The 66,517-nt window shown below is 58.0% G+C and overlaps 7 protein-coding genes across 9 annotated transcripts in view; 2 read left to right on the top strand and 5 right to left on the bottom strand.

The window, feature by feature from the left end:
• Positions 1-3,221, top strand: part of RAD21L1 (RAD21 cohesin complex component like 1) — a gene marked incomplete at both ends in the record, with an annotated part of 11,248 nt that extends 8,027 nt beyond the window's left edge. Inside the window, 5 exons of the mRNA XM_080628248.1 lie at positions 161-263; positions 1,007-1,146; positions 1,839-1,925; positions 2,411-2,488; positions 3,033-3,221. Coding sequence (XP_080484374.1) covers positions 161-263; positions 1,007-1,146; positions 1,839-1,925; positions 2,411-2,488; positions 3,033-3,221 — 597 coding nt within the window. The remainder of the gene's footprint in view (positions 1-160; positions 264-1,006; positions 1,147-1,838; positions 1,926-2,410; positions 2,489-3,032) is intronic.
• A 9,324-nt stretch (positions 3,222-12,545) lies between these two features.
• Positions 12,546-16,631, top strand: SNPH (syntaphilin; the record flags this gene model as incomplete). The annotated part of the gene is made up of 4 exons (XM_080628046.1): positions 12,546-12,589; positions 13,235-13,435; positions 14,782-14,931; positions 15,506-16,631. 4 exons carry the CDS (start codon positions 12,546-12,548, stop codon positions 16,629-16,631), a joined length of 1,521 nt encoding a protein of 506 aa, XP_080484172.1.
• A 1,371-nt stretch (positions 16,632-18,002) lies between these two features.
• Positions 18,003-20,209, bottom strand: SDCBP2 (syndecan binding protein 2). Its single transcript, XM_080627571.1, has 8 exons — positions 20,094-20,209; positions 19,901-19,976; positions 19,592-19,698; positions 19,308-19,469; positions 18,773-18,948; positions 18,533-18,704; positions 18,359-18,450; positions 18,003-18,267 (listed from the first exon to the last, which is right to left on the bottom strand). Exons 1-8 carry the CDS (start codon positions 20,145-20,147, stop codon positions 18,213-18,215), a joined length of 894 nt encoding a protein of 297 aa, XP_080483697.1. The 5' UTR covers positions 20,148-20,209; the 3' UTR covers positions 18,003-18,212.
• A 2,740-nt stretch (positions 20,210-22,949) lies between these two features.
• On the bottom strand, positions 22,950-32,163 carry FKBP1A (FKBP prolyl isomerase 1A). 2 transcript variants are annotated; one of them, XM_080628159.1, is made up of 5 exons: positions 32,090-32,163; positions 31,892-31,939; positions 25,216-25,328; positions 24,487-24,635; positions 22,950-23,882 (listed from the first exon to the last, which is right to left on the bottom strand). In XM_080628159.1, exons 1-4 carry the CDS (start codon positions 32,124-32,126, stop codon positions 24,507-24,509), a joined length of 327 nt encoding a protein of 108 aa, XP_080484285.1. In that variant the 5' UTR covers positions 32,127-32,163; the 3' UTR covers positions 22,950-23,882; positions 24,487-24,506. The 2 variants fall into 2 exon arrangements, with proteins under 2 accessions (XP_080484285.1, XP_080484286.1); XM_080628160.1 differs by having other exon boundaries at positions 22,950-23,879.
• A 369-nt stretch (positions 32,164-32,532) lies between these two features.
• On the bottom strand, positions 32,533-44,958 carry LOC308226272 (sodium-dependent lysophosphatidylcholine symporter 1-like). The gene is made up of 15 exons (XM_080627843.1): positions 44,837-44,958; positions 42,615-42,872; positions 40,260-40,379; positions 39,814-39,938; positions 39,087-39,219; positions 38,629-38,707; positions 38,050-38,204; positions 37,737-37,827; positions 37,357-37,478; positions 37,161-37,244; positions 36,936-37,019; positions 36,626-36,738; positions 36,138-36,281; positions 35,687-35,863; positions 32,533-35,505 (listed from the first exon to the last, which is right to left on the bottom strand). Exons 2-15 carry the CDS (start codon positions 42,699-42,701, stop codon positions 35,484-35,486), a joined length of 1,536 nt encoding a protein of 511 aa, XP_080483969.1. The 5' UTR covers positions 42,702-42,872; positions 44,837-44,958; the 3' UTR covers positions 32,533-35,483.
• Positions 44,959-47,107: 2,149 nt separating this feature from the next.
• On the bottom strand, positions 47,108-55,282 carry NSFL1C (NSFL1 cofactor). 2 transcript variants are annotated; one of them, XM_080627787.1, is made up of 9 exons: positions 55,134-55,282; positions 54,281-54,378; positions 53,150-53,224; positions 51,517-51,682; positions 51,109-51,201; positions 50,459-50,568; positions 49,876-50,013; positions 49,260-49,421; positions 47,108-48,752 (listed from the first exon to the last, which is right to left on the bottom strand). In XM_080627787.1, exons 1-9 carry the CDS (start codon positions 55,233-55,235, stop codon positions 48,590-48,592), a joined length of 1,107 nt encoding a protein of 368 aa, XP_080483913.1. In that variant the 5' UTR covers positions 55,236-55,282; the 3' UTR covers positions 47,108-48,589. The 2 variants fall into 2 exon arrangements, with proteins under 2 accessions (XP_080483913.1, XP_080483912.1); XM_080627786.1 differs by having other exon boundaries at positions 47,114-48,752; positions 49,260-49,424.
• Positions 55,283-55,578: 296 nt separating this feature from the next.
• On the bottom strand, positions 55,579-57,659 carry LOC308226446 (signal-regulatory protein beta-1-like; the record flags this gene model as incomplete). The annotated part of the gene is made up of 5 exons (XM_080628146.1): positions 55,579-55,682; positions 55,769-56,119; positions 56,247-56,561; positions 56,706-57,056; positions 57,347-57,659. 5 exons carry the CDS (start codon positions 57,657-57,659, stop codon positions 55,579-55,581), a joined length of 1,434 nt encoding a protein of 477 aa, XP_080484272.1.
• Positions 57,660-66,517: the final 8,858 nt, after the last annotated feature.

Genomic DNA, 66,517 nt, shown 5'->3' with positions numbered 1-66,517 from the left:
TAAATAAAAAATCCAGGTTTTCAGAATGACCTAATTCAAATACCTAAATTCTGGGTTGCAGTAACTGATCCACAGCTCAGATTGATACCTTTGTGCTGGTGCTTGCAAATAATGTGATGTGGTGCTCTGAAAGCAAACCAGCGCAAATGATTGTTTGCAGTTCCTTGCAACATGCTTCAAGAGCCACGGATTTAAGATGAGAAGGAAGGAAATACAGAGGGAGTCTGAAATGGAGGAAACAAGAAAAGAGCAAGAGACCACAGGTAATGTTTTAACCCTGTTGTTGCAGAATTAGCTGCTGGAAAATACCTTCTGTTTTACCTAATGTTTAAGAGAATGGGCAGTAGTGTACAAAGCAAAGGCCAAAAAAAGGTAAATATTGAGGAAATTGGCTATTAATTATTTATTTTTAAAGGGCTTTTTGTTTTCATAAGTACTTTGTGGTTCTTTTGTTCCTTAGTTCAGAAATTAAATTCAAGTCTTTTTCTTCCTTGTGGCATAAGGAGGTATTTTTGGGTTCACTTTTGCTTCTGTAATTGTCTACCACACAGCAGATTTGTTTTAAAACAGAACAAAAGCTTCTCACTTTTTCTGAGTTTAACAAAACCACTCTCCAGATTTACAAATTCATGTCAATAACATGTATTTGCATCTTGAAGACAGCGTTTGGGTTAATACCAAGCGAGAGGAAATGTCCTATGTCCTGATGTATCTGCTTTCAACCCTTTGCTCTGCTAGAAATACAATCTGGGTGTCTGCCTCGGTTCATCAGCAGAACTACCTCCTGCAGTGCCTAAAGATCAACTTCTAAGAAAGGGAAAACTCTCTTGGCAGGTTCTTCTTCTTCCATGGTCTGATTGGGAATGATATTTATTCTGTATTTAGTCCTTCTGGCTCTTGCTCTCAAATATTGCTAATGAAGGTGTGACTGTTGGGTTTCAATGTATTTTTAAGGACAGAGATTGCCAGGAATTGCCTCTTAAACCTTGTTTTTTCATTAATACAGAGCTGCTGATAGTAGAAGAGCCAAGTTTCCTGCAGGAGTCAGCTCATTCAGACACTGAGAGAAAAGTTAGACATGATTCTCTTATGTTGCCGTCAGAGAATAACAGAAATGAAACTGATGATCACTGTGGTGAAACTATAGTGAGCAGTTTCCCTAAGTTTTGGACACCTAAATGTATTTCTTGGTGTTGTTTTATGCCAGGGTTCCATTTAAAGCACATTAAGAAGTTTCTAATACCTGTTGGAAGACATGCTAGAGGAAGCTGATAGTTTATTTAGAGGCATAAAAGTTTATTTATGAGCACTTTGGTAGATACAATGAATTAATGATTAATTAAAATGTCTAATTAGTATAGATTGCAGTCAGATCACTAATTATACATGAAAGCTAAATGTGAAATACAGCCTCTATACTGCAGAGATCAATCTAATAATCTTTATAAAGGATAAAACTTACCTCTTGTGTCTCATATTGAGGAAATAAGCAATAACAGATCATCTATTTCTGCTGTCTTTACTCAAGCTGAGGTACAAGGGCATTCCTTAGGGAATATGAGGCTTGTTAAAGTTGGAAAAGCATGACAAAATTGGATCTAACAGTAGCGGAACATATAGGGTCTGTGCCTGAAGCAAGCCTGTAGATGCAGACCAGCTGTAGGATAAATACTAAAGCAAAGTCCTTTCCTAGGTGGGACATAGTAAAAATAGGGACTATTCCATCATTCTGGAAAACATTTCTTGTAATACATTCTTGGAGCAGAATTGAGTAATTGGGATTTGCACTGTACCCATGAACTGTAACTCCTGTTGATCACTTTCTCTTCTGACAGCAGGGTGCAATGGTTTTGTCTGACAGCTCCTCACTGGTGACCAGTATCCTGGGCCAAGAAGCTGAAACGCAACAAGCTGAGCTAACAAACGTATGTGTGCTTCAGGCTGACTGCTCTGGCCTGTGTCACGCTCTGTTCTTTCTCAGACAGATTAAAACAGCAGTGATGGCATCATGGCCCTCTTTGGCTGCACTAACATCACCTTTAGCCTTCAGAGGTTAAGCCCAAAGCCTAAACCCAGATTTCTGAACAGCCTTTTTTGACCCTGACCAGCACAAATGCTGTCACAACCCAGGCATGTGGACTGGTGTATTCTTGTGGAGCTGCCTCTCCAGGCCTCAATGGGACCATCTCCACAGTGCTACCACGCACCTGAGCTGCTCCTTGGTAGCAGAAAGAACATAGCATTCCTTTCTGTTCCACAAAGCCTTGTGTGACCACGGAGGTGTCAGAGGTCCCAGATATCCTGAGTATGGCCACCAAAATGCCCAGTTCCAGCTAGGATTTTCAGTTAGAACTCTTGTCCTGGTTATCATACACTTGCCACCTAACCTTCTGTTCTATTTCCTCTCAAGGAGCTCATGAGGAACAGGAAAGACAGTGAAGAAATCAGGTGGAACAAAAGAACTCTCCAGTTCTTAAAAACCTTACAGGTACCAGTGCTGGATTTTACAATCAGATGCCAAACTCAGGTGTTGATTTCAGTTGGACCCTGTCATAAATCTCTTCCTTATGGAATCCCAGACTGGGTTGGAAGGGACCTTACAGCTCATCCAGTCCCAACCCCCTGCAACAGGCAGAGACACCTTCCACTACAGCAGGCTGCTCTAAGCCCTGTCCAACCTGGCCTTGAGCACTTGACCCCGTCACTGCTGCCATGTTTCCTTGGGTATTTACTTGGGAAACCAGGATTCTGAGTGCCTGACCTGGTCCAACAGAAGTGTCAGACTATCCTCTCCTCATAGAATCGAGGAATCACGGAACGGTTTGGGTTTGAAGGGACCTTTCATATAAGTGTAGCCATTAAACCCCAAGAAATAATAACGATTAGCTGTGGCAGTAATTGCCTGTGACAGAGGTGGTACCCAGCAAGCAGAGAGCAGGCAGTGATGAGTTCTATTGGTTTGGATGCTGAAAACCATTTCAGATGTGCTTCACCTGAAAAGCCAGCCTGACTGTCCTGCTTCCCTCCCGCAGCACCTGAAGAGATCGGGGGTGAGCTCCTTCAGTTTCTGGGATCTCAGTCGGAAAAACAACCGGAAAGAGGCCGCAGCCAAGTTTTACATCCTGCTGGTGCTGAAGAAGCAGTCTGTTGTGGAGCTCAGGCAGAGCATGCCCTTCACTGACATCACAGCCACTGCTGGCCCTATGTTTGACGCTCACTAACCTTTGGTCAGAGCCAGATGAGCCACCAAAAATCAACCTGATTGATTGATTGGTGATTTTCCAGCAAATGGATTTTTGGGGAAAAATGATTGAATGTCTTGTTAAACCATGGAGCCACGTCTGAGCTACCGTGTAACAGGCTTGTGCCCTGTGCCACCATGGTTACCAACATGTTCCCTAGCTTGTTTATTTTTAATATAGCTGGTTTGATGATAAGCAGTTACTTAATTCTGTTAATAAAATATCACTAAAATACGTTAGGAAGGGATTTATGTTGTGAGGGATTTTAGGAAAAGTCCTTAAAAACCTTTTGGGGAGACAGGTTTTGAACTAACACACGTGTTAATTCTCATGCCATTGGTAAGAGAAATCTGCTGAGTTTGCTCTGTCCAAAATTCATGTATTTGAAATGATTCCTTCCAGAGAAGGGCCAGTGTTTGGTATTTCAAGGCCCAGTGAGGTAATGCCTCCAGCACTGTTTCCCTGTGTTCAGGCAGGGAGAGGTTACACAGCCCCTGGAAGAGCCACATAAGCATCAGGACAAAACCCTCTCTTCTGCAAATCCCCCAACTTCACATTCTATGGAGCACGTTCACTTAAGGATGAGCCCTTTTATTTATGGGTAGCCCTATTTTAAAATGGCTGTTAGAGGAAAGCTTGTAGTTCTTTGCATTTTCATCTAATTTAGGATGAGTTTTAACACTTGTACTGTTGTGTGGTGGTGTTTTTCAGGCACAATGAACCCACCTCAGGTGGCTGTGGGAACATTTCCCCTCTTACCATGAAATCAATAAAACTCAGAACACGACGTCTCCTGTGCTCCTCGGTGTTTGTGCTCAAAGTTCAAACTCTGGGATCTCCTTCTCAGACTCAGTGTTTTGGGGGATTTTCTTACAATTTGGAAGGATGGAGGATGTTGGTGTCCGGGTGGTCTCAGTGTGTTTGTGAAGAGCCTGTGCTGGGCCTGGGTGTGGGGCTGTTCCACATGGATTCTTACTTCTATTTGATAAAATAAGTAATAAGAAGCCTTTGCTTGCTACAGGGTTACTTCTCTGGTTTTAATGACGGAAAAATACCCAAAACCCTGTTTGGTAAATATCTTCCCATTTGGTGCAAGAGAAATGGCATTTTCCTTTTCTGATGGGAATGGGAGCGCTGCTCTCCAAAAGTGCCAGGCCAAGACTGCACTGGAGGGTGACGTGTTCCCCTCTCCTCTTTTGGGACTAGTTTTACTTGGGAATCAGGTATCAACCTGGGCTCAGGAAAGGGTTTGGTTCCCTAAATCTGACTCTCAGTGAGTGCATGGCCAAAGGAGGAGCAAACCCCTCACCCCCATTCCCCTGCAGCAGCCTCGATCGCCACCAGCACAGTGTCCATTGAGCCCCTGTGACACAGAGCACAGCAGCCTGGGGAGGGAAGGAGAAATCGTGTTATTCTCCCCCCAAAAACCATCTGAAATGACTCCGCATCTCCCACCGGCACTGCTGCCACGTGGTAAGAGCAGCTCCAGTGGCAGCAGAGGCGATAACACATTCATTTTCCGTTCAGAGAGAGCAGCTCTGTGCTGGATTCACCAGGAAAGAGGGAAACAAAAGGAGGCTGGAGGCGGGCAGGAATAGATGAGAGGCAGGAGAAGTGTACATCGAAATGAGTCGGTGTGTCAGAATAAATGAGGCACAGACCTTGCAGGAAATAGGTCGGGAACAGAGCACAGGTGTTCCCAGAACAGGTTTGTCAGAACTTGGGAATAACGGCGGGGAAGTGAGGGAGCCTGCGAGGGCAGGGGGAGCTCAGGGCCCTGAGCGTGGATTTAGCTCAGAGCCGTGGCCTTGGCTCCAGCCCCAGACATGGAGCAGGTTCTGCTCCAACACCACCAGGGTGTGAACTGCTTCCACCCTGCAAGCATGGACATCGGGTGTTAGGGACACGTGTGTAACATGGGCACACATATATGGGCACATCACTGCTCTCCCAGGCTGCAGCCACCCTTGGGTCCTTTCAGCTGCGATAACTGGGGCAGAGATGGAGCCAAAGCCAGTCTGGACCAGAGCAGTGATTGTCCCCCTGCACTGGGCACTGGTGAGGCCACACCTGGTATCCTGGGTTCAGCTCTGGGCCCCTCACTACAAGAGAGACATTGAGGTGCTGGAGCAGGGCCAGAGGAGGGCAACGGAGCTGGAGCAGGGCCTGGAGCACAGTGTGATGGGGAAGGGCTGAGGGACTTGGGAGGTTCAGTCTGGAGAAGGGAAGGCTCGGGGGGCACCTGATCGCTCCCTGCAACTGCCTGACAGGAGGATGGAGCCAGGAGGGGCTGGGCTCTGCTCCCAGGGAACAAGGGATGGGACAAGAGGAACCTGCCTCAAGCTGCACCAGGGCAGGTTTAGATGGAGCTGAGGAACAATTCCTTCCCCAAAGGGTGCTCAGGCATTGGAACAGGCTGCCCAGGGCAGGGCTGCAGTCACCGTCCCTGGTGGCATTAAAAAGACGTAGATGTGGCATCTGGGGACACGGTTTAGTGGTGGCCTCGGCAGTGCTGGGTTAACAGATGGACTCCATGATCTTAAAGGTCTTTCCCAACCTGGCTGATTCTGTGCTGCCCGGTGGCTCTCAGCAAGCACGAAGCAGCCTCACCCTATGCCTGCTCCTTAGTTTGAAAGGTTGAACCTTGACAGCTCCAGGAGGAAACACGAGGTAACCACACCGTGCTCGGGACATCGGACGTGCCGTGGCAGCCGCTGCCAGCCGGGGGAGGCTCCGACTTGTGCTGGGTCCCGCTGGTTATCGGTGGCACCCGGAGCGGGGCCCCGGCGGCCGATAGGGAGCGGGGAGCAGGGATCATCGCTCCGGGATTTACGTGGCTGCACGCAGTGCGTCACTGCGAGCACACGGATGTCCTGCCCTCCCAGTTGGGCTGGTTAGATGAAAACTGCGGCGCTGGGGGCACTCCAAAGGCCCTGGGGGCCGCAGCGTGGGGCTCCCCCTTCCTCCTCCTCCTCCTCCCTTTCCTCCTCCTCCTCCTCCTCCGGGGTTACGCGGGGAGAGGAGCGGAGCGCCAGGACCCGAGGGGCTCCGCCGTGGGGAAAGGACCCCCAAAACCGGCTTTTCCTTAAAATTCAGGGTTGTGCATCCCGGCAAAGGGGCGTTGCCATAGAAACGGGGGGGAAACCCGGCGGGGGGGGCGGCGCCGGCGTCGCCGTCACTTTAAGAGCGCAGAGGAGGGAGGCAAATTACGCAGCTGCAAGGCTCATCCCTCCCTCCATCCCTCCCTCCCTGCTTCCATCCCTTCCCTCCATCCCTCCCTCCATCTATCCCGCCGCACCCATGGAGGCCGGCACAGGTGATGGAGGCGGGGGGGGTACCGGGATGGCGGGGGGGGGGGGTCACCGGTCCGTGCCCCGCTCCGCCGCTCACCGCCCGCTCTTGTCTCCCTTCCCAGCAGGTCGCTGACCCCCCCGGCCGGCGCTGCCGCCCCGGACATCGGCAGCGGGGCCCGCACAGGTGAGCGGGGACCAGGGCGGGGGGGGTCCCGCGGCCGCCGGGACTCGGCCCCTGCTGGCTGCGGAGCGCGGAGGGGGACCCGGAGCCCAGGTGCAGGAGGGGGGGCACGGGCTGGGGGTGCTCGGGGTGGGTCGCGCATCGGGCCCGCAGCACACCCGCATTGCATGCACCGGGCACGGGGCACGCCCACCGGACCCGCAGTGCATGCACTGGCCCCCATGGCAGGCACAGGCCCCCATGGCATGCATTGGGCCAGTATCACACTCGCCAGACCCACATCTCATGTACCTGCACCTGCACCATGCACACCGGTCCTGCATCACAAGCACTGGACCCATATTGCAGGCATTAGACCCTCACAGCAGGCACTGGACATACAGGATGCTCACCAGACCTGCAGAGCACTCACCGGACCCTCCCTGCATGCTCCAGACCCCCATCACATGCGCCAGACCCTCCCTACATGTGCCAGACTCACATCACATGCCCCAGTCTATCTATCCCTGTAGGACCAGACCCTCCCTGCATGCACCAGACTTTCCCTGCATGCGCCAGACCTCCATCACATCCATCAGACTCTTCCTGCTTGCACCACATCCCCATCACATGCACCAGAGCCTCCCTGCATGTGCCAGACTCTCCCTGCATGCACCAGACCCACATCTGCTCATGCAGCATCCAGGCATCCCTCCCGGCACCGTGGGGCATTGCAGGAGCTGGAGCTGCTATGCTATTGAGGTTTCATGATTTAATGGCTTAATGCTCCATCTCAGAAGGCACTCGGGGAACGCATGAGCTGCCTGATGCGCCGGGAGCTCCTTTCTCTCCTCCCCGCAAGGTCAGTGCTGCTGCTCCCGGTTGTCGCACCCAAACCCGCCACTGCGCTCTCATGGTGCTTAGCACACACCGGGGTCCCCCATTGTGTGACCCCATGTGTGCAATGGAGATCTGGGGCTGCAGAGGTACCTGTAGGGGGTTCAGGAAGGGCAATGCCTGTGCCTGAGGTGGGAGGTTTGGTGGGGTGACAAAGTAGGCCCAGTGGTGCAGGGAGCCAGGGCTGAGCCACCGTCACCATTGTCATTCCCAGCCCAAGGTGGGTGCTGAGGAGGGAGGCTGCTTCTGCTGCACTGAGACCATGCAAGGGTGCGGAGGGGAGGAGTAACTGCTGTGCTGGAAGCTGGGTTTGTCTCCCAGGGTTTTGCCGTCATATCCTGAAGGAGTGGGCTCTTCCTTCTCCTTTACCAGCCTTCAGCTGAGCTCTGCAGCAGAGCACCGGCACACACTGTGTGGTGTGATCTCATGGGTACCCCAACCTGCTGAGCCTGGGGTGGGACCGCAGCATCCGCATCCTGGCCATCCTGCTCCTGCTCTCCTGGCAACTCTGCTGCAGTGCTTGCCATGGAGCTCTGTTCCCTTTGCCTGCAGAGGCCTCTCCACAAGGACCAACGTGTTCCCTCTGCTCCAGGTCCTTATTTTTAGCTACTGAGGGCCAGGAATCGCCACCTCCCGCCCTGCGCCATGGCCAGGTCAGCTGGAAAAGCGATGAGCTGTAGAACCCGATCTGTTGGAATGGGCTCTGCTTTCCTGCAAGCTCTGGGTGTCCACTCAGCACTCTGTAACAAACGAGGGGATAAAGGAGAGGCTCCTGCAGTCTGTTACGCGTTGCAACAACTCTGAGCAGCATTGATCTTTCTGGGGCTGTTGCATAAACGTCCTGTGTGGTTTGTCCCTGCCCTGAGCCCTCTGCCCTGGTGTGAACTGGAGCATTTCCCTCTGTCCAGGATGCAGGTGAAGCTCTGCTTTGGGATGAGCCCATCCCTGCTGGAGCAGGGAGCAGAGCAGCTCCTGGGGATTTCGCTGCTCCATTGGAAACTCCCGAGCAGGAGCACAGCGGCTCCTGTCTCCCAAAATACCCCCTGTGGCAGGAGGAGGAGCACAGACATCATCACTGTGCACCCGGCAGCCTTCGCCTCCTGCCTTGGATGGTGCCTGTGGTGCTGACCCCCTCCTTCACTGCACCCTGGCTGCTGGATCCTGCTCCTTCCCACCCCCCAGCTGCATCCCAGCCCCGTTCCAAACACACACTGACCCCGGCCCTGCTGTTCGGTCTGTCCCAAATCAGGTTGCTGCTGCTTGGCTGCCGTGTCGGGCGCTTTGCTTATTTTTAGTGTGGAGGAAAAGCAATCGGAAAGGCAGGAAGGGCTTTTTGTTCCCTGGGAAAGCGAAGCTGTGATTTCCCTCTCCCTGTTGCTCTCTGCTTTTAACCTTGTTCATGCCAGAAGGCTGGATATCTCCTGCCCAGTGGGGGGGGGATCTACAGGGAATGCACCCTTCTTCTCCTGAGGTTTCTCCACCATCGGTGAAGCTGCTTTCAGACGCTTGGGCTCGGTGCCACTGCTGCAAAGCGTTCCTAGCACAGGACGTGTCCGGGAATCTGCAGGGGAGGGAACCCCGCTAAAGGAGAGCAAGAAATCCAGGGAAGTGCGGTGGCTGCTGCTCTGGGCCAGGGCTGACGGAGGGTTCCACGTGCTCCTCTCTGTCCTGTGTGCTCCCCGCGGGCATGGGATGAGCGCTGAACCCTGCAGAGATTGAGCAAAACAAGATGCTTTGGAAGCTGCAGAGCCTGGAGTCGTGAAAGCCCCAGAGGAGCAAGCTGAGGACCCATCAGAGGCGATGGCGAGGGTCTCTCCAGGGGCCCCATGGCCCTGTGTCCCATGCAGGAAGCTTCTAGGAGGGGCAATGCCTGCTTATCCCTGTCTGACCACAGCAGGCACAGAGTGCTCGGAGTGGTTACAACCGATGCCCCAGCGCAGGATGCGGGGACCTCCTCTCCTTGGGGCAAGAGGCTCTGGTGCTCTGTTGTGCTCCGCTGTGCTCTGTCCCACCCCATTGTGGGTATCAGCTCTTCATGCTGTAGCTCCATCTGTTTCCTTATCAAGGTCCATTGCTTTTATTTAGCGTGAATCCCCCCAGCTCATCCTGCACAGAATGAGCCCCATTTTGTGCTGCTGTTTTCAAAGGGGCCTCTCTGTGAGCCGGGAGTTTCACTGCTCTTCCCCGTGAGGGTGCTGAGGCGCTGGCACAGGGTGCCCAGAGAAGCTGTGGCTGCCCCATCGCTGGCAGTGTTCAAGGCCAGGCTGGACACAGGGGCTTGGAGCAAGCTGCTCCAGTGGAAGGGGTCCCTGCCCATGGCAGGGGTTGGAGCTGGAGGAGCTTTAAGGTCCCTTTAACCCAAACCAGGCTGGGATTCTATTGGATGGATTTCAGATGTTAGTGACCTGCTCTTGGTTACTTCCCTGATTCCTGGCCCTCATGGCTGCTGTTGTCTTCCTTGCTGGAGAGCAGGCAGCGTGCTCAGGGATGCAGTTATTCCTCTTGGAATGCTTTTCATTTCCTTTCCATTTGTTTTTCCTGATCAATGAACAGCCACAGGAACAGACCCCCCTGCTCATCACCAGAGCTCTTCCTCCCTTGATAAGATAACCTTGGGTTTCCTCTTGCCCCCTTCGCTCTGCAGCTGCTTGTCCTGGTAGTTGCTGTAGTGGTCATTCTAAGGGCAGAGAAGTGATTTCCTCTGTTGTTAGGCGCAAGTTAACCATGTCCCATGTGGAAGGTGTGTTTTCAGTCTGCCCAACCTGCCTGTCCTCAGCAGCCCCAGGCTTTTGGGGAGGCCGAAACGGCCCTTTCATTCTCTAGGAATAAGGACGGTGATGATTTATTTATTACCAGTGGTTAAATTCAAGCTGCCCTGGGGCAGCCTGGGCAGAGCCGGTACGCGGGGAAGGGATGCACAGCTCAGCATCGTTGTGAGAGGGGGACCTGGGTAGGGTGCAGGATGGTGCTCACCCCTCCATGGGATCTTGGTGCCTGCTGGCAGCAGCACGGAGCTGCTCCGAGCTTCTCACCCTAAATCTGGTGCCATGCGAGGCACCGAGCGTGGGCTCGGGCGCGTTTGCAGCAGTGGGAGGAGGAGGAACTGAGCTCAGCAGGCGCGAGGCTGAATCCCGCTTCCCCACAGAGCCCTTCCCGGCTGCGGATGCTGCTGCAGGCGTCTGGGGTGCAGTGTGGGAGCCCCCGGCGTGGTACCAGCCCCTGTGCTGGATGCACGTGTGCTCTTTTGGTGCTGGTGTTGACCTGGTGTTAATGGAGCAGAGGAGGGATGAACCCCTTGGCATGGGGGTAACTGCTGTGACCAGGGAAGAGCAGGAGGCAGCGGCGATGATGGGTACCACGGGGCTTGCGGCTGCGAGAGGAGTTAACCTCCATGGCCATGAATGTCCTTAAAGCCCTCCTGGGAGCTGCTTGGGGCGCTCCCTGCAGCAGGAAAAGCAAGGCACAGGCTGGCCCCGCTGCGCTGCGCTGCAGCCCCGCATGGAGCTGCTGGAGGATGCTCCGGGGCCAGCTCAGCTCTGGATGCTGATTCACGCTGCTGTATTAGCAGAGCCTGCAGCCACCCAGCCGTGCACGCCACGGACCTGGCAGCAGTTCCTGACAGGGCAAAGCTGTCACCCCTGGGTCATCCCCCGGCAAATCCATCCCAGAGGGGAGCAACAGGACCCCCATATTCTTGTGCTGGCACCCCCCAGTGTGGGGCACTGGGTATGCCAGGTCTGGGCTCTCTGCTCTGCATCGCTGGGCTCTTCATGGTTTTGGGGTCAGGGAGTAGTGAATCCTGGGCAGAGGAGAGGCCTGGGCTGGCTGCTCTGGGCTTTGGGCATTAGGCAGGAGGTAGCTGGAGAAAACAGCCCTGGGGTGACAAATGCAAAAGGCTGCATTGGGGACAACTCTCTGTGCTCCTCTGCTCCTGTCCCTCTTCTTGTCCTCCTCCCTGTGCTCCCCTGGAGCAGGGCCCAGCAGCACTTGGTGTTTCCAGTTGTCCATCAGTTATGAGCTGGCTGGTCCCATTGCCCGCATTGCTCTGGGCTGGAGCTGCCAGAATGTGGGCTAAATACCAGCACTGTGAATGGGATGGGGATGGGAAGGGCTCAGTGGCATCCTGGCCATCATCCCTGACAGCCTGTGAGCACAGCAGTGCCATGGGATGCTCAGCAGGATGGATGTGCTGAGCAGATGCTTTCTGTAGCTCCCTTCTGCTGCAGCATTCACATCCCATCACATCCCAAGGTGCTGCCTCTTCAAGCAGCTCCAGCAGGTCGCGAGCCTCTGGATGTGGCCTATTTATTTACAGCAAACGGGCTCTGTGTTTCCCAAGGGATTATCTGCTGCTGCTGCCGCATCGCACCGGATCTGGGCTTCCTCACCCACTTTCACTGGAGCACGCCTGGTTCTGACTCACTTAAGAACAAGCAGGTCCCAGGCTGCTGCGGGGACCCTGCCTGGGCCAGGGCTGGGGGTCACAGCCCTTGTCCCATCTCTGCTCTGAGAGGTGTCAGCCCTGAGGCACCCTGCATTCCAGATCTCCCTTTGCCTGCAGGGAAGGGGACCTGGGCCAGGGGAAAGCTTATCCCGTGCCTGGACACTGGTGGGAAAGGGGCTCAGACCATGGGCAGGGACCTGTTACACTTCTGTTTTGCCTTACAAATTAAGAAAGTGCTCAGCCTGTGCCCACAGCATCCCCTGCAGGATAGGACCTCGGGCCTGCACCATCCCGGCATTACTGGACCACGGAAGTCAGGCACAGCCCCGATGTGCAGGGGATGCCTTCACATCTGTACAGGAGGCTTTGGGGACTAAGCTGGTGCCGTGGTGCAGGGGCTCACCTTTGCTTGGTCCCCGTCTCCCCAAGGCCATTCTTTGCCTTCACCTCCTCTCTCTGTTGCCTTTACCCCACAGCTCCTCGTGCCCAGGACCCGCGGTGCTGTGGCCATGTCCCTGCCGGGGAGCCGACGCTCGTCCACCGGATCCCGAAGGTGAATATGGCTCAGGCTCCAGGCGCAGGGAGGGGACGAGCCGATCCCCACCTCACCACCAGCAGCCACGCTGCAGCATGAGCCCAGCCTGGCTTTGGCACTTCCCTGCCCGTGCACGCAGCCCCCTGAGTGCTGCATCCCTCCCTGTGCATCCCTGCCACAGCCGGGCAATGGCAGGCGGTGGCCGAGGGCCCCGGCAGTGGTGCAGGCACTGGGTGAGGCTGGGTCAGCCCTTGGGCAGCCGCTCCTTGAGCTGCACTGAGCAAGAACAAGAGGGGTGAAAAAGCTTTTATTCCTCTCCAAGTGTCTCCATGACCTGGGCTGCTGCTGCTCGGGCACTGGGTGCCACCATCAGCGCTGGCAGGGAGCAAAGGCAGCTCTGCCCATGTGTGAGTGCTGCCCTGCAGCAGCAGTGGGGTGCCTCCAGCTCTGCCAGGCTCCCAGGGCACTCCTGAGGGGCTCCTGCTGTGCTAGGGATGCTGTGCAGCATCCAGGGGATCCCACATTGGGAGCAGGGAAGCGGGTGGGCATCCCCCCCCCTCCCCTCAGCCCTGCCTCGTGCCCGTCACCATGTCCGTGCCATTTTGATCCCTGCTGTTTGTTTTGTCCTCTTGTCTTGTGTGTTCTCGGTGTGGTGGTTGGCAGTCGCGGGGTTTATGGACGGAGTGGCTTTGCCTCCTTCTTTAAGTCTTCAGCGCCCTCAGCCACTCGGCCTGAGACACAGCCTCTTCTCCCTGCCTCCAGGCGCCCCTCGCCCCCCGGGAGGGACACCTACGGCACCTCCTCGCTGAGCAGCAGCAGCAATTCTGGCTCCTGCAAGGGCAGCGACAGCAGCCCCACCCCAAGGTAACCCCATCACCCGCGGCCCCCCGGCCGGGGCAGCAGCGCCCGTGGTACCGGGGCCGCTGGGACAGGAGCGCAGGGGCCGGTGGAGCGAGGCTGTGCCACGGCGGCTGTGGGAGCCGGAGCCGCTGCTGTGTCCCAATGACCCCTTCATCCCTCTCCAAACCCCTCTGCTGTCGTTGTGGTGTCTGCTCCCTCCCTGTCCCCCTGCCTGGCAGCTCAGCACCCGTCCCTTGCTCCTGCCGTGGCTGTGGCTTGCGCGCTGCACGCGTCCCTCCTGTGCTCTGAGGGCACCCTGGGTCCTTCAGGACCGAAGCCGTGGTGGGCAAGAGCTTCTTTTCCATCCCATTGCGCTGCCTGATCTGGTCAGAGCTCTCGGTGTGCTCCAGGCATGAACAGCCTGGCTCTGAGCTGTGGGATGGGGCCTGGCTTGTCCTTGGGCTCTGCTGCTCCTGCCTGTCCCCAAAAACCTCCCAGCTCTGAGATGGCATCAAATGTGGGAGGACATGAGGGGCCTGAGGGTGACCTGGTGATCAGAGCCCACGTGCGCTGCATCAGGGAGCAGTGGTCATCCTGCTGCCATGGGGTGCTGCAAGGCATGCACCTGCCTGGCTGCTCCTAACATGAGGCTTATGTCTGTGGACGAAGGCTGCCACCATGCATAGGGCTTGGGCTGTCCTGCTCTGTGCACAGTGTCCCCACCACCCCGCTGCCATGCACAGAGCATCCCCACCACACCACTGCCATGCACAGGGGCTTTGGGCCACTCTGCAGCAGTGCAGGAGCATCCTGTGCTCAGCTCTCTGCATCCCCCCAGCCCAGACATGCAGCCCTGTCCTGGGCCAGCCCCTGCTCCCAGTGCTCCCCTGGGCTTCAGGCCGCAGTCATCACCTCATCCACCCCGGCAGTGGCAAGAGGGGGGGTCCAGATGTGCCGCTGGCCCAGCCCGGGGCGGATGCTGGATGCTCTGACTTGCTGTCCGTGGGCAGGACAGCTGCCAGCTCCAGACCTGCTCCATCCCAGACCCATGACCCACTTTCCACCTCCATCCCTGACAAGGCAGATCCCATCCTGGGGTCTCCATCAGCATCTGCCATTACTGGAAAGCTCATTTTGGGCACAGAGACCTCGGTGCCCGCCTGCTCCTGGCTCTCCTCATACACTCACATGAATCCTGCAGTTCTGCAGCCATGGGCAGCACCAGTGTGGTAGGAGACACCCACCCTGCCCCTCCTGCCCGCAGGGCTCCTTTGGGATGCTCCCAGCAACCCAAGAGCAGGCATCTCCCTTGGGACCCCTGCGTGAGCCCATGCTGGCACCAGCAATGAGTGACCCATGTGTCCCCACAGGCGCTCGGCCAAGTACAACCTCTGCAGTGACAACCATGGGATAAAGCCGCCGACGCCGGAGCAGTACCTGACCCCGCTGCAGCAGAAGGAGGTGTGCATCCGGCACCTGAAAGCACGTCTGAAGGACACGCAGGAGCGGCTGCAGGACAGGTGAGGATGGGGGCAGCGGGCACTGATCCCCTGGCACAGGTCCTGGCATTGCCACCTCCACCAGCAGCTCCTGTATGGGACCGGGATGTTGATGCTTCTGGGAATTCCTGGTTCCCACCACTGCAGCTTGGCCTTGGGCTTGTGCCCAGGCACCGTGTTCACAGCCTCACCATGGCATTGCAGGCACGTGGGCATCCCCATCCAACTGGGACCTGGGGGCTGCAGAGCACTTAGGTTCCACCTGCAGTGGTTGCTCTGCCCCATGCCCCTGGTTAAGTCTCTGCTGTATCTGAATTTCATCATCAGAGGGTGGTTAATCCCCATCTGCTCCTCTCGGGCTTAGGCACGTCCTCACTGCTGTGCCAGCTGCCACGCACCCACCCGGGGCACCTACCAGAGCCCTGGGCTCTGCAGCATCGCTCCCAAGGGTCCCCGAGCCACTGGATCCATCCCTGGGTCCCAGTGATGAGTGCTACTGGGTTGATGGGTTCCAACTCGGTGCTGGCCTTGTGAGGCCAGGGCTGGCCCCGCAGCCCGCTCAGCACCATGGCCGTGCCCTCCCCATCTCCCACAGGGATGCTGAGATCGAGGACCTGAAGACGCAGCTCTCACGTATGCAGGAGGACTGGATCGAGGAGGAATGCCACCGCGTGGAGGCCCAGCTGGCGCTGAAGGAGGCCCGCAAGGAGATCAAGCAGCTGAAGCAGGTCATCGACACGGTGAAGAACAACCTGCTGGAGAAGGACAAAGGGCTCCAGAAGTATTTTGTGGACATCAACATCCAGAACAAGAAGCTGGAGACGCTGCTGCACAGCATGGAGGTGGCGCAGAACGGGGCGCTGAAGGAGGAGGGGGCTGGCGAGTCAGCCGGGGGGTCCCCAGCGCGGTCCCTCACCCGCAGCTCCACGTACACCAAGCTGAGCGACCAGGGGGCCGGGGACCGCAACGTGGGGGGCTCACAAACCATCTCGGTGGACGAGGGGGCCGACAGCGGCTTCATGGGCATGGAGGATGCCCCCGGACACACGGACTCGCTGGAGATGGGGGCTGAGCCCGGCCCACGCCTGCCCCCCAGCTCCACCTACGAGAAGCTGCTGCGGGGCAGCGCGGAGGCCGGGGTGCAGGCGAGCTGCATGCAGGAACGGGCCATCCAGACGGACTTCGTGCCCTGCCAGCCCGACCTGGACACCATCCTGGAGAAGGTGATGAAGTCCCAAGCCTGCAGCTTGGGCAGCCCCACCTCGGCCTGGGTGTCCGAGATGGAAGACACGATGCCCGTCCCCGAGCTCTCCAACCCCACCACGGACCTGCTGGTGGCCGAGCCCGACGCCGCGGTGATGGGTGCCGGCGGCGAGGGGGGGACCGTCCCCTGCACCAACCCGGCCGTGCGGCAGCCCCCCAGCGCCAGCGCCTCGGTGGCCATCGCCTGCGCGGCGGAGGAGGAGCCGCCGGAGGTGCCCGGCTGCGAGGGGCCCCCGTCCAAGAGCTACTGGAGCCGCCACTTCATCGTGGATCTGCTGGCGGTGGTGGTGCCGGCCGTGCCCACGGTGGCCTGGCTGTGCCGCTCGCAGCGCCGGCAGGGCCAGCCCATCTACAACATCAGCTCCCTGCTGCGCGGCTGCTGCACTGTCGCCCTCCACTCCATCCGCAGGATGGGCTGTCGCCCCGTCGCCAGCCCCGGCGGCAGCGCCCAGCCCTGATCCCCCCCCAACCAAGAGCCCCCCGACCGCCCCCAGGGACCCGACTGCTGATTGTAAAGCCCCAGCGTGTCCCTGCTCAGTGCAGGGATGCGGCCCTGCGGGTGGGAAGGGGATGGGGGGGGTCTGTGGGTGCATTGGGGTGCGCTGTTCCCCCCCCCCCGCATCCTTTGTCCTGGGTGAGGGAAAGATGGGGCTGGGAGAGAGGTGCCAAGAGGCGCTGCAGGATGTGAGCGCCAGCATCACCCTGCCCTATGGACCCTCTGCTGCTGGCTGGGGGAGGCTGCACCCACGGGTGGGCTCTCCCATCACTGCACTTGCTTTTCGGTTGTCCTTGCCCGGCCCCAGGGTGGGCGATGGCAGCAGGAGGGGTCTGGGGGGTGCGGTGGGACCCTCCGGGTGCATTTCCTGCTCCAGAGGCAGGTTGCACCATGACAGCAAAGTCTGGCTGTGGGCAGGAGGGTGGGGGGGACCTGCCCGGACACAGGGACCAGCGCTGGAGGTGGTGGAGCCCATGGGGCACCTTCACCAGGGCCTGCTGCCCTGCTCTGGTGTCCATCCTCCTCCCCTGGCCGGGATGGGGGCCCCCATTGCATCCCTGAACCAGGGGGAGCCCGGCTCCCTCCCTCCCCCTGCTTTGCACTAGATTCACTTTGGTTTGGGTACGAACTGAAGCCCAGGGATTGGGCTCTGGCCTCGATGGAGCTGGACCAGAGGCTCCAGTGGTTTTGGCACTGGCGATCCCTGTGCTGGAGCTGGGGCTGCAGGGAGGGATGCGGGTAGGGGCTGAGAGCCTTCTCCTGCTCCAGCCCCATCCCCACTTTGCTGATGTCCTCTGGACCAACAAAATGCCTTGTCTTTCCCTTTGGAGCAGCAGCGACAGCGACGATTGCTCAGCGGGGTCCGGCGGGAGTAAGACTTGGGCTCCCCCCATGAATGTCAGTGGGTTCTTCGTGACTTGAACTAACGGTGTTCCCCCCCCCCCCAACCCCCACTCCACTGCCCATGGAGCGGCGATGCCCCAACAGTGGCATTCCCATGGGACACGCGCCATGTCCTGTGTTCCCTGCGCTCCCCATGTCCCTATTGTGGCTCTGCCGCGGTGGGGATGCAGCTCCCAGTGCTGGGTGATGGATGTGGGAGCCAGGGCGGGCGCTGGGGCATCCGCCTCTTGTGCAATGTGTTTGTGGCTGTGTGTTCGCGTCTGTCCGACTGCCCAAAGCTTTGCCAAGAAATAAATGTACTGATTATATTTGAAAGACAAATCTATATTATATATTTTTTAAATACAGAACTGACAAAGCTGTACCCCCCCCCCCCTTCTTGTTGCTCACCCCCCGCCTCGTCCTGTACTCGCTCTCTGTTGGTGGATGTAATAAACGTCGCTGGGTCTGTGTCTGCTTTGGCTGGAGCCAGCCTTTGGCGTCTGCCCCAGAACATGGGGATGGCAGGATCCCTGCCGATGCGAGACAGGAGAGGGCAGCACCGGCTGGAGGTGCCACTGGCGGCTGTAGGGATGAGGGACTCCTTTGAGGATCTGTGGGGTACCTTCAGCAGCCCACGAAGCTTCCAGCAGCGATGTCCTCACAGGTCAGGGATGGAGTGGTCCATGCTCGACTTCACCACCCCTGGTGAGAGCCTGGGCGCAGGGAATGGGGACTTAGTAGGGAGAGGCACCCTTGGGGCACCCCAGTGGGGTTGGGGTGGGCACCATGGCCCCATGGCCTCACCGTTTCACCATGTGCTCGTAGATCACAGTGGGGATGATGGTCAGGGTGACCACGTTCCCGGCCCCTGCCAGCACCTCCATGAGCTGCTTGTCCTGTGGGAGAGATCGGTGGCTCCATGGGGTGCCCCCATCCCATGGGATGCTCCTCACGGCACCGTGGCTGTGCAGCCCCTACCTTCATGCCGATGACGTTCTGGCCATTCACCTCACAGATGTAGTGATGGGTCAGGAGCCCGTTGCGGGCAGCGGAGCTGTCCTTGGCCAGGGACACGATTTTCCCCTTCTTCACCACAACACCAACGTGGCCGGTGCTGTCCTTGTGCACGGTGACAGTGCGCTGGAATGGCCTGCGGGGAGAACCGGGATCAGCGCCGGGATCAGCATCGGGATCAGTGCTGCCGGCACCAGCACTCACCGGTCCCGCACCACCATCACGATCTTCTCGGGGTTCGCCTTCTTCAGCGCCCGCTGCGCCTTGTCACTGCTCCAGCCCGTGCAGCTCCTGCCATCGATCTGCAGGATCTGGTCCCCGAAGCGCAGCCCCACCAGCGCCGCCGGCGAGTTGGCCTTCACCAGCTGCACGAAGATGCCCTGGGGACAGGGGGGAGCGATGGCACCGCGCTGGTGGGTACTGTGCCATGGCCCACGCCGGGGTGGGCTGCACCATGCTGGCACAGGGTGCCCAGAGAAGCTGTGGCTGCCCCATCCCTGGCAGTGCTCAAGGCCAGGTTGGACACAGGGGCTTGGAGCAAGCTGCTCCAGTGGAAGGTGTCCCTGCCCGTGGCTGGGGTTGGGGCTGGATGAGCTTTAAGGTCCCTTCAACCCAAACCCCTCTGGGATGCTGTGATTCTACGCTGTGCCATTTACCACCACACATTGCCATGCCTTGGTGCACCGGGTCATGTCCCATACATCATGCCAGGGTGCCCCATCCCATGCATAGCCCTCACCTGGTCGACGTTCTTGAGCTGCAGCCCCGTCTTGCCCCGCTCGTCCTTGCAGAGGTGAATCTCCCGCACGCCCGGTTTGATCTCCGCGCGCCGCAGCCCTGCGCTGCTCCCGCTCAGGGGGGCCACCACCTGCCCCGGGGGGGGGCCGGGGGGGGTCACGGCCTGCGATGGAGCCGGGGGTCAGGGTGGGAGCGGCCCTCGGGGGATGCCGCATCCCAGCCCGGGCAGGATGAGCTGCAGGGGGACCGCGCTCGGCAGCGATGCTGCGGCACGGGGACACCTACGGAGCTGCTGCCTTCCGGGAGCAGGTTCTTCTGGATCTCCTCGCTGCAGAGGGCGAGCCCCATGTAGCTCTCCAGCTCGTCCAGGTTCGGGTACAGCACGGGCGGTGCTGCGGGGACACGGGGTGGCCTCAGGGAGGGGGGTTCCCAACCCATGGCCATTGCCTCCCTGCCTGGGAGCCCCCCAGACTCCATCCTCTGCCCATGCAGTGAGATGTGAGGGGTCTCAGCTGAGCCCTCCATAGTAAGCACTGATCCCCCCTCCCCTCAAACAGCCCCCGGGCAGGGAGAGCCGGTCCCAACCCGCGTTACCGGTGTCTGAACTGAGCTTTGGCTTCTCCGGCACCACGGTCGTGGGGGGGGTCCTCACCCCGGCTGCTGCCTGCGCCTGCAGGGAGATGGGGCTTGCTTGAGGCGCTGCCCACCCACCCTGGGGACCCTCCGAGAGGGGTGGCACCCATTGCATCCAGCTCACCCCCCCTAACGCTGCTGCGCCAGCACTGACCTGCAGGAGCTGGTGGCCCTTCATGTCCTCGAGGGAGGGGTAAAGCGTCGCCATCGCTGCTTTGGCCGTGCCTGGGAATGGGGATGCAGGGATCAGGGATGGGTGCCTCTGTCCCGCCCGGCTCAGTGTGCCTGGTCCCGTGCGCCGGACACGGGCTGTCACCCCCAGCCTCTGCAGTGACTCAGAGCCGGGTCACCGGGGCCACGGGCTCCACCACTTCCTGGTGGCTGGGACACGGGCACTGGCACCATGGGCTCTGCTTGGCTGCCAGCGGGTCCTGCTCCCCACATCCCCCTGTCCAATGAGGCCATTCCAGCATCACCAAACACAGGAGTGGGATATCCCATGGAAACAGCCTCCTGAACCCCCCACCAGTCCCCTCTGCCCCTCACACCGTGCCCCTCACACCGTGCCCATGGCAAGGCTGTGCCACGGCATCGTGTGCCCCAGAACACATCACCGGAACTCAGGGTGTGGGGGCTAAATCCAGACCCAGCTCTGAGCCCCACAGGAACCGAGCTGGTTCTGGGGCACACCCAGCACAGGCCCCACAGCAGTGTCCCCCAAAACCAAGCCTGGCAGCCCCGGACTCACCTGCAGCAGCTCCCGGCTCCCTCTGCCACCCTTTGCCCGGCCCCGGGCACTTATAGCTGTGCCCAGCCCAGGGAGGGGCCTGGCCGCTCAGCTGACTGTCACCCCAGCTAGGGCACAGGTGAGGAAGAGGAAGGTGAAGGCAAAGCTGCACAGGGATGGGGATGGGAACAGAGATGTGGACAAGGATGGGGACAGGGATGGGGATGGTTTTCAGTGAGTTTGGGCATCCTGCGGGGGCAGGGATGGGGCTGTGGAACCCCATTCACACTGCATCACCCATCCTGCCCATGCCAACACACTGCCCCATCAGAGCTTGGTGCCTCAGACCAGGGAACAAGGGTGCTGCTGGGGGGGGGTGAAGTGGGGTCCCAAGGGTGATACCAGGGGTTGAAAGTGGGGTCCCCACCATGAGCATCCCCGAGCAGGGGCTGGCTCCTCACTGCTGGGCACATGGTGCTGATGCAGTGACGTGACACCGTGTCCCGCACCCTTCCATCCGTCACATGCTGGGTGTGATGGCCCTGTGGGAGTCCTGATGGAGCAACCGAGCGAGTGTGGAGTTCACGGGATGCACACGGGCATCCCGCTGCCATGGGGCATCACTGTGTCACCCTGGGGTCCAGCCCTCCACATCTCACTGCCATGGGACATCACCCATGGTATCCAGCCCTCGGCATCCCTCTGCCAGCACCACGGATGCCACCGAGCACCCTGTCCTCAGGAGCTGGGTCCCACGGGCACCCAGCCGGGCCCGGCGCCAATGGCACCAGCCCAGGACGTGCCAGCAAGGGGCCAGTCCCACCACGGAGCAGCAGCCGGGCACATCCCGGCTCCTCCGCTGCTGTGTGCCAGCCCTGGAGGAAGTGCTCCATTTACTGCTGTTATATTTAGCCCAGGACAGGAGCAGCCCCAGCGCCAGGACCAGCCCAGAGCAGGGAGAGGTCCTGCAGCAGCCGGAGCAGGGGGGTTCCTGTCCCAAACCCCTCATCCCCATTGAAACGGAGCTGGAAGGACCCCAAGGGCACTGGGCTCACCCCCAGCCCTGGCTGATTCCCAGCCGGAGCCATGGCACTGCCTGGCACCAGTTCATAGTCACAGGAAACGCTTTGCCAGAAGAGAAACCCAACCTGGCTGCGAGCTTCCACCCAGAAATGGCTGCAGTGAAGGGCAGGGCATGGGGCTGGTGCCCCCCCAGCTCCCTGTGCTGCTTAATTGAGCATCAACGAAGGGCAGTGCCCACGGCTGCATGGCCGCTATCCCTTGTGATGCCGTTTGAGCACTGCTGTTCCCAAGTCCCATCCAGGTTTTCCACCATTAAACACAAACTTTGCTCCCAACAAACCCGCTCGGGAGTCGCCATTATTGATCGTGGCCAACGGAGCAAAGGCCGTTTTGGGAGGGGTTGGGAGCTGGCACCCAGCAGCACCCCCATTGTGAGACACAGAACCACCACCAGCAGACGTGGAGCAGCAAACACCAGACACGGGGCACAGGAGCCCCACCAAGGGGGAGACCATGGAGAAAGGCACCAAAATAACCCCTGAAAGGCTTCTCTGGCCTGCAGATCCCAGCTGCCGGGGGTTCCGTGTCACCCACTGCCATGTCCAGCCTCCAGAAAGCACCAAAGCAAATGCACAGGGATGGATCCATGTGCTGCTGCGGAGCTGGAGGGACCCTGGAGAATCATCATCCACACTCCATGCTCTGGCACAGGCTGAGTCACAGCTGCGAGGGCAAGAGGCTGCGTGGATAGGTTATGGCGAGGCAATTGATGATTCAGATTCCAAGAGGCCACCATCACCTCCCCACTGAGCCCAGTGAGCCCTGGGCACCACTTGGTGCTCCCAGGGCCAAGCACCAGAGCCTCACGCCGAAGCAAACCAGCACAGCCAGAAGCAGAGCCCTTCCTGCTGCCATGGCACTGGGTGAGCCCAGCACGGCACCACACGAGCCCACCATGGAGCCCTGGTACATGTACTGCACCCCATAAACCTGGCATGGAACCCTGGTATGGCACCCACAGCACCCCAAGAGCCCAGCACAGCACCCACAGCATCCTGTGATGCCAGCATGGCAACCACAGCACCCCACGAACATGGCATGAACCCTAGTGCAGCATTCACAGCACCCATGAGCCCAGCACAGCACCCACAGCATCTCATCAGCCTGGCACAGAACGACACCCACAGCACCCCCTGATCCCAGCTCCCACTGTGCTGAGCGACAGACAAAGGCGAGGGAAGAACCTCCAGGACACGGTGCTGAGAAAAGCCAGCATAAAGCGTTTTTATTGCAAGAATAAAAGTGGGTACCTTTATGCGGTGGAGGAGGGAGCGGGAACGTCTCTGAGCACATCACTAGGCAGGGGCAGGCAGGGAGCAGCGGGAAGCTTTGCATCGGATGGGAGCAGGCAAGCAGCGATGACCAGCATCAGGTGGAGAACGGTCCCAGTGTGCTCAGAGCGGGCACGACCGGGGCTGGTGCTTCCTCCCCAGGGGGGACAGAAGGTTCTGACTCCCCACCACCTCCCCTGCAGGCAGCACCTTCCCTTTGCTGTTCTCCTTTAAGCTCAATGTAAGCTCTGAACATTCAGGGTGTGGAGGAGCAAGGATGGAAACCCGATCTGAAAGCGGGCTGAGGGGCAGGAGGAAGGTTCACCGTGGGATGGCCGAGTGAGCAGAGCAACCCCACGGTGTCCCCTCCTGTCCCTCGCTGCCCTGGTTCCAGGCAGGGACCTAACACACAATCCCAGCACTACTTTGCTCTCCGCATCCATTCAGCCTCGACAGCCTCCCTCTGCTATGGCTTTTGCAGCAGCAGCAGCAATTTCTGGTTTGAAACCACCATGAGATCTGCACCAAAATGAGTTATCTACCAGGTTTCTGGTTGTTCAAATGACTCCTAGCTAAGGGCAGCCCATCTGCGTGCTACTGGTAAAACGTAGGCTATACCTGGAACAAAAAGATGAAGAATTTGACCCAAAAAAGAGTTGAGGTTTACGGCGTATAGTTTAAAAAGACATAAAAACACGATACAAGGAGGAAGAGTCAGACGCAAAGCTTAGTGACCAAAGGCATTCAATCAAGGTGGAAGGTTATACAACGAGTGTAGTGGGCTATCAGGAAAAGCTCCGTACAAAGTCATGTGCACTTGTCTTGAAGCTGAGATTCTGGATTCCTCCATGTGCCAAACCTGCTGCGAGAGAGGAGGGCAGCTCAGGAGCAGGCTCCGGGGATGGAGCTGCCATCCCAAACTGCACCGAGAGATCGGAGGAGAAGGCAAGGAAACAGGGCCCCATCCTGCCCACACCAGACCACAGACCCCATCCTGCCCACACCACCGGACCACAGACCCCACAGCACAGCCCCATCCTGCCCACACTGCAGGACCCACAGACCCCACAGCACAGCCCCATCCTGCCCACACTGCAGGACCCACAGACCCCATCCTGCCTGCACCACAGGACCCACACAGCAGCAGCAAGAGAAGCACAAGGGAGTGGAGCCCAGAAGTGCAGCAACACAACCCAAGGAACCAAGGCCTGGTCAACCAGCACTGCAACACCTCCATGCCATTAACCTGCTCTGCCAGGCTGGAACTGCTCGTGCCACCATAGTGACCCTCAGCTCAGGAACCTCCTGAGTGCAACTTGTACCCACAGCCAGAAACCTGCCCCTCTGCTTCTCATCCCCCCACTGCCCCCAGCTCCATCCCACCTCCCCACACTAGTGCAAGACAGAAGATGGGGGTCCTGAGTGACCCCCAGGCCACACCACCCCTGCAGAGCACCCCTCCTTACCCGAGGACAGGGTGCTGGGGTCATTCCAATTTCATGAGCTCCACGTCAAAAATTAGAGTGGCGTTGGGTGGGATGATCCCTGGGTGCCCGGTCGAGCCGTATGCGTAATCTGGGGAGATGGTCATCTTTGCCCGCTGGCCAACGCTCATCTGGGGCAGGGGAAGAAACAGGGATGTCAGTGATGGGTTGGATGGGGCTTGGAGCAAGCTGCTCCAGTGGAAGGTGTCCCTGCCCGTGGCAGGGGTTGGAGCTGGAGGAGCTTTAAGGTCCCTTCCAGCCCAACCTATCCATGACTTTATGTCTTTCACACAGCGACGGCACAGCCGGGATATCCCCTACAGCCCCCAGCCCCCCGTGCATGTCCCCAGCAGCACGGAGCTGGCTGCAGCCACGCGGGAGCTGAATCCATGCCCAGAACCCTCCCTCCGTGTGGGCTCCGCATGCCAGGCTCCATCTCCCGCCGCGCCACTCGCAATTGCCTCAGTGGGGAAATGTCAGCGCTGAGTCACCGCCGCGCCGTAGGTGTTGCCGGGCCCGGCCCGGCTCGGCTCCTGCCACGTGCCAGGTGGCAACGCAGAAGGGGACATTCACAGCCCTGGCACCGAGGGGGCGGCGGGCGGCAGGCGCAGGGGGATAAAGGGAGGAATGAATGGGAGAAGAGAGGAGCCGCACGCAGCGGTCCCTGCCCACGCCGCGGGCACAGCTCACACACAGGGATGCAGGGGGCACCTGAGCGACGCCTTCCTCCCAGCCGCGGATCACCTCCTGCTTGCCCATCACGAACTTGAACGGCTTGTTCCTGTCGCGGGAGGAATCGAACTTCTTCCCATCCTCCAGCATACCTGGGAGCGAGAAGGAGGGAGATGATGGTGACACAGGGACACAGACACAGGCTGTGACCTGGCAGCTTCAGCAGGCGACAGTCACCAAGAGAGCTCACATGGGCCTGAGTCAAAGACCTTCCGTAGCTCAGACTCCTTTTCCTTTGGGAAACACCTCCATGGGACAGCCTGGAGGGGAAACCCCACCAGCACCCATAGGGCATCATGTGGGGCAGGGCAGGATTGCTCCCGGCTGCTCCTCTGGGCTGGGATCAAGCACAGATCACAGTATCACAGTATGTTAGAGATTGGAAGGGACCTCAAGAGATCATCTAGTCCAATCCCCCTGCCAGAGCAGGAACACCTAGATAAGGTCACACAGGAATGTGTCCAGGCGGGTTTTGAATGTCTCCAGAGAAGGAGACTCCACAACCTCCCTGGGCAGCCTGTTCCAGTGTTCTGTCACCCTCACTGAGAAGAAGTTTCTTCTCAAGTTTAAGTGGAACCTCTTGTGTTCCAGTTTATACCCATTACCCCTTGTCTTATCATAGTTTGCCATTGAGAAGAGCCTGGCTCCATCCTCATGACACTCCCCCTTTATATATTTATATACACTAATAAGGTCCCCCCGCAGTCTCCTCTTCTCCAAACTATAGAGACCCAGCTCCCTCAGCCTTTCCTCATAAGGGAGATGCTCCACTCCCTTAATCATCTTTGTCGCCCTGCGCTGGACGTTCTCCAGCAGGTCCCTGTCCTTCTTGAACTGAGGGGCCCAGAACTGGACACAATATTCCAGATGCGGTCTCACCAGGGCCGAGTAGAGGGGAAGGAGGACCTCTCTCGACCTACTGACCACCCCCCTTCTAATACACCCTAGGATGCCATTGGCCTTCCTGGCCACAAGGGCACAGTGTTGGTTCATGGTCATCCTGCTGTCCACTAGGACCCCCAGGTCCCTCTCCCCTACACTACTCTCTAACAGGTCGTTCCCCAACCTATACTGGAACCTGGGGTTGTTCCTGCCCAGATGCAGGACTCTACACTTTCCCTTGTTATATTTCATCAAGTTTCTCCCTGCTCAACTCTCCAGCCTGTCCAGGTCCCGCTGGATGGCAGCACAGCCTTCTGGCGTGTCAGCCACTCCTCCCAGCTTAGTGTCATCAGCAAACTTGCTGACAGTACACTCAATTCCCTCATCTAAATCATTGATGAATATATTAAATAATACTGGTCCCAATACTGACCCTTGAGGCACTCCACTAGATACAGGCCTCCAACTGGACTCCGCCCCATAGACTACAACTCTCTGGCTTCTGTCCTTCAGCCAGTTTGCAGTCCATCTCACTACCTGATCATCCAGGCCACACTTCCTCAATTTAGCTATGAGGATGCTGTGGGAGACTGTGTCAAATGCTTTGCTGAAGTCAAGGTAGACCACATCCACCGCTCTGCCATCATCCATCCACAATGTTATTTCCTCTTAAAAGGCTAGGAGGTTGGTCAAGCATGACTTCCCCTTGGTAAAGCCATGTTGACTGCCCCTCATAACCCTCTTATCCTTGACATGCCTTAAGATGGCATCAAGGATAAGGTGTTCCATCACTTTCCCAGGGATGGAGGTGAGGCTGACCGGTCTATAGTTACCCTGGTCCTCCTTCTTGCCCTTTTTGAAGACTGGAGTGACATTTGCTTTCCTCCAGTCCTCAGGCACCTCTCCCGTTTCCCAAGACTTGGTAAAGATGATGGAGAGTGGTCTAGCAATGACTTCCGCCAGTTCCCTCAGCACCCGCGGGTGCATCCCATCTGGACCCATGGATTTATGGATGTCCAGATTGCTCAACTGGTCCCTAACCCATTCCTCATGGACTAAGGCAAACCGCTCCAGTGACCTGACTTCATCTGAGGTCTCAGGAGTACAGGGTTCTTCAGGACTGCCTCCGGCAGAGTAGACTGACACAAAGAAGGCATTCAATAACTCTGCCATCTCTGTATCTTCTGTCACCAGGGCACCCATCCCATTCACCAGTGGGCCAACCTTGCCTCTGGTATTAGTTTTATCAGCTATGTATTTGAAAAAGCTCTTTCTGTTGTCCTTGACCCCTCTGGCCAGATTTAATTCTAAGGAGGCCTTAGCCATCCTAGCTGCCTTCCTACATCCTCTAGCAGCAGCCTTATATTCCTCCCGAGTGGCCAGCCCCTCCTTCCATGACCTATAAACTCTGCTCTTCCATGAGAGGAGAAGATGGAAGTAGGGTGAAAATACCTTCCTCCCCTTGCAGCACCACTGTGAGCCATTTAGCAGGCAGCAGGATCAGGCCCGGCACTTCCAATCCCTCCAGCAAACACAGCCCCCGCTCCTCAGCCAGGCTTCCGTCTTCAGGCACCCAAAACACGAGCCAGGGCTCTGGTGCTCCATCCCAGCTGGCACCAGCCTCCAGCCCTTCCCGTGCCCAGCTGTGTCCTGCTGATCCTCAGCCAAACCATTCCCAAACCCAGGAATGACAACAGGGAGAGGCAGCAGCAAGCACTGCCTGGGACATCCCCCAGCACACGCTGCGTGGTGAGGGCTGAGCAGGGCTGATATCCCCAGGGCTAAATATAACTCCCCAGCACGAGCAAAGGAGGAATTTCCTCCCCTCCCTTGCTCCCTGCCTGACCTTCTTGGGGAATCTTGGAGCCGGAGCTGCCTTATAGGAGCAGAAACTCCACTGGCCAGCGGAACTGCTGCTCCTGTAAGGCAGCTACAGCTCCGCACTAATGCAGGCAGTGCCCTGTGCAGCAAGGGCAATATTAAGCTCTCCTCCAAATGCTTCTCACTTCTTCACTTCCCAAAACAGCCCTCAAACCTGTTTTCCCAGCTGGAAACCGTTCTATAGTCTTGAACAACCAACCTCACCCAGCAGCACGTGGGGCACAGCGATTTCCCTTCATCATGGACAAGAGAAAATGCATCTGTGCAGAAGATGGGACGGGGCATCTCAGCCCCTGCTCGCACCACGATGGCACAAAACCACGGGGATGGGAGACACTGATGGGAAGAAGGGAATGGGACAAACACATCACCTTTGCAAGGGTAACAAGCACCAAAGCTGGGCTGCAGGAAGATGCAGCTCTCCTTTCTCCCAGAATTAAGCTTTTCGTGTCACAGAAAGCAAAACCTCCCCCATCCGGGGCTTCGAGCTGGACTTGGGAAAGTGGATGCGGAGTTTCCTCATTTCCTCCTGCCAGGATAAACCTCTTGTGGCTGAACCTGCCCCCAGCTCCGCCTGGCACCGCTCCCCACTGCCGTCCCCTGGCTCTGCTCCCGCCCGGCGGGGCCGCTGGCAGCGGGACACGGGACAGGCCCCGCTGCTGGCACCGGCAGCGCCGCTCGGCCGCAGCCCCGGCTGACCCCAAGCTCAGCTCCGAGCCCTGGGGCACTGCAATGAGCCAGGGACAGCTCCTGCGGGCACCCTTCCCCTGAGCACCCACAGAGCTAAACCCCAGTGCATGCAGCACAGCCCCACTGCTTGTCTCAGCAAACAGGGGTGCTTGTGGGGCAAATCCACCCTTGGGGAGCATTCTGGAGCCGGCAGCTCCCTGGCTGCAGAAAAGGGGGATTAATGGGCTGAGCTGGCTGCAGCACAGGGATATTGATCACTCACTGTTCCCAGCCCAGGATGGCAAAGGTCACACAGAGGAGCTTGTCCCTGCTGCCCAGCACGGGGCTGCTATACGCCCCCATCGCACCAGTGAGGAAAACAAAGAGGCTGTGATGAGACAGCATCCTCAGCTCAGGTGCCTCCTCTGCCCGTGAGCCTCCTGGGAGATTTCTCCAGCCCTGGACAAGTATGAGCAACCATTTCCTCATCCCTGCCATCCCCGAGCAAGGAGATAACAAGATCTTAACACTATTACAAAGCAAAGCATCCTCTGGCAAAGCAGCAGGAGCAGCAGAAAGCCCCTGGCACATCGCAGATCCCGGCAGGGCCCTTTGCTTGGCACCACCAGCCCCAGGAGAAGGGCAAAGCCCATGGCAATGGCTTACAGGGACCCACAAGCCCCAGCTCCCACCACTGGACCCCCTTGGAGACCTCAGCTGGACTGTACCCCCCCGAGGAGGAGCACAGAGCCCTGCAGATGGGGGCTCTGCAGAGCAGCCCCAGCTCAGACGTGCCGGCAGCGGGGCCCTGCCAGGTCTCTGCCACACTTGGCAGGCAGCAGCCGGGAGATGCTGGCTGCAACGCCCCAGCCTCCCCCAGCAGCGCTGTGGGGCACCGCAGGAGCCCAGCATCCACTGCCCCGGCAGCCAGACCCACAGCAGGGGTCAGGGCTGCTGCTCCCCAGCCTGCATCCCACTGCCCATCAATCTGCTCCCAACACAGCCCCAAACTCATCGGGGAACTTTATCCTGATTTAGCTTCTTTAACAGCCCTCTGTAGCTGATTTCACATCAAAAGCCATTGCAGCAACCTCGAGAGGGGACTTGGGACCGAAGGAATGGATTTGATCCCACTTCCACAATCCCAGCGCGAGCAACCCGCTCAGAGGATGCTCTGCTCCCAGGCGCTGCCTTCCTGCATCAGGACTATCTGTGTGTCCAGCCCTCACCTCTGGGATGAAATGGCTGCTCCCGGCGGGGCCGGATGGCTGATCAAACCAACTCCCTACGCTCTTCATCCCTGGTCACCATTTTTTAACCCCAAACCCTCGTTTTTAAGGGCATCACTGCACATCCATAACCCATCACAGGGGGAGCTGACTGGCTGTGCACCCATCTCAGCACACCATGGGCTGGATCTCCCCAGAGCCTGCAGATTTCTACATGGGAGTAAAGGGCAGCCGGGGATGGAGCTGACATCAGGCCCTGGAAGGAGCCTCGGTGAACAGCACCTGATGCTGCTCTGGGATCAATGAGCACCGCAATGGGGCTGGAGAACCAGAGGCAGTTCTGACATTCCCTGAGATCCAAGCCCCGCTCTGGCCTCTCACAGGGCTGCAGGAGCCGCAGCGTTCAGCAACACAAACGGCATCAGGGCCTGAAGGGGTTTGATTTCTGCTGCTTGCCGAGCTTGGGGGGGGCCCAAGCTGCCTGCAGAGGGAACTGGGAGGGGGTGAAAGGACAAAAGGAGACAATAACAGCAAACAACCGGAGGAAAGGAAACCAGGAGCTGTTCCCACGCACGGGAGCTCAGTGCTGCTGCTGGGGGGGGGGGCCCGTGCGGAACGAGCCACGGCGCTGGGCTCTGCCTGAAGCACCGGGACGTGGGCACCCACCGTGAGCAGCTCTGCTGGGGCCGAGCACGACGGGAGGGGAGCGATGGCGCTGGGAGCAGCAGGGCTGGCAGGCGGCAGCGCTGGCCCACCGGGAGCCACTTGACTGCCTGCCAGGCTCTCTTTGTTCTTGCACCGGCGGAGGAAACGGGGCGGCCGGGGCAGACCCAGCTGCTTCCTCTGCTTCCTGACAGCGGGACGGGAAGGCCAGGGCAGGCAGGGGAGCGGGCGATGGGCTGGGTGCCCACCGAGCACCCCCGGGGGCCTGGGTCCTGCTCTGCAGAGATGGGTGCCCTCAGACCCCGCTGGGGGTGAGCGGAGGGTGGGAAGGGGAATGGGTTATTGCCAGAAACAGCCACAAATGCATCAATTCGTTCCTACCCAGAGCACAGCAGCCACCCCCATCCACCAGAGCTGTTCAAAGGGTGGCCGAGGAGGAGAGAAGACCCCTGGGGTGACCCCCAAAGCGCTTTTGGGGGTCCCAAGGTTGGTTTCTTTCCCCTCAAGCTCGCTGAAGGCTGATGGAGGACACTGTGTGAAGCATGCCCCTCCCTGGCTCACAGGGCTATACCCAGACACCAAACACTGCCCCATGCTACCCACACCACGGCTCCCCATGGGATGGGAATCCCACACACCCCAAACTCAGCCCGGGGTGCGCTGTGGGTCTGCACCTGCCCCACGGGCACCTGGCTGTCACCCCACAAGGGAGAAGGGGCATCGAGGATGGCACTGGGGAGGGGGCTGCACCCCTATAGGGGCCTCTGGAAACGGGGACCCCATTCCAGACCCCGAGGCTCCCGGGGGTTCCACAGCGTGGGGGCCCTTGGCTCCACCGCCCCATGGCCCGTAGTGCCCTGGGACCCGCTGGGCACCGGCCCTGCCCGCCCGGGGGTCCCCATTTCCACCCCCCCCCATCCCGCTTCCCGGTGCACCCCCAAAACCAGGGCTGGACACGGGTGGGAAGCGGCGGCGCCCACGGGGACCTCCGGAGCCTCCGCACGGCCACAGGGCACAGCCAGGCCCCCCCCTTCCCGCCCGGGCACACCCAGATCCCCGATCCCCCTCCTGCTCCCCCGGTAAAGCCCCGCGGAGCGGGCCGGGACCCTCCCGGTTCCCCTGGGGAGCGCCGCGGTCCAACCGCGCCTCCCGCATGGGCCGGGCCCGGGGTCCCCGCAGCTGCCGGGGCTGAGGAGCGGGGCGCAGACCGCGCACCCCCACCGCGTCCCACGGGCACCGGATAGGGCCGAGGCAACCGGACCCTCCCCGCCCGTTCGCCGGTGCGGTCGGGGCCGCCCCGCCCTGCGGGCCCCTTGGCGGGCGGCACTCACCCGTGTAGTGCACCACGCAGGTCTGGCCGCGCTTGGGGAACGTCCGCCCTGCGGGGAGACACGCACCGTCAGCGCACCGGGACCGGGACCCGCACCGGGACCGGGACCCGCACCGGGACCGGACCGGCGGGGAAGGGGGAAAGGAGAGGGGGAAACGGGGTGGATGAGGAGGGAGGATGGGCGCGGGTCGCGGCTCACCGTCGCCGGGGGCGATGGTCTCCACATGCACGCCCATGCCGGTGCCGGTGCCGCTCCCGCACCCGCAGCGCCCGCAGCCCGAGGGAGGAGGGGCCACGTGTGCGCAGCCTCGGCCGCGCGCCGCCATAGAGCCCGCCCCCGCCCGCCGCCATCTTCCCGCTCCCCCCCCTCCCCATCCCTCAGCCTCCTTCCTGCCCGGCCCCGGCCGCCATCTTGGCACCGCGCGGTTGCCGGGGCAACGCGGCCCTGCCGTGAGGGAGCCCTGGGCCCGGGGACCACCGGCGTTACCGGTTAAACCGCCTGTTCCCCCTTTTGAGGGTGCTGAGGCGCTGGCCCAGGGTGCCCAGAGAAGCTGTGGCTGCCCCATCCCTGGCAGTGTTCAAGGCCAGGTTGGACACAGGGGCTTGGAGCAAGCTGCTCCAGTGGAAGGTGTCCCTGCCCGTGGCTGGAGGAGCTTTAAGGTCCCTTCCAATCCAAACCATTCCATGATTCTGTGTCCTTCCAAAGCTGTATTGAACCGCTGAAATCATCATCTCTTGACATGCTGCTATATTCAGTGTGTGACATTTACACCCATGAATCTCGTGCATTGAGTTAGTTTAGGTGCCAGCCTCAGGTTGCACCAGGGAACATTTAGACTGGATATGAGGAACATTTCTGCACCAAACTGGTGCACAGGCGTTGGAACAAGCACTGGAACGGGCACTGGAACAGGCTGCCAAGGCAGTGCTGCGGTCACCATCTGTGGAGGGATACGAAGGACGTGCAGATGTGCTCAGCGCCATGGGTTAGTGGTGGCCTTGACAGTGCTGGGTTAACAATTGCACTCCATGAGCCTCAAGGTCTTTCCCAACCTAAACGATTCCATGTTCTACATTGATGCTGCTCCTCAGCACGCAGGCAAAGGTCAGCACCGGCCCCATGTTACCAGGCGGGCTCAGCAGGGCTGACCAACCCCTCCAAAGGGACTCTGCTGGTGATAGCAGCAGCTCTTTTCTTTCCTGCTCTAATAAAGACCTGCTCCAGGCACAAGGAGCTCAAAGTGTCCCATTTCCTCACTTCAAGAGCTGAACTCCAGCATCCGCAAGGGAACCGGGACCTTCCAAGGACAGCCAAGAGGCTCATGAAAAGCTGCTCTTCCCAGCAAGTGCGGTAAAGTGGGGCATGAGGGGGGGGAGACCTAAAATAGCACCTGATGGGATGGAGTGGGTTTTAATGGCTTCTGTTCCTTGCTCGCATCTCTTAAACGCTGAAATACCAAGGGTGCCTTCCATTGCTTGATGCTGTAGCATGACGCAGATGGGGCCTGTGGTCCCTGACTGCACGGAGCAGAGAAAGGCAATGGAGCTGGTGCAGAGCACAAGTGTGATGGGGAATGGCTGAGGGACCTGAGGGCTTCAGTCTGGAGAAGGGAAGGCTTGGGGGGGACCTGATTGCTCCCTACAACTGCCTGACAGGAGGATGGAGCCAGGAGGGGCTGGGCTCTGCTCCTAAGGAACAAGGGATGGGACAAGAGGAAACGGCCTCAAGCTGCGCCAGGGCAGGTGTAGATGGAGCTGAGGAACAATTCCTGCCCCAAAGGGTGCTCAGGCATTGGAACAGGCTGCCCAGGGCAGTGGTGGGATCACCATCTCTAGTGGTATTAAAAAGACGTAGATGTGGCACTTGGGGACATGGGTTAGTGGTGGCCTTGGCAGTGCTGGGTTAACAGTTGGACTCGATGAGCATAAAGGTCTTTTCCACCCCAGACAATCCCATGGTTCTGTAATCCATGCTTTCTGCAGGATTTTATACTCTCCACAATCAGAACATTTCCTCAATGCTCAAAGGCATTTGCTTGCTCATAAATCCAGCAGCACCAAGGCTGAAAGCACTGCGGTGGCAGCGGGCAGAGCCTCCCAATGCCTCAGCACGGGCTTATTCAGGCGATCCCACAGAGCACCCTTCACCCAACAGAAACCAAGACAACAGGAGGAGGAAAACTAGAGGGGAGAAATGAGGAGGAGGCTCTTTGTGTGCCTGAGAAATGGCTCTGAGCCGGAGCTGCTGCGGCGCGGCTGCGGGTGCCCTGACGCAGCTCTAAAGCATCTCTCCCACTGATCCAAAGTTGTGCTGCAGGACACGAGGCTTCCCGTTAGCTCCGTGCACAAGTGGGGCTGTTTTGCTGGGCTGGTGGCAGTGGGCACCAGGCTGGGAGCTGCAGGGGCAGCCCACGGGCACACGCAGCCCCTGCCCTAAAAATAACCACGCTCCCGCTCTGCCTCGGCACGGGGCGGACTCGGCTCCCCGCTGACAGCTACGGGGTGGCTGATTCGCCTCTTCCCCCTGCTACCTCCTCACTGTTGCCAGGAGAGATGTGGGGGTGCTGAGCAGCGCTTGTGAGAGGCTGCTGTGGGAGATAGCTCTGGGCTGCGATATGAAACCAGCTTGAATCGCAGCCTGGTTTGGGTTGGAAGGGACCTTAAAGCTTCTCCAGCCCCAACCCCTGCCACGGGCAGGGACACCTTCCACTAGAGCAGCTTGCTCCAAGCCCCTGTGTCCAACCTGGCCTTGAACACTGCCAGGGATGGGGCAGCCACAGCTTCACTGGGCACCCTGTGCCAGCTCCTCAGCACCCTCACAGGGAAGAGCTTCTGCCTAAGAGCTCATCTCAGTCTCCCCTCTGGCAGGTTAAAGCCATTCCCTTTGTCTCTGTCCCAGATGAGTGATGTTCATTTGACACTTGTGCCATAACCTCCCAAGCTGCAGAAAGCAGGAGAAGCTGCCACAATCCTGCCCAGCTGCATGACCAGGGCAGTGCAGCTCATTCCTGCTGGGAAGCTCCCAATTTCCCAGAGGTGATTCGGGTAACACAGCACAGGCAGATGGACAGAGCTGGTTTCCAACAGCCTCCTGCCAGGCACCAGTGCTTCACCACATGCTTTAAACCACCGCTGGCTTGAGCTTCACCCTTGGTCAAAGAAATCCTCACCCTTTCCCTGTGAAACGGCAGCCTAAGCACAAGGATTGTGCTGTATTTTCCCTAAAATCTGGTCCAAAAGAGCTTCCTTTTGAAAACAACCCCAGTGTTCTCTGTGTGTGCTTTCCCACAGCTGAAGTGACACCTCTGCACCCCAGTGCCCTTCCTCGCTGGCACTGCAGCCTGTCCCAGGAAGAGAGCATGGATCTGCTGAAAGACCAGCAAGGCCAAGCCCTGGAGAAAGCAGCTCTGGTGAGGTGTCAGAGCTCCCTGTATCTGTCCAGCGGGACAGGAAGGGGGCAGGATGCAAAGCAGGCCTTCGGGACAGGGAACAGGAAACAACAGGAAGTGATGGCTTTCCCTGAGAGCAGCACATCCTGAGAGCGCAGCAGCTCCGCGTCCATCCCGGTGAGCTCACCCACTGCCAGCCAGGGCTTATTCTGGTTGTACCTGGTGTCTGTGAACAGCAACACACGTGAAAGCTGGTCTGAACCTCCAAAGTACCCCAAAACCCATTGGGAAGTGCACCCGTTGAGGGGATCGTAGCCCAGGCATGGGGAGCTGCACTGAAGACACAGTCTCCCTGTAAAACATTTCATGTTGGGCTAGGACCAAGGCTTCCAGGAGCTCAAATTTACCCCATTGCCTCCATCTCCATTCTTATCTCTTTCCTCCTCTCCTCATCAATGGGATGGAGGCAGAAGATGAATATGGCAATGAGCAGCAGGCTTATTGGGACCGGGGCCATGAGAAGCTGCAGGGTGAGGACCACAGAGGGGTTGGATGTGCAGTCTCCAGCGTGGTAACCTGCAAAACTAAAGAGGAGAATGGTTTTCCTTCCCCCAGCCCCATCAGACCATCACAGAGAGCAAGCAGGCACTTCTGCTGCTCTCCTCTAGAGCCTGGTCTTGGGGGCTCAGGTTTTGGGGGATTTCTGCTTTTCTTGCTCCCAACAGATGTTGGAAAAACAAATTTGGATTCCCCTGTGCCTGATTCCAGCACCTCCTCTCAACACTCTAGAGAACAGCAGTGGAAGCTGCCTGTGCTGGGCTGACACAAGGGGGGAGGTGGTGCTCATGTGGGGCTTACTGTAAGCTTAGTGTGGATATCCCCACGGCAAGACCCCCGGCAAACTTGTTGAAGAAGACATAAAAGGAGTAGAAAAGAGCTTCCAGGTTGAGGCAGCCGGGGTTCCTCAGCATGAAGTCATCTACTGCATCCGGCAGCATGGACCTGGGGGGACACAGCCGCAGGGACATGTCAGTGGCACCCGGCAGCTGAACACAGACATAGCTGCTCCCAGGCTGCTCCCAGCAGCAGAGAGATACAGAATGCTTCAGAAAGAGAATGAAAACAGTGCCCTGCGCATGCTGCTGCCAAACCTGAGCACAGATGGAAGGATGCTGCTGGAGGACCATGAATCCCATCCATGTCCCTTCCCAGTCCCATCTCCACACGTCCCTCAAAAGCTGCTGCACTGAGCAAACAGGCAGCCTTGGCACATCAAGGATGGTGATTTCCCTAAATCCTTCCCCTCCTCTCTGCCTGACAGGAGGCTCGGAGATGCCTGCACTCACCATGGCAAAAGGTAGAGCACAGCCATGCTGCAGCCTGCCACCATCACCGGAAAGGTGAAGGCCAGGAAGTTGTGCATCACTTGGGTGACAGCTACCAGGGCTGGGATGATGAGCTGTGCAGAGGGGGAAAGGAAAACCAAAGCACATGGGCCCTTCCTGCTGCTCACAGGAGCCTGCACCCATCTGCCCAGCCAGAGCCATGGCCAGACACCATAGCCAGCTGTGGCTCTGCTCCCAGACACCACAGTTAGCTGGGGACAAGGCTGTCCCCTCACAGGGCTTCTCAGTCCACAGCCATGGGCAAACTCACTGCCAGGCCCAGGGACGCTGCTGTTTTCTTTCCAAATCTCCCCAAAAACCACTGCCAGAAGGGGATGGAGAGGGAAGCTGTGACCTGAGGAGAGAATCAGAGAGGAGTCTCAGCAATGGGTCATGTCCTTGCTGGTGGGCAGAAACAGCAACACATCGCTCCAGGAGGCTGAGGTGCCTCAAGGATCAGCCTCTCCATCAGGAAGGTCTGCCTGGGCTCACTTACCAGCATGATAAGCACTAAATGTTGGAATTTCCCAGCCAGCCCCGCAGCATGGGTACAGAAGAAGGCAAAGATCCCCTGTGTAATCTGGGAAAGCAACATGGGGATGTTCATGGCTGGGATCCTGGGTTCACTGTCTATAAACTTGCCTGGACACCTCATTCCCTGCATTCTCTTCCTGCCATGGCAGGTCTCTCACCTGGAAAGCCAAGGATGCAAAGAGGAAGGCACAGAGCAGGTGGGTGTAGGGCTTGTGTCCCACCATCATCCTCAGGCAGCTGGCAAAGGGCAGCTCAACCTTCCCCAGGGGCCTGAGAGGTCCTGAGAGGAGACAGCACTAGAGCTGCCAGAAGAAGCACGGCACAGGGAGGCACAGGGGGGCTGCACTGCTGTGTCTGGGGTGCAGCTCCCCTGCCTCGGTACAGAGAAAACAGCATGCAAGTATCTGTTGTGTTTCTGAGCCCTGCATCCAAACAGGTGCCCACCTCCCTCTGCCTCACACCTTCCTCTGCAGCCCCATCCTCACCATCATCCAGCTGCCACTGGGCACCCTCCAGACTGCATCTAAATGGACCTTACCTGGCTGCTCCTTGACACCGAAGATGAGAACCAGACAGGACAGGCAATAGACTGAGCCCAGGACCAGGGATGCAAATAAATAGGCTCTACGCTGGGAAATGAGAGACAGTGCACAGTGACAGTCATAGAGTCACAGAATGGTTTGGGCTGGAAGGAACCTTAAAGCTCATCCAGTTCCAACCCCTGCCATGGGCAGGGACACCTTCCACTAGAGCAGCTTGCTCCAAGCCCCTGTGTCCAACCTGGCCTTGAACACTGCCAGGGATGGGTACAATGTGAAGCAGAAGGGTGGTTGTGCCAGGCCAGCCTGTACCGTGTTGTCCAGAGAGCCGGTGAGGCCGGAGGTGCTGGTGTTGAACAGGGTCTCATTTGACACTGAACAGCCGTTCATACGGGCATGGTAACTGCCCACCATCTGCCCCTGGATTCCTGACCCGAGCAGTGTGCTGAACACCTCCATCCCCATTCCTGCCAGGACAACCAGAGAGAAACCTCAGTCCACTCCCTGGCTGCTGGGACACATCCCTAAGGGTAAAGGACTGGCTTTGGGAACAGAATCGGAGGCACCACCATCCAGAGCTTCCCCAGAAGCAGAGACCTGCTGTTTCTACCTGCTCTGGGTTTTTTTCCCCTCTGCTCCAGCAGTCAATGCTCTAATGTTTGGAACCAATAAATCTGGCTCCCGAGTCCCTCAGGGATGATACAGAGCTAAGAAATGCTTCTGCAGGTAAATTCTTTGCAGAAGATGACTGGTTTCATCCCTGGTTTCACCTCCTGGTTTACCCCATCCACTCTGCAGCCTGTTGCAAGCCAAAGGACCTTATTCCTCCCTCCTCCGGGGAGGCTCTCCCAGGAATGCAGGCAGACAGGGGCTCAGGGCACAGACACTTACTGTAGGCAGTGGCTGAGTCACGGTCTCCCTGGGTTCCTCCCAGGAACATTGTGAGGGAAGAGTACGGCACGTGGTGGCACTGGGGAAAGCAGAGTTCAAACACAGCCCCGGCTGCTGCTTTCCTGGTTTGCTGTTCATCACCCCCCTCATCCCTACACGCAGCAGATGATGCTGCCTTCAGTGGCACCCTCTTCTCCTGTGATTTGCTCTGTTTGCACAAAGCAGTGATGGAGAAGATCACATCACCATGCACAGGCAGCCCAGCCGCATCCCCAGCAGTCAAATGCACCCACTGCTCCATCTCCCTATCCCTGCCGGCATGGTCTGCACCATCCTGCTTCCCCCATCTACTGCTCTCCTCCAGGTCCCTTCTGGGACTCCCCATCTGAGCATGGCCCCATCCCCTGCAGTACAGGCTGCTGTGTGAGACAGCCAGCCCCAGGCACCACGTTCCTTACAGTCATGCAGGTCTGGAAGAAGCTGTACATGAACAGGTACCACAGGAATTTCAGGGCGGCGGGGGTGGCATCTGGGAGGCTGGACCACATCATGCAGTAGCAGAGCACCCCGAAGGGCATGGAGCACGCGATCCTGCGGAGGAAAGGAGCTGCTCAGATGGGACCCTCAGATACAGTGGTCACACTTCTCCTTGCACAAGCTGAGCTATGTAGCACACCCTCTTCCCCAGCTTCCGAACCAGAGCCTGTGAGATCAGGATATGTGAGAGGAGGCAGCTTTGCTCAGGTGAGTGTCCATCACAGTGAAAAAGTAGTGGCCAATTGTCCAACATTTCTTCTTCTCTTGCTTAACCACTTCAAGCCCTTGCCCTGCAGCAGAACTGGGGGGGCAGCAGGAACCCTCTGTGCAGAAGATCTGCCTGTGGTTGTAGCGGCTGGCACAGCAGACTGCCAGCCTCTATGTGCCACCACACAGGGCTCTCAGAGCACCAAAGCCTTGAGAACATGAGGTCCCTGAGAGACAGCAAGCATACAGGTTTGCAGTACATCCCTCCTGTTTCATTGCAGTGACATATGGACCCCACTGCAAATTGTGTCATCTTTTGTGTCCTTGCAACGTTAAGGTTTGGAATTCTCCAGAAGCCACAATCACGTTGAGCTCCCAGTGAAGCATCCCAGTGCCTCCTGGTGCTAGTACTCAATAAGCCCATCCAGCCCCGACACCCACCATGGGACCAGCTTGCCGTATTTTGTCCTCGGGCTCTTGCTGACCAGGAAGCCAATAGCTGGGTCAGTAACTGCATCCCAGGCTCTTCCAAGGAAAATGATCAAAGAGGCCTGGAACGGCTCCAGCTGAAGGGGAAACAGAAACCATAGCTTGAAAGGGAAGGAAGTCCTGGTGAAAAGCTGCAAGCAGTGAGCACGAGGCAGCTCCTTCGAGCCAAGGTTTCATCTGCATCCCCTGGAGACCACTCCAGGCATTGAAGTGGCCCAGAAACATCTCCTGCACCCCCACCAGTATTTGCATGATGTGATTTTGATGCAGTTTGAACATCTAATTCTAATGAGCATTTCCAAGGGTTTTAGCCACCCACCAGACTCTGCCCTTGCCCCATTGTGCTGAGCTTATGCTAAGCCCCTTTGCAGATAACCCCATCTCAAGTGGCCACTCACCTGCACGACATCCAGCAGGAAGATCTGGAGGAAAAACCCCAGGGCATTGCCCGTCATCTGGTAGGGAATGCCCCCAACAGCGTAGCAAACCTTCCTGTGGAGCGGCAGCCCCGGCTCCTCCTGCAACCAGAAGGAACAAGCCCATCTAAAAAGCAATGCACACCTCGGGCTGACAGCAAACACCCAGCTTATCCCACCCACAGGGTTCTCCAAGGCCCGTTTAACCCCGATTGACACCCACAAGCAGGGTGCTGATGGCAGTTGGGGTGCTGTGGAGTACTTCCCTGTCTGCTGGTGATCTTAGTGCATCAGGCCCTGGTGTTTCCTCCCCGTGACCTGCCCTCGGGCAGCAGCCTGGCTCCTAAGGTCCTGCTCAATGCATCTGCTATTCTTCATGAGCCTTCAGGGTATGAACTCGAGGGGCTATAAGCATGCTGCCCGCCTCTGTGGAGCAAGCTGATCTAGGGGAAGGTGTCCCTGCTTCAGCAGAAGCTGAGTCCGGCTGGATCAGCTGCTCTCTCTGTGGTCTCACCCTGCATTCTGCAGTAGCCTCCTGTTCCTGTGCGACACAGAGGTGCATCATTGCTGCCAGCAAGATTGCTTTGGGCTGGGAGGCAGGCAGGGCTGCAGGTTGCCTCTGGGAACTTGCCAGGTACTTGAGGCTTGGTTGGGTATTTACTGAAGGTAACTACATCCAAATTAAACAGAGGCTTTGCCATCAGCCCTCTTCCTGCGTGCTGAAACGTTCCTTGTGCTTTCCCTGTTATCTATAGAATTCCCTGGGCTCTGGCCTTTGCAGCCTCTCCTCTGACTGCCCCCGTTACAGTCGCTTGAAGTCTGATGCAGTTTGGACTTTTTAATGTGACAGAAATAGAAGCACTGGATGGAGGCTCAATAGAATAAGAACAGAGAGCGTTGGACCAGCTCAGCAGAGAGCACTGCGGCTGGCATTAGATATGGATCTCCTTTGTTAGCAGCCTGTGATCATGGAATCCCAGACTGGTTTGCATTGGAGGGACCTTAAAGCTCACCCAGCTCCAACCCCCGCCACGGGCAGGGACACCTTCCACTAGAGCAGCTTGCTCCAAGCCCCTGTGTCCAACCTGGCCTTGAACACTGCCAGGGATGGGGCAGCCACAGCTTCTCTGGGCACCCTGTGTGTTTGGCTGTGCCACCAAGAGCTCTGGAGCTCTTGGAGAGCCCCAGGAGCCACCCTTGAGGGTTGACAGACCTTCATTGTACTGGTATGTAGAGACCAGCTTCTGAAAAGACAGGCACAATCCCCAAAAAAGCAGCATTCCAGAAGGCACTGAGTGCATTTCCCTCATGTAACCATTAGCAATAACTCCCCCACAGCCCATGGATAAAGCACTGACACTGCTGTGTCCACCAGGCCCAATGTCCCCAGCACACCTGAGGAGCAGAGCTCCTGCTTCCCCCATGCTGGGTAACCTCAGCCTGCTCGAGCCTCCCAACTTCTGCTTCCAGTTTCCTCCCTGCCCTTTCCAGCACAGGTCCCTTGCGCTCCAGACTGCAGAGCAGCCTGGTCCCGCAGGGCTGGCAGGAGCATTGGGCTCTCAGCACCACCAAGCAGCACTTTACTCATCCCCCCACAGCTCGTTTCCCCAGCAATTCTGCTTCTAAAATTACAAAAGCCCTTTCTGTGGGCTCGAAGGTTTTGTGGCAGCTTTCGGTGCCGTGCTGCTCGCAGCAGGTAGGATGGAGCTGGGCACGGCTCTGCCCATTCCGCTTGGAAGGCAGCAACAACAAAACCCAGAGCTCTGCTCGAACAATGTCATCTGGAGCCTGAGTCAGAAACACTTCACAACACCCACAGCCTGCGGCTGCTGCGCCAGGCGGGCTCGGCGTGGGTGAGAGCACGTGTGACAGCGCTGCTGCATGTGAGAAGCCAGCACCCTGGACACTGAGCTTAGGATCAGAATGGGTTGGGGTGGAAGGGACCTTAAAGCTCATCCAGCTCCAACCCCTGCCACGGGCAGGGACCCCTTCCACTAGAGCAGCTTGCTCCAAGCCCCTGTGTCCAACCTGGCCTTGAACACTGCCAGGGATGGGGCAGCCACAGCTTCTCTGGGCACCCTGTGCCAGCGCCTCAGCACCCTCACAGGGAAGAGCTTCTGCCTTATCTCCAACCTGAACTCCCCATTTCAGTCTGAACCCATCACCCCTTGTCCTATCGCTACAGTCCCTGATGAAGAGCCCCTCTCCAGCATCCTTGCAGCCCCCTTCCGACACTGCTCTGAGGTCTCCATGCAGCTTCTCTTGTCCAGGCTGAACAGCCCCAGCTCTCTCAGCCTGTCATAACTCTTATCCTAAGGGCTTCTATAGGTGTCTTACCTCCCTGCAGACCACTCTGCTCTGTTGGAGAGCTTCTCCTTGGCTGGACCTGTGCATCTCAGCATCTTCGTGACCAGCTGGAAGCATGACTGCAGGGATGAGTGTCCTGCAGTGACATGTGCCAGGGATGCGGAAACTTCCTGACCCAGGGAGAGGAAGTATTGGCCTCAGACGTAAAAGTGCACACGACAGGCACAGAGCGGAGCTGGATGGAGACTTGACAAGTGAAACACATCATCTGCGGGGCCCCAGGGGAAGCTGGTGGAGGGGAAGTGAGTGGCCTTGAAGGAGGAGCATGGCCACAGCCTGCCCATGGGGACAGGAAGCCTGGCAGGCCTCACAGGGCACCGTGTACTCGGCTCCCGGGAGCTGTGCCAGCGCCTCAGCACCCTCACAGGGAAGAGCTTCTGCCTAAGAGCTCATCTCAGTCTCCCCTCTGACAGGTTAAAGCCATTCCCCTGTCCTGTCCCTACAGGCCCTTGTCCAAAGCCCCTCTCCAGGTTTCCTGCAGCCCCTTTAGGCACTGGAGCTGCTCTAAGGTCTCCCCTTCAGGAGCCTTCTCTTCTCCAGGCTGAACCAGCCCAGCTCTCTCAGCCTGGCTCCAGAGCAGAGCTGCTCCTGTCCTCTTTCCTTTCTCTATTAAGCAAGACCTGCAATTATCAACCTCTTTCAGCCTGTGATCTCCTGAGGTCTCCCTCATGACAATGCAGATCCCACACAGCTTGTGACAAGAAATGTGCTTTTCTCAGTCCCCCTTCACAGCTCCAGAGCCCAGCATCTCAGCACCACAAACCCGAAATTCCCCTGCAGTAAGAGCAGTGGGAGCCCAGCTCCTGGGTGCAGCTGAGTTCCCAAGGCTCTGGTGCTCCCCACGCATAGCACATCTCCACAGGGAGCTCTGGGCAAAGCAGAGGCAGAGCCAGGGCAGAGGAACCCAGGCAAAGCCCCCTCCCTGCTCTCCTCCACATTACCAAGAGCCACTGGGAGGGTTAAATCCACGTTGGTGTCCCTTTACCATCACCCATAAGGGAACACAAGCATCCTTCTCCAGGGCTCGGTCTGATGCTGTTAGGTTGTCTTCAGCTCAGCCTGACCCAGTGGGGGTTAATCTCAAACCCCTGAATCTCACAGGCTGAGTCAGAACTTGGTTCCTAAGCCCCAGCAGGACTGAGTCAGCGGCATCTCTCCTCACTTCTGTTCTGCTGACATCCCAGATAACAAATATCACTCACACTGGACCACAGCCAGCGCAGGGGCAGCCAAATCCCTGTCTCCCACCAGTGTATCTAAGCGTACATCTCTATCAGAAAGCACAATACCTCTCTTCTCACCCCAGAGGAAAGGGAAAACTCAAAAGGAAACAGAAAAACCTGATTTTTATGGGTTTTTCTCCTAGGCCGTTCTGTAATGTGGGTGGTTGGGTACCCCAGCAGCTAATCCTCTGGCTCCTTGGCATCATTTACTCTCCAGGTGCTCATAGGTGCAGGAAGCCAACAGAGGCCCCACCGTTGCCTCCCAGGGCAGCTCTGCAGCCCTCACTCCCTGCCTACTGCAGTGTTCAATTCTCCTCCTCACAGGGAAGCTCCATTCCTGCTCACACTGAAAAACCAAAACCAACCAAAAAAACAAATCTAAGGCCAGCAAATGGGACTTTTTGACACAGGAGCATCGGCAGCAGTTGGATACCTTCCACTAGCAAGCCCTCAGAAGGTTCACAACCACTCTTTGCTCCAGCAGCTCTTGTGTTCCCCTGAGCACAGCTGCTTTCTCTGGGTGGAACAGGAGCCACGGCCTCAAGAGCCACCAAGGTGGATGCAGCAGAAGAGCTGCTGCTACTGGAGGCCCCGTAAGCCAATGAAGAGTTAATGACATGAGGATCATGAGATGTACCTGAGTAAATAAGAACATCTGGAATCCCTTCAGGACCTGCCAGCGCTGGGACGGACAGGAGCAGTGCAGGCAAGAGACACCAGTGAGATAAACATTAAGGAATGGAGTAAATAAGTCAGAAAAAGATGAATTGTTAAATCAAGAGGTGCTTGACACAGGAGCTGTTTGGCTGCTGCAGCATTAGTGTTACCTTGCCCTCTATAGAAAGGTGCAATTGGGAAACATGGGACTCGTTTGGAAGAGCTGCTAACAGGTGATAACTAGATGGGATTTCTCTCCCCGTTGTGTGGAACTCGGTGGGATCCCCATGTAACTCCAGCCCTGCAGCTCACCTGGTCAGCAGCAGCAAAACGCACCTCCTTTGGTTTAGACATCGTGTGCTTGTGTCCTTCCTTCACTGGCCACAATTCACAGTCATGTCCTCCTGCAGCCGCAGGTGCCCTGAAATTCCTTGCCTCCCATCATCTCCAGTTGCTTCCTCCCGTTATCTGTAGCTGAGCTTCCTGAGCTTTGTGCTTTGTGCTGTCCAAGCTGTTTGATCTCCGTGGGCAGCTGAAGGCACAGCTACACCTGGAAACAGATGTTCCTCCACCAGCATCACTGATCATGCCTGGAAGAAGGAACGGGAACCACCCCATGGCAAAGGCAGCACCACAGAGGGGAGGTGAAGTGCCCAGGCAATGATGGAAAAGGCCATCAGAAAACCCAGGGACTCAACCTTAGCAGCCAGGACGTGGGAAAAGAAGAAGAGAAAACAGCAAAGTGCTCAAAAAGCGAAAGAATCCAAGGAAGTTCTGCAGTCACCATCTGAGGGAGAGGAAATGGGTAAAACTGGAGGAAATCCCTGCGATGTAGTGGATGCATCAGCCCCAGACAGGACAGCACCCTGTGAAAGCGGCCCTATCTCCTCCTGCAGATGTTGAACAGAAGCGAGTTTCCATCCGAGAGGTGGAGTGCTGCTGAATGCCGGCTGTGAGAGGCAGGAAGCTGGGGAAGGCTTCCTCCAGGAGGGAGGGATCGGGGGAAAGGAACGCTTCAAAGTGAAACCCTTCACCAGGCAGGGGAGGGAAAAGACACCTTCTTGTGAGCGTAGAGGCCAGTTTTAGAAGAGCCCAATCTGAGCCTGTGACTCTGCTAGAACAAAGAAAGGGAATGACAAAGGGAAGAGCTTTTATTTGCAAGTCTAGAACTCCCCAACAACCACCATGGACTGCAGGAGTGTCAGAAACGAGCATTTACCTCCCTGCAGGGACACGTCCAACACCAAAGAGCAGCACAAGTGATGAGGATGGTGATGCTCTTCACAGAACCAAAGCGTCTCCACAGCCCTTCTCCCGGCTCTGGTGTCTTATCCCAACCCTGTCAATTTGCCTGTCATTTTTGCTCTAAAGCTTATTTCACGGTGACACATTCCACCAGCTCACAGAAGGCAACAGTTTAATGCAGAAGAAGGCATTTATGTTGCTTCCAGTTCCTTCCACAGGCTCTTTTGTGGAAGAAGATGTGCCTATCTTGTTATGGACACCACTCCAGTGCTCCACTCGGGAATGCTCCCACGAGCCCAGCGGAGCTGATCCTGTGCACCAGGAGATAAGGACTGCGCCTTACTGACAAACATAAAGCCCAAGCAGAGGCTCAGAGGAAGGAGGAGGCGGCAGCGGTGTCACAAAGGGCTCAGACACGCAGAGCACAAGCGGCAGCTCCTGCAGGCAGCAGCTCGCAGCTCCTCAGCAGGGGCCTGCAAGGAGCAGAGCGGCGTCTCTGCAGCACTGCCACCCTCCGGTTTGGGGGGAAAAGCGACTTTCCTGGCACAGAAACGTCTTCAGGCCCAGAGCAACCCGGAATTGACACCCCAGTGCCAAGGAGAGAGCTGGGAGGAAACCTGGATGTGGAAGTTGCCATCGGTGAGCAGAATCTTGGGGTCGGCAGCTGGATGAGTTGCTATCTGGCTGCCAACCCTCGTTTCACTTGCAGGGACCACAAGGACAAGGATTGCGGCTGGTTATCACCTCAGTCCTCTGATAGCACTGGCTAACCAAGGCAGAAGAGAACACAAAGTCTCTGTCTGGGTTTAGGAGCAGATCCTGTTCAGCAGTCAGGAAGACGTTATCCCAGGTCCCCAAAATGGCACAAGACACAAGAGCAAGGCCAGGTCAGACAGGGCTTGGAGCAAGCTGCTCTAGTGAAAGGTGTCCCTGCCTTTGGCAGGGGGCTGGAACTGGATGAGCTTTAAGATCCCTTCCAACCCAACCCAGTCTGGGATGCTATGAACTCCTCCAAAGAATGACTCCCATGAGTGACTTCCCACAGGACAGTTACTGAGCTCCAGGGTAAATCCCCTTTCCGAGCTCTCTTTGTACAGGTTCACACCGACTACCAAGTGGTCATAAAGTACCAAGTGCTGCAGGAAAAACACCTTCAAACCACTGCTGAGACTCTGAATCTCACCGAGCTGCAGACGGCTGAAGGGAAGCCAGAGCAGGCACTGCACGCACACCATCCCAGGCATGAGAACCAGCCATCATCAGAAAGGCTCAAACACTGCTTTCCTCTTTCACTGGCTTTTAATGGCAATTTTCACAATAATTTACAAACTCCTTGTTACATTATGTATCCAGTTAGGAATGAACAGGGAAGTGAATTCAGCTCTCGGTGGAGGAACTGCTGTAGAACTGCCCTTTGCTGAGGTCTGGAATCTCCTCCCGCGTTGTGCATTAATACAGGCGGCCAAGCGAGTTCCTCACGCTGAACCTGCCTGACCTGCTGCCCCGACCTGCTGCCCTGCCCCAGCCTGCACCTCCCGGCCCTACCGCTTGTCCTCTGTGCCCACGAGGGGACCTGGGAGCTTTGGAGCACTGAGGGGTTGAACTCACAGTGCAGGGCTCCAGTGTGGCTGAAGCTGGAGGCGATGGCATGCTCCAGCCCTGGGCACGGCAGCGGTGCAGTCTCTCCAGATGGGATGGTGCCGGATCAGTTCCCACTTGGCTGATGTCTGGAGGCCCACGGTTCCACACAGCTCTCCAGTTCTGCTCCGAGGTCAGCACTAGGGTAGTGAGCATGTTGTGGGTCAGTGCAAAGTGCCCTGGCACAAGGCTATAGATGGCAACTTGCACGTGCGACTACTACCAGGCCCTTACATCAGGGCATTAATGAAAGCACCTGGAGGATTCTGTTCGAAGGAGAGAAAGATGCAGAGGCCTGAGTCCAAAACACAACCAGCACAACAGAGCGAAGCTGGAGAATTCCAGCTGTGCAGCTACGTTAGCCCTCAGCAGAGGAAATAAATCAAAGGGTCCTACAGGCTTGAGTTTTCCCACCTGAGCTGTTTCCATCATCTCAGTAATTCACCTCTCAAAACAAAACTTGCTTTCCAGTAAGACAGCCTTTTACTTTCAGTCACTTTGTGCTGATTCAGCTTTGTGCCTTCTTAGAAAGGAAAGGTCAGCAGCAGAGCTTCAGAGAATGCAGTACAGCAAATTCAAGCAGCAGCCTGGACTGCAGGAGGAAGGGCAGGAGGAGCAAGCACCGCACTTAACACCCCTGAGTCCTGCTGGGGGAAGGAAAGTCAGGATTTTCCCAAGAAGTGTTAAACCTGGCACCCCACAGTGAGCAAAGGCTGTTTCCCAAAGCCTTCTCTCCACAACCATTATCAGAAGATCACCCATTCTCATATAGTTTCTAGTTAAGGTGAGAAAATAGAGCACTTTACAGCAGTCCCTGAAGGAGAGGGAAGAGCCAAAGGATTGTGATGAGCAGTCAGCTGGGAACTCTGGGCAGAAACTGCTCCTTGGGAGCTCCCTTCCCCCTCACCTTCCTCCCCTCTCAAAGCAGTAACACGATCCACAAAGGTAACTCAACTCGGCTCTCCTGGAGAACCTGTGGCACGAGAGGCTGCAGCTCCTTTCAAAATGGATTCATCTCATTTATTTATTTCCAAGTCCACTGATCATCATCACAAAAAAACCCAAAAACCAACAAAAAAACCCCCATGGGAAATGCAACTAAAGAGAAAAATAAAAGTCCAACCTAGACCTAAGAACCCAGAGCTACAAGGAGGTGTGAGCCTGAGCGGCACAGCGGGGTCCTTATGTCAACCGCTGGACGATGACAGCGTTGAGCAGGTTGGCTTCCTTCAGGGTTTGGTTCTCGTCAGTCAGCTCTTTGTTGGGGAAGGTGGTCATGAGGATGAAGCTGGTGGCAGCCATCGCTGGCCGGGCATCCACTATGAAGAGCCGGATGTCACGGATCCTGTCCAAAGGGATCAAACACATGAGGATGATCCTGTTACTGAGCATCCTAAAACCACAGCGACAGTCTGGATTCATCTTTCCATAGTATGCAACCCTGCAGCTGCTGCATTTGGCTTTCAGCTAACAGAGGCCACAGCCAGTAAAGAAGTTGAACTGGGAGTCAGAATAACTGGAACAAGTTCACAAGTTGCTAAAGCCCTCAGAAGAGATTCAGGCTTTTTAAGTGACGTTAAGGAAAGTGCCTCTGATAGTACTGATGCTTCCAGGTGCAGTATCCCTGGCTATAATCCATCATTATTCAGAAAGCAAATCCAATCCTTCCAACAGTTATCAACTGCCTTAAAACCCCACAATGAATTTACTCCTCTTCACCTATACAGAAGGATCCCCAGAGCTCCCTTCAGCAGGCTGGCCAGGAGTTTAACCTCTGCTCCCCCTGTGCACAGTCTGCAGTGCCATCCCGGCCTTCCCAGTCAGGCACCTGGGATTCACATTGTGTTTGTACCTGTGGTTGTGGTTGAATTTCTGCACCAGGCGCCCGCCGTCAGCGAGCCGGATCTGGATGTTGGTGACAGGCTCCGACTCATCAATCACGATGGCAGAGCTGGCTTTGGCTTCATTGGCTGCCTGCTGGGCTGGAGAGCTGGTGCCCATCACCTGGGGTGCACTGCTGCAGACAGGGAGACACAGGGTGAGCTGGGAAAACCCAAATGAGCCACTGGGCCCACTGCCAGGGTTCCTAACCCAGAGTCACCAACACAACTGGAGGTGAGGATGTAGGAATCAGCTACTGAGCAGGAACTTGTCTAGAACATCCCCTTTATCCCTTTGGAGCACACATCATGGGTCTTCCCACCCCCACAGGAAGCATGAGCAGTGTAACTTGGAGACACTGCTTCTATGTAACATCCCACAATGGTTCCAAACTAGGGATTCACCTCCTGGCCTGGAAAGTCTGAGCCATCTCACAGGACATGCCAGCAAACCTCACTTCCTCTCTGGGAGGAACACCTCCCACACCAGAGGCACCAAAAGATGCATCAACCCAGCGAAACTCTGGCGTGACACTTTTACATCACACACAAAGCAAGCTCTTTGTTGGGGAGCTGCTGCCTTCTCACCTGCCCAGCTTCTGTCCTTCTCCAGTGAAAGCTTTGAAGACACTTTTGGGTTTCACATACTCCTCGTCGCGGTGATCCTCCATGTCCAGGTTCACTTGCCCACCCCGCGCCAGCCTGCGCAGCTCAGCTGGCACCTCCCTGCAAAGAGACTGTCCTGAGGCTGCTGCCTCAAGAAGCCAGTTGGGAAAGCACAAAGCAAAGTGCCAGCCACACACCTCTGGGATTCTGGGAATTGCAGTGAGCATTAATCAACAGTGTGCTTAATCAACAGGGCAGATGCACACCTCCCACTACCAGACACTGAATAAAGGTCACCTTTCCCTGGCCCTCACCTGGAGTGACAAAATGCATCGGAGATTCCCAGCCCAAATACTAACATTTGTTCACTTCAAGCTCTCCAGGCCTCACCCAAACCAAAGCCACTTCCCATTTATCCAAAGTAAGTGTTCAAGTCTCCCTTTCCATAGTTCCCACATTAAATACCCAGCTCAGGTGAATCGTACCACTGATTCAGCATCCTGGATTGCACAAGCACTTCTGTTGCAGAAAACAGCTATTCTTTCCCTCCCTTCTCCCTACATACCCTCTGCGGATATCATCAAGAAACTGGGCATTGGACGGATCCTGGTAGCTCCTCAGTTCTCCACTATCCAGACTGAATCCACTCTTCCAGAGCTTCAGCACAACATGGACCTGCAGCAGCCCCAAACAACAGTCAGCCTCACTGAAGCAGCTCGGTAAGAATGATGAGCAGATGCAAAATGAAGTGTCCCAGACTGTCAAGAGGAATTTCAAGGTGCAGAAAACATTCCTGCCAGGTTCCTCTGGGTTGAGGGAAAGCCCCAAAGCTCTGGCTGTGTAACAGTCACGCAGCAGTTCCGAGGAGGTGGCACTGCAGATGCTGTCTGATAAATAAGGTTGAAAAGCCAAGAGTGTGCCAGGAGAGGAGCCAAAATCAAGCTCCCACCACAGCCTAGGTGGGCATTTGGTCACAAACCAAGCACAGGAGAATCCTGCACTGGTGCTGTTAGCTCCAAGTCTCTTCATGGTTATGAAGAGTTAATCACCCAGTGCTCTAATAAGCATCTACTATCTTCTAATCAGAAATCCCACCATTCTTCTGTCCTCCTGGATTTCTGCAGGGCTTTGTAACTCTCAGGCTCTCAAGCTGTGCAGCTATAGTAGAGAAATCCCTCAGCTGACATTTACAACACCAAACTGATTGATACTCACATCCTGAGCAGAGTTGTGTCTCCTCTCTCCTGCCACATAGGCAGACTCCTCCTCTGGAGTAGCACCAAGGCGATACCCTCCCCCTGCAAAAGGCTGCAAGAGAGAGGCAGCAAAGAGGTTATAGAATGGCACAAACCAAGACACAAACCCAGGACAGCTTTGCTTCTCTTTCCCCAACACTGCTGTGGCTGAATAGGGGCTGTGAGGCATCAAGAACATCTCTCATCCTGCAGGCACAGTGACCAGCTTGAGCAAGTTAATACCTACAGCACAAGAAAGTGCCTTTTCTTGCCACTGTGATACACGAGCTGGAGCTGCACTAAAGGAACCCAAACTTTGCTGTCCTCTAAAGACAATTCCAGGACTCCACAGTAACTGAAACAGGGAACAGAAGGAAGAACTCCTCACTTTAGGCTTGCTGGTCTCGCCACCGCTCTTGGCCGTCCGGTCAACCGCCACCGCGCCATGTTCCTTCGCTCCTTTGAACAGATCCTCCACCAGCTCATTGGGGCTCTTCTTCCTCGGGGGACCAACAATCTGCTGCCCACTCCTCTCTGAGCCACCAGCATAAAACCTGGCAGACAGCACAGGGGGAAATGTGCTCACCTTGTGTTCCTGGGCGAGACTGCACTGCTGCTTCTCCAGGAGATGTGCGTCACAGCACCCAGTTTTACACCAGGATTCACTTGTTCAGGTTTTGCAGCTTAATGGAACAGCTTGGATCTACAAATATTAGCTACCACCAGTGTGTCTCTACTGGGACCACTCACAAGCTCCATACTAGAGACCTTCCTCTTCACAGAGCCACAGAATGAATGGTTTGGGTTGGAAGGGACCTTAAAGCTCCAGCTCCAACCCCTGCCACGGGCAGGGACACCTTCCACTGGAGCAGCTTGCTCCAAGCCCCTGTGTCCAACCTGGCCTTGAACACTGCCAGGGATGGGGCAGCCACAGCTTCTCTGGGCACCCTGTGCCAGAGCCTCAGCACCCTCACAGGGAAGAGCTTCTGCCTAAGAGCAAATCTCCATCTCCCCTCTGGCAGGTTAAAGCCATTCCCCTTGGCCTGTCCCTACAGGCCCTTGTCCAAAGCCCCTCTCCAGGTTTCCTGCAGCCCCTTTAGGCACTGGAGCTGCTCTAAGGTCTCCCCTTCAGGAGCCTTCTCTTCTCCAGGCTGATCCAGCCCAGCTCTCTCAGCCTGGTTCCAGAGCAGAGCTGCTCCAGCCCTCACAGCATCTCCTTATGTAAGTTACTGTAACACTATCCTTACTCAACAGCAATAAATCGGTAACTCTCTCAGACCCAGCAAGAGCAGCAGCTCAGACTGACAAGGGCTCAGTTTCAAATGCCAGTACCAGCTTTCCTTCCAAGCTCAACAAGACTTCCAGCAACTCCAACCTGTCAGATGGAAGAAGGTGGGCAGTGTGAGGGAAGGCACACAGGTTCACACCACACTGACAGATCCCCACACACAGAACGGATCTGAACTGGAAGCAGTGAATGCAGTCAGTGAAGTGCAATTAAGCACTTCTGGAAGACTGGGTTTATTAGCTTCCAGATGGCTTGTAACACAAACAGAGCAAGCCCACATCTGTTTGCAGAGACCACGCAGACTACTGAGGGCTGAGCCACTTTAAGATAGATCACAGCTCCATTCCACTTCCATTGCCTGTTAACCCTGAGGGTATCCAGCTACTTAGAGCTGAGACAGTGAACAGCTTCCCCAGCAGTACACCATGTTCCCACTGGAAAGGGAACCACGTTTCTCTACTCTGAACTTAGGGCTTCCACATTCTGCCTTAAGCCCCCTCTCACCAGCAGAGCTCAGCAGCGAAATCTGGTGCTCACACAGCCATGCTGAGCACGTGCTTGTGCCCAGACTCTGCACGGACCAAACCTGTCCTGTCAAACCTGAGACTTTTCACTACAGGAGTTTCATATCGGCTCCAATCAGCTTCTTACAAACCCCTGGAGAGAAGCAGCAAGTCATCACAGCAGGGCAGGGATGAACACACAGGTCCTGAGTCTCCCACTGAGAACTTACCTCTGCCCCTCCTCCTCTTCATCATCATCCTCCTGTGCATGAACAAGGTCTCGAAACGACGTTACTCTGTGGTCACTGCAAGAGGCAGTCAGAGAAGTACATCACCCTCATGACACAACAAAACAACACAAGCAAAACCTCCAGGTTGATGCTGTTCTACTTTAGGATGTGATTCACTACTCGATGAAATGACAGGTCAGTGCTGCCCTGTGTGTAACCAAGGCGTGACCTGAGCTCCTGGACCTCTCCGCCAATGACACCAACAGCAATCAAGAGGAGGTGGGTGCACTGGAGGGGGCTGCACCACAGGAAGAGTCCTCAGTCTGTTCACATACTGCATTTTGCCACCTCTTCCAACCTGCACAAGCACAGGGCCCTCCCCCAGCCCCCACGTCCTTCCCCTTCTGGTTGTTTCTGCTGAGGCCGTTATCTGTGATCCAAACTGAAGCAGAGCTCCTCTGCAACAGGGGATTTGCTCACCAGAGCCTGAACCAAGAGCACTTCTCCCTCACAATACAGTCAGTAACTCCTCCTCTTTAAACCCAGGCAGCATTTCCCTGCTGCTCAGGCATTTGGCAAGGCAAAATTAACTTGTTCTTGTAAAATGAATCAGGTGTCACCCAACATTCGATCTTTCCCGTGGAGGCACAGCCTGCTTGAATGAAAGTGTCACCAACCGACTGCCTTTGGCCTCAAGAGACAAATCAAGTATTTCCTGAGCAATGAGGCAAGCTGCTGTAGTTGATCTTTGGATTAGTTGTGCAATAACCTCTGTGCTTGCATTTATAAATACTGAGGTTTTCACAATGTCCAGGGAGCCATGAGGTGAAGCAGGTCTAACCACAGAGCTGTTTCTCCTAAAAACTAACACACATCAGTGCTTCAGATACAGCTGAGGTTTTATGTGAATCCTAGAATGGTTTGTGTTGAAGGGAGCTTAAAGCTCCTCCAGCTCCAACCCCTGCCACGGGCAGGGACACCTTCCACTAGAGCAGCTTGCTCCAAGCCCCTGTGTCCAACCTGGCCATCATCCACCAATACAGCTCACTCACCACTGCAGGATGAGCCAGTTCTCACTGTCAGGTTTACAAGCCACCAATGAACAGCTCAGCGCTGCAGCTCCCTCCTCACCTGGCTGAAGAGCCTCTGGATATGGAGCTGGGTGTTGGCTGGGGAAGGGTCAGGATGTCCTCGTCCCCTCCGTCCTCATAGAAACTGGCAAGTGCAATCTGGAAAGGAACACACAGGAGCTCCTCAGGATAGGAGCAGACATTCCCCAGCACATCCACACACAAACACCACAGCTGCAGCCCCTGTCACACTGGACCTCCTAAGGCACATCACACCAAAGATGCTTCATGTCATTTCCCCCTTTGGGGGCCTTGCAAAGACGAGCCTTTGCCAGCTTCTAATGCTTGGCTTTGTTACGGTAGGGCACTCGCTGCTACAGGTAGGTCAGAGCAACCTCCCTCCTTCTGGGTTGTTTGTACAGGGGTCAGCTAAAAGCCCTGCTCTGAAACAGCTGCTCCTGTGACAGCCATGAGCAGGCTCCGAGTTTAACACAGCCGGATGGCTCGGGGGGATCGCACACAGGAGCAGGCCAGAACAGTTCTGTCTTCCCCCTGTACTGAGGGGAGCTGGGACTGCCGCTGCCCGTACAAACAGGGAAAACCCACCCCGGGCTCCTCACCCCGCGCTAGAGAGCAGCTACGTTCAAAGTAACGAGAGAACCACGACGGGCTTCGGCCCCAACCGGCACCGCCTGAGCACGACCCTCGCAGCCCGGCGGCGGAACGGGGGCTGGGAACCAGCCGCAAGGTGAAGCTTGAGCCCGGGGCCCGGAGCGGGGCTCGGGAGCGCGGCACCGAGCGCCGGCCCAGCGCTGCTCCCCCCTCGCCACCGTCACGGCCTCCCGGGCCCGGCGCTGCCCCGGGCAGCGGCGCTCGCTCCCGGCTCGGCCCGCTGCGGAGGAGCTCGGCGCTACCTGCAGGTCCCACCCGGCAGACTCGAGGAAGAACCGCGCCCGCCCCTCCTCGACACCGGTCACAGCCACGAACTCCCTCAACGCCTCCTCCCTGTCCGCCATCTTGCCGCGGTGCAACACCCAAACACCGCCGGTACCCGCGCCGACACCGCCCGGCCCCGCCGTGTGCGCCCGTAAACCCGGCCCGGGAGGAAACGGCACCCCCGCGGCCGGCTCTGCCCGTCACAGCGGCCCCTAGCGGCGCGGGGGTGCGATGCGCCGAGCACCGGGTGGGAAGGGACCGGCAGCGCGAAGCAGCCTGGGACAGCCGGTGCATCCCAGCCCCTTTATTTCCAGGTACAGACTGACAGCGGCCGGGCTCCGGGATCTGCTCGCGGCACCGAGATCCGAGGATCAAGGGGCTGACATGGAGCCGGATGGGGCAGCATCCCCGGGGTGTCCTTCTTCACGCCCTCCCGTGCCGGAAGAGGAAGAAGAGGAAGCCGCCGAGCAGCCCCTTCTCCAGCAGCATGCCAAACCACAAGCCGGGGCTGGACAGGAGGCTCACATCTGCAGTGGGGACAAGCGATGTGAGCAGCAGGGCCGCGAAGATGGGCACACCACAGCCCCCGCCGGGACCTGCAGCTCTCACGCACCGTTATCAGTCTGGGACCGGTCGCTCAGCCCATCCTTGGCCGGGGCAGCGATCCGCAGGGTGCTCGTCCCGTTAATGGGGCTCTGGGCGTCGTGCACCACGCGGCAGGTGAACACGGACCCGTTCTTCTCCTCCGTCGCTTGCACCTCCACCAGGCTGCGCAGCTCAAACAAGCCCCGCGGGGTCTCCGATGCCGGGGGGGAGCTCCCCACGCTCATCTCCGTCCCGTTCTCCAGCCAGGCGACGGCCACGTCTCCCGGGTAAAACCCCTTCACGTGGCACGTGAAGTTCACCGTCTTGTTCACCTCCACGGGGCTCGGCGGCTCAGCCACCACCTGCACGCTGGGGGGCACTGGGGAGAGAGGCAGCGCCTGGTGCGCGGCGTCCCCGGCCCCGCTGCCCGCAGCGCGCCCCGTGCCCCCCGGCAACCCCGGCCCCGCGGGAGCCGCACACCCCAGCGCGGCCCCCCCGGCCCTCACCTCGCAGGGCTCGGCTGAGCTGGAAGCTGCCCCGCAGCGGGGCCGGCAGCGTGCGGTGATGAACCTCGCACTGCAGCTGCGAGCGGACGTCGCCCTCCTGCAGCGTCACCGACACGGTGCTGGACGCGTCGTAGGAGGATTTCGTCTGCCCAGGGGTGACCTGGGGCTGCTGAGCCGAGATCTGGGCCCCGTCCTTGAGCCACTTCACAGCGATTTCTCTGGGGAAGAACCCTCCGGCCGTGCAGGTGAAAGGCACCGATTGCCCTGGCCCTGCTCTGCTCTCTGGCCCGGACACCACCGGCCTGCTGGGTTTGGCTGCGGGAGAAGCAACGGGGCCATCAGATCGGGCTCTGTCAGCCCTGCCCGGCCCCGAGGCTCCCATGGGCACATGGCTATGGCCAGGGGTGAGCCACGGGACCTGCAGCACCGAGCCCCTTCTGCTCTGGGAGCCCCACTCACCGTACACGGACATCTCAGTGCCCTTTCCATGCTGAAACACTAACACCCCATGCACAGACTTGTCGTACTTCACGCAGTAATAGGTGCCAGCATCCTCGGGGCGAACATCCCTGATGTGGATGGTGAAGTCTGTGTCGGACCCAGTCGCTGCCCTCATCACACGGGGGAATGTGACCGTGAGGTCGTAAATGGTCTCGTTCTCACTGCCCCAGCCCTTCAGCCACTTCACAGGACCAATGGGACCATCTCCAGATGTGGTGCAGGTCAGGGTGAGTGTATCCCCTGCTGTCACAGACACACTGTCCTGGGGCTGATGCAGCTTGAAGCCCACAACCTCCCGGGCACCGGCACCTAGGGGGGAACATCAGCCCACATCACATCTGGCACCGCACACCCGACCAGGTTCCCTTCCGCATCCCCGGGCCAGGCTGAGCACACAGCTCTGGGTAGTGGGGACCAGGGTACCAGAGAGCCCAGGGCAGTGACTGCAGGTACAGAAGCATCAGGCACGTCTGTGCTCCCAGCCAGGCAGAGCTGTGCCAGTGAACACCCGTGGTGCTCAGAGCAGCTCAGACACGAGGCAATTCCCAGCTGCCGGCACAGCCGCTGCCTCCCATCACCGCTTCTAGAGCCTCACTCACTCGGGGATCTGTGGAGCAGGAGCAGTGTCAGGCAGGCGAGAGGCAGCACCCGCATCTCTGGGGCCGTGATGCTTCCCATGTCCTGCTCCCGACGGCTCGGCACTGCTTGGCTCGGCACGGCTCGGCTCGGCTTAGCAGGGCGCTGGGCTCCCTCCTGGCAAAGGGGAAGGAAGGGACCCGCCTCTGGCCGAATTCCCCCAGGAAGCCCTTGCCCAAGTCGCCGCCTTTCATCGCGGTGTTGATACCATCTCGTGTCACGAGGCTGATCTTCGCCCGCGGTGCCGATCGCACTGTCCGCACCGACGTGTGCCATGGCCACGGCACGGGGCAGGCAGCGACAAGCGCCCGCTCTATTGCGCTGCCCCACGCGTGGCCAGTCCCGGGACGTCGGGAGGACACCCAGAGCTCGCCCTCAGGACCGGGGCCCGGGCTGGGGTCTCCGGCGGGTCCACGGTGCCCGCTGCCCGGCGCAGCCCGCTGGGGCTGTCCGGTGAGGATGAAGCCCGTCGGGGGTCCCCGCCCACCCCGGGGCTGGCGCAGCCCGCGGCCGCTCGCTTCCATTTCCTGTGCCGCTTCTCCTCCTCCTCCTCTTCCCGCAGCTGGTGCCCATGGCCGGCCCCGCCGCCGCCGTTCCGCTCCCGCCCGGGCAGCTCGGCCCCGTCCCGCCGCGGCTCTCGGGTGAGTCCGGAGCGGGGCGGCCGTTTCCCCCCCAGCTGCCCCGTTCCTGCTGCCCGGGGGTCTGCGGGGAGCGGGATTCCTCCTCCGACCGCCTTTTGGGCTGCGCGGGGCTGCCGGGGGAAAGGCGGGCGGGACGGGCAGCGCCGGCCCCGCTGAGCCGATGCCGGATGTAGCGAGAGGCTTTGACAGGAGGGTTTGGGGGCAGGAGGCGTTTGGGGACGGGAGTTCGGGGCAGGAGAGGTCTGGGGGCAGGAGTTTGGGGGCAGAAGGAGTCTCGGGGCTGTGCTCGGCTCCAGGGCTGCACCTCCCTGCTCAGAGCCGGCTCCCGGCCGGCAGCGCACAGCCCCTGATTGTGAACCCAGTTCCTCGTAGAGCCCCAGTGGTCCTGGTCCGTGGCACACAGCGCTGGGACCTTAAGGTTTAACAGCGCTCGGGAGCATTTCCTGCCAGGAATTCCCCTTGGCTCCCTCTGCACCTTTCTGGACTCCAAGCAAGCACAGCACCTCTGTTACAGCACGATAGAGGATGCATATTTGCCCATTCTTGTTCATTTTGAACGTGGTTTCAGCCACTCCCGGCGCCTGCGGCTTCTCTCTGCCAAACCCAGGGATAGTTCTCAGCTGAGTTGCTGCAGTCTGGGGCTGCTCTGGGCTAAGAGGAGCCCCAAACCCTCCTGTCCTGTGCCCAGGTGTGGGTGCCCAGAACGGTTGGAGCTTTCAGCTGCATCAGCCCCAGGTGAAGCTGTCAGTGACAGCGGGGGATACACTCACCCTGACCTGCACCACATCTGGAGATGGTCCCATTGGTCCTGTGAAGTGGCTGAAGGGCTGGGGCAGTAAGAACGAGACCATTTACGACCAGACGGGCACATTCCCCCGTGTGACGAGGACAGCAGCTGGGTCCGACACAGACTTCACCATCCACATCAGGGACGTTCGCCTCGAGGATGCTGGCACCTATTACTGCGTGAAGTACGACAAGTCTGTGCATGGGGTTTCAGTGTTTCAGCATGGAAAGGGCACCGAGGTGTCCCTGAATGGTGAGTGGGGCTCCCAGTGGGATGCTGCTCCCCAGGACCCCGTCCCACAGCCTTCACCCTGCCCACTGCCTCGCACCCACCACCCTCTCTTGTTGTACCTCCGCAGAGGCAGCCCTGGCTCCCAGCATGGTGGCTGTAGCTGCAGTGCTGTGCTTCCTCCTCCTCGGCTTCTTCATCGCCCTTTGCATGTACAGGAGGAAGTTCAGAGGCGAGGCAGAGAGCCGGGACCCGGCCAGGCCAGTGGCTGGAGGCAGCTTCTTGCCCATCCCTCTGCAGTGCTGTGCAGGGACCCCCAGCTCCCCCAGGTTTGTACTCATCATTCTGCACCCTGAGAGCTGCTGTATCCACCTCCCTTATCCTGGTTTTCTCTCCCACTGGAGCAGTGATTTTCCCCAGAAAAGCTCCTTTACTTGCAGGCACATTGCTGCACTGTGTTGCCTCTCCCTGTGTTTCATGGGTGGGAGCTCCCTGCAGCCCCTCACTGCAGTGTCTGAGCCCAGCCCAGGCACACAGACCCTGGCCCTCTCTGCCTTCAGTGTGGGCATCGTGTGGCCACATGCTGCAGACCCCAGCTAAAGCTGGGGAAGGGAATTGAGGAAGCCTGGGTGTGGAGGGGACCCAGCTGCCTTTAGCACTAACAGCAATCCTTCCCCCTCGCAGCCAAGCCTTGGACCCAGAGACCTCTCATCTGCCCAGCCAGGTAAGAGCGAGCTGTGACTGTGGGGAAGAGCATCCCACAGTGATGCTCTGGCTTGTAGGGATTCCCCCAGGCTCTGGGGCCAGGGTGGGCAATGGGTGAGCAGCAGCTACCACCATGGCACGATGCCATCCGTGCAGCCACAGTGCCGCCATCCCGGCTTGAACCTGCCCTTAGTGTTACTTGTGGAAGCTTTCCCTTGGGACAGCATTTCCCATGCGTGTGCCCTTCCGCAGCAAAGCAGCAAGGAGGACAATGACATCCACTACGCCGATCTCCAGCCCCTGCCTGCAGCCCCGCAGCACAGCAGGAGCCCCGGCACAGCCCGCTCCGAGTACGCCAGCATCAGGGTCACTGCCAAGTGACGTTTGGCACCACAGGCTGCAAAAAGCCCATTCTGGAGGAGGAAGCTGGGATGTTTCTGCAGGGCTCAATAAAGGAGAAGTGGATCTGTTTGCGTGGCACACCCCGTCCAGGCTTACACACTGGGCTCGGAGCTGCCAAAGCTTCCCTAATTCATTCCCACCTCGGCAGCGGGGCTGGGTGAGGCTCGGGCTGGATCTGCCATGCTGGGGCTCAGCAGTAGCTCTCCCAGGACCCAGCAGCCATCTCAAACACAGGATCAGGCCATGAGGCCGTTGGGTGCTGAGGCAGGAGGACTGTTCCCACCAGCAAGGGCCATTGCTGGCACTTCCCCAGCTCAGCAGGTCCATGATTTGTGTTACCTTTTCTCCGCACTGAGCCCATCCTCATTAAAGCCAGCAAACAGCCACTGCCATCCAGTCCCGCTGTGTTCAGAGCAAACAGTCGTGGTCCTGTGAGGTCCGGGGACACGGTGCCCTCCACAGCCCTGTGTCAGCTCGGGCTGGTTTTTGGAAACATGGCTCGTGGTGCTGTGGTAGCTCTTCCACCCCTTCTCCCTGATCCATGCACATCCCCTGCTCCAGCCCTAGCCAGTCCACGCACATCCCCTGCTCCATGCACATCTGCTTTGTGCATATCTGCACCATGCACATCCCCTGCTGCGGGCACATCCACTTTGTCCACATCTGTTTTGCGCACGTCCCCTGCTCCTTGCACATCTGCTCCGTGCACATCTGCTCCATGCACATCTGCTTTGTGCCTATCTGCTCCATGCACATCTGCGTCATGCACATCCCCTGCTCCATGCACATCTGCTCAGTTCCCACCTCCGAGGGGAGCAGGCTGGTGGCCAAGGCTGGAGCACGGTGACCGCAGGAAGCCCCAGGGTACATGCACCATGCAGTCACCACTGCACACCTGAGTGCAGCCGGTGTCCCACGCATGCCTGCACCCAGCCATGGTGGCCAGCACTCCCAGCATTGGGTGCTGACACAAGCAAACCCCCTCCGCATACACGGGCTGAGGGGGAAACACGCTTTTCAAGCAGAGGCACGCGCTGCGGTGGCCGCTGTACCCTTGAAAGCCACTGCAGCTGCTGGTTTCCAGTTTGATCGGCTGCTCGCTTTTGGCTTGTAATACCAAAAGAGAAGTGAAACAAGACAGCATCCGCTGACAGCTTGCCTGTGCCCGGGGGAGCCGCGGCTGCCGGCACAGACCTTGGGCGAGAGCTGCCATGGAGCTGGAGGAGCCATGGTTGGGGTTTATTTTCATGACTGAATCAGTGTCCCCTGCTCCGGGGGACCTGACCTGGGACACATCCGGGAGGGGATTCTCCCCCTCTGCTGTGCTCTGGGGAGAGCCCCCCTGCAGTTCTGATCCAGCTCTGGGGCAACTGCACAAGAGGGACGTGGAGCTGCTTGAGCCAGCCCAGAGGAGGCCATGGAGATGCTGCAAGGGCTGGAGAGGGGAGACTGAGATGAGCTCTTAGGCAGAAGCTCTTCCCTGTGAGGGTGCTGAGGCGCTGGCACAGGGTGCCCAGAGAAGCTGTGGCTGCCCCATCCCTGGCAGTGTTCAAGGCCAGGTTGGACACAGGGGCTTGGAGCAAGCTGCTCCAGTGGAAGGTGTCCCTGCCCATGGCAGGGGTTGGAGCTGGATCAGCTTTAAGGTCCCTTCCAACCCAAACCACTCTGGGATGCTGTGATTTATTCCCCAGGGGCAGTGAGGGGCCATGGGGAGGGGAGTATTGGAGTGAAGCCTCCCTCAGCACCAGCTCCTGAGTGGAGCCAGGCAGTGGCTCCCCTCCTGTCCCTGAGCAGGGCCCTGGAGGGGAGGATGCCAGAGCTGGCTGTGAGCTCACGTCAGGATCGCGAGCGAGAGCATGTAAAGTGTGTGGGTGAGACCGAACCCGGGGGTAGACCTCGCAGCCACGGGGAAATGAAATTCACAGAGATTCAGGGCTTTTCAGGGTCAGGAGGGGGGAAATCCACTGATACAAGCATATGCAAAGCAGAGCAGAGCACCGTGGAGCCCTCTGCACCTAGTAAAGGGCCCAGGTCTGCAGCTTAGTGCCCAGGGGAGGGATTTGGAGGTTATTATAGGAAAATCCTTTAAGCCACCAGCCTGGGGTGTGCGGCAGTGAAAGCACAAACAGGCGCCCGAGCACGGACACAAGGTAAGAGCGTGTCGGGGCGCATCTCGCTCGGGGGGGGTCCTCGTGCTGGGTTCCTGCGGCTGCTGGGTGTCACGTCCCGTTAAGCCACCCGTTGGGTGCTCGAGTGAGAGAGGCGGGTGCTTGGGCTGCATCCGGGTGGACGCGGGTGATGCTGGAGCTGATACCCACCGGCTCCTTCTGCCCATGGTACAGAACCAATGGATGGATGGATGGGTGGGTGGGTGGATGGTGAAGCTCACCAAGCTGGGATGGGTACGCACCAGTTCCAGCTAGGTTTTGTAGTACTGTATCCCAGTACTGGACCTCATCCATGGCCATGCTGGGGTGCTGCCATGCTAAAGCAAGGGTGCGGGTGAGGCTGTGGTGGTGCATCCTAGCAAAGCAGCCCATGCCACAGCAGGAAGCTCCTGGCACATGGGTGTTGTGAGGCTTTAGCTGGGCTTTTCCTCCATGCGGTGTGTGAGCTTGGTGCTGGGACCTTATGGAAAGGAAAGGAACAGCCAAGGAAAGGGCTGTTTGGGATGGGGTGAGAAGAAGGCAGGGAGCAGGAGGTGGGGAAGGGCCGAGGATGCTCGAGGAGGTGGGAAATGGCTGGTGGAGGTGCCGAGGTGAGAAGGCTGGCAGGGGGTGCCGGGCAGTGGTGTGTGCCATGCCATGCAGTGTCATGCAGTGTCATGCAGTGCCGTGCCAGGGAGCCAGCGTGGGGGGCACAGGCTGTGCCAAGAGCCAACGGGGAGCAGGAGCCTCAATGGAAAACACGGAGTAACAGAGAGCAATTAGTGCAGAGAGCGCGATGGAGGAGGCTGGCCCCAGCAGCCGCGGGAGGAGGAGCAAGGGTTCAATTAACACCGAGGAAGAGCAGGGGCTCAGCTGGTGATGGGGTGACTGAAACGGGGGGTGCAGGGGTCTCCCTGGGGGGCAGGAGAGGACTGGCAGCGCTTGCAGGCAGCGGGACAAAGCGGAGCTTGTGCTGGAGCCAGGGCTGAGCAAGGAGCAAAGGGAAGAGATGGGGATAAATGCCCTGTGCACTGCCCCGGGATGCTCCAGCTCCATGGTGAGAAGCAGAGAGCCCCCCCACGCTGACAGTGCTTTCCCCAGGGATGGGAGCCTGGGGCCATCGTGTCTCCCGGCATCGCTCCAGCTCATCCCATCCAGCAGACCCAGCCAAGGCCCTGATTTGTGGCTGTTTCTGTCCAAGATGCCTTTGTGCTCCTGCTCTGTCCAGCCCTGTCCCCAGCCCTGTCTTTGCTACTGCGAGAATGTGATGGCCATGAGCCCATCCCCAAGGGCAGACAGGCTGGTCTCTCTGCACATCAGCATTAGACAAAGAGCCACAGGTCCAAGAGGGACCCCACAGGATCCACACTATGCCATAGGTGATGCCATGGGGACCCCGTATGCCATGAGATCCAGGTGATGCCATAGGGATGTGGTGCCAGGACACCGATGGGGACTAGCATGAGGAGCTGGAGGGACAGCGTGGAAAGGGTGAGAGGGACACAGAGACACTTTGCTTGTCCCCAGGATTGTGCCCGCTGGCTGCCCAGTGCTGTGTTCCTGCTGGGAGGGGAATACAGAGCAGGGAGAAGCCCTGGGATGCAGCATGGACAGACCCTGATCCCACCAATTCCAGACCCACCAATTCTCCCCTTCGCAGCTCCCTATTATCTCAGGTTTTCCCTTGGAAAGCCAGGAATGAAGCTGAAGTAAAACAGTGACATGGGCTTGATGCTGTTCCTGATTTATTTTGCGTCTTATTGAATCTTCTTCCCTGGTTTCACGGTTATTGTGGGGTTTTATTAAAGGGGATAAACAGGTCTGGGACTTGGGGTTGTCATAGGAACTGTTTCAGTGCTGCAGCCTCACCACCAGCCTCGTCCTCCTCTCTGGGTTCCTCATGCAGTGAGGATCTCCCCAGCACCGCAGAGGTGTCTCCAGCCCCCCCAAGCACTGGGGCACCCTGCAGGACCCCCGGGTGTTCCTGGGGCAGGTGGGCTCTGTGTCCACACCACAGCCTGGCCCTGCAGCCATGGGGAAGTGAACCAGGACCCCTGGGCTTTAAACTGAGGAGAGGCGTGGAGGATGCTGCTGGTCGGTGTGGATTCTCTGGTGGCTAATGGAAGGTTGTGCTATTGCAGCTGTTACTGCTGGGATGCTCTCTGTCCGACCTGGAGTGGTTTGCATTAAATCCCTGGAGCTGAGGGGACGTGGGGCAGATCAGGGGCTGCTCTCCAGCCCTTCCCCATCTCTTCTATGGCAGGCAGAGGGGGCAGGCAGCGAAAATGAAAGTGTCAACCTCATTTCAAAGGGAATCCTTTGTGCCCAACAGTCCTCTGGCCTGTGCAACCCTTCACAGCAGGATTTCGTGGAGGCCAAGGCTCCGGCAATGACTAAAGAGGGATTTCCAAGGCCGTGGGATGAACAGGAACATCGAGTGCTTAAGAAGGACTCACTCTGTGTGTTCGGTGTTTCACGGGACACTGCTCAGGAACAATCACCCTCTGGAGCCGCTCGGGAGGCGGATCCAGCTGCGGTGCTTGGTCCTGCCGGCACCCCAGCGAAGGTTCCAGGGTGGCGGGGGGGGTGTCCTGTGTGTGCTGGGGGTGCCGGTGATGGATCACCCATTGAGGTGGTCCTAGACCCTGACATCCACACCTGCATCATGCCCGGAGTGCGCCACGCTCGCTGCCGGGGTGCTCCATGAGTTCTGTCCCGGGAAAAGAGCCGGGGCTGCCGTTAGGGATGGGGAAACCCTTCGGGAGCTCCCCTTCCCGAGGGCAGGGCGCTGCGGGGGTCCCCGGGGCTCCCCGCTCCTCCTGGCACGCAGTAACCTCCAGCTTGGCGGCAGTCCCGGCGCTGGCAGAGCCCCGAGCGCGGCACAAGCGGCGCTTGAGGAGTGCAGGGAGAGGGGAACAACATTTAGAGAGGCAGGAGCCGGGGCAAAGCAGCCGCTGCGGGAGGAGCCGGGACCGGCTCAATGCGAGCTCTCAGGGCGCTTTTGTTGGCCCCGGACGTGCCCAGCAGTGCTGCCAGCACGGAGGGGCTGTGCCGGCGCCAGCGGCTCCCAGCGTGGGGCGGCAGCTTGCCCAGCGCCTTGGCTCAGCACCGTGCCCGTCAGCAGGATGCGGAGCCTCCGTCGGGAAGCTCCATCGCCTCGGCCGGGCCGGCCGCAGGGTGGGCAGCGCAGCGGGAGCAGCGACACGCGGGCTGCAGGAATTGCTTCTGACAGATCCATTTGTTCCGCAAGGTTCAGGCTTAATTTTATAATGGTATCGGTCACTATGGCAACGAGTAAAAATAACGGATCCCCGAGCCCGGCGAATTCCCCATAAACAGCTCCGGTCTCTGGGAGCCACAGCATCCCCCCTGCCCGCAGCATCCCCTGCCCGCAGCATCCCTCTGCCCACAGCATCCCTATGCCCTCAGCACTGCCTCGGCCGCTGCCTGCGCCGGGTTAGTGTTTGGGTGAGGATTCACACCGTGAGTAATTAGTGGTGTTAACTGCTTATGCCTTGGGATGATGATTTCGGTTGTTAATCCTTTGGGCTAGGCAGAGCTCGCAGCGGCTAATTGGGTGGATGTCATTAATGCTGGCGGCCAGGAGCTGCTGTTCAAGAGCCGGAGCATCCCTCTTGCATGTTGTGGGGGAGATGCTTTGCTGACAGCTCTCCTGGTACCCAAGACCCAGCATGGGGTTGGTGCCCACCAGGACCAGACACTGCAGCCGGGGTCCCCCTTCACACCTACAACCCACCCTGGCGCTGTCGCGCACACACATGCAAACACATGCACAGGCAGAACAGGTTCCCCACACACATGGACCCCCCTCAGCAGACGTCAGCCGGTGCCAGCGCCTGTCCTGGCTCCAAGGTTTCCGGTCACTGCTGCTAACAGATAATCCCAGGCAACGTTTTCTAACCCTGTCAGACATCGCACGGACCCTCTAAATCCCTGATCCCCCGCGCGGCTCCTGCAGGCTGAGCTCCGGGGCAGGATGGCAGCGTTTCACAGCTCTGATCTGCAGCTCCTTATCAGGGCCAGGCCAGGCCCTTGGGACTGATGCAATCACCAGGAGCACGCTGGATCTTGCACAGACAGAATTAATCCTCGTGCTCTGTGTTGCCCTGCAGCTTCAGAACAAAACCACAAAGCAAAGCAGCACAGACCCCTCACAGAAGCATCTTCCTCCAACTCCCAGCAGCGGGACCAGCAAGGAGCTGG

This window comes from Psittacula echo, assembly GCF_963264785.1.
Source record: "Psittacula echo genome assembly, chromosome: 12".
Lineage (NCBI taxonomy): Eukaryota > Metazoa > Chordata > Aves > Psittaciformes > Psittacidae > Psittacula > Psittacula echo.
Note: the sequence above shows the minus strand (reverse complement) of the source record. Positions and strands in the feature narration are given on the sequence as shown.

Bases quoted from the DNA above. Each gene is read 5' to 3' on its own strand.
- FKBP1A (XM_080628159.1), bottom strand. From the start codon at position 32,126: ATGGGCGTGCATGTGGAGACCATCGCCCCCGGCGACG. The intron at 25,329-31,891 runs GTGAGTGCCGCC...TCTCGCTCCCAG, and splicing joins CTGCGTGGTGCACTACACGG to GTATGCTGGAGGATGGGAAG. The intron at 24,636-25,215 runs GTGCCCCCTGCA...CCCCTGCCCCAG, and splicing joins GGGAGGAAGGCGTCGCTCAG to ATGAGCGTTGGCCAGCGGGC.
- SDCBP2 (XM_080627571.1), bottom strand. From the start codon at position 20,147: ATGGCGACGCTTTACCCCTCCCTCGAGGACATGAAGGGCCACCAGCTC. The intron at 19,977-20,093 runs GTCAGTGCTGGC...ATCTCCCTGCAG, and splicing joins AGGGCCACCAGCTCCTGCAG to GCGCAGGCAGCAGCCGGGGT. The intron at 19,699-19,900 runs GTAACGCGGGTT...GTGTCCCCGCAG, and splicing joins AAAGCTCAGTTCAGACACCG to CACCGCCCGTGCTGTACCCG.
- NSFL1C (XM_080627786.1), bottom strand. From the start codon at position 55,235: ATGGCGGACAGGGAGGAGGCGTTGAGGGAGTTCGTGGCTGTGACCGGT. The intron at 54,379-55,133 runs GTAGCGCCGAGC...GTTCCTTTCCAG, and splicing joins CTGCCGGGTGGGACCTGCAG to ATTGCACTTGCCAGTTTCTA. The intron at 49,425-49,875 runs GTGAGAAGGCAG...CCCTGTCTGCAG, and splicing joins GAAGGACAGAAGCTGGGCAG to CAGTGCACCCCAGGTGATGG.
- LOC308226272 (XM_080627843.1), bottom strand. From the start codon at position 42,701: ATGCTTCCAGCTGGTCACGAAGATGCTGAGATGCACAGGTCCAGCCAA. The intron at 36,739-36,935 runs GTGAGTTTGCCC...CCCTCTGCACAG, and splicing joins CAGCGTCCCTGGGCCTGGCA to CTCATCATCCCAGCCCTGGT. The intron at 35,864-36,137 runs GTAAGCCCCACA...TCTCCTCTTTAG, and splicing joins ATATCCACACTAAGCTTACA to TTTTGCAGGTTACCACGCTG.